This window comes from Peromyscus leucopus, chromosome 5, assembly GCF_004664715.2.
Source record: "Peromyscus leucopus breed LL Stock chromosome 5, UCI_PerLeu_2.1, whole genome shotgun sequence".
Classification (NCBI taxonomy): Eukaryota; Metazoa; Chordata; class Mammalia; order Rodentia; family Cricetidae; genus Peromyscus; species Peromyscus leucopus.
Genome location: NC_051067.1, coordinates 41,268,200 through 41,339,149, shown reverse-complemented (window position 1 = coordinate 41,339,149; position 70,950 = coordinate 41,268,200). Strand labels below are relative to the sequence as shown.

Here is a 70,950-nt window from a genome sequence, read left to right as displayed (position 1 = left end):
ACTCTGGTGCAATCGCATAACTCATAATCGGTGTGAAGGGGGAGTGTGATTTTATAGTCAATCAGAAGTCTTTATTCTAGCTGGCTGGGACGACACCCAGGTATTCAGAGACCTACTGTAGCCTAGAGTGTCCAGAACACGGGAGTTTTTGAAGGCAGACACCACATCCTGGCTTCTCACTTAGCAGGTTAAGGAGACTGGGGTGGCTTTGTGCAAGCAAGCAGCTTGGTAGAAGCTAAGATAGTCGTTAGTTGGAGAGGGAAGTTTGAACAAACAGGAAATTTAACAGAAGCTGTTAGCTAGGTTTTCAGTGAAATTCTCCATGATGGAGTTTAAACTCTAGTTAAACCTGAAATGTCCCCAGCAAGAATACAAGATGGAGGTCTTGCATTTGCACTGTCTTACCCTGTCACAGAAGAGCTGGTAACAGGCATCAAGAGCTGTGCATCCAAGCAGAAAGTCTCAATCAGGCTGGCTGATTGATAGCCATCTCAGATCTGCTTCTGCAAAGTGCCCTGGGAGAGACTTCTCTACTGGTTGGCAACCCACTTCCTATGAAAGGATTGCTCTTCTTGGAGCGGTTCTAGATACAGTGTAGTCTGATCACTTTCTTCCATGTTCTGACTTGTTATTTAGGTAAGGACATTTCAGAATCTTCTCTTATCACCGGAAACTTGCGAGAACCGCAAGATTTTAGGGCCCACCCAGATCAACTGACGCAGAAACTCTGGCCCCAAACCCTTCCTGGTGACCCAGTGTTCTTACACGCCGTAAGAGACAGACTAGAAGGACCGGCTTTCTGAATCCACATTTCACGGAGCGGTCTTCGATGCTTGGAGGAAGAGTGGGACAATGGAGACCCGGGGTGTGATGAGAGCTGTCAATCCTGTTCTGAGCTCTAAGGACCCACTCTCCATACTTCCTTCTACGCTGGGATGGTCGGTCTTAGTGGTCAGCAGGGATGGTTGGCCACATACGAGACACGCCTCTGGATTAATCAAAGGAGGAAGATACACCCTCAAAGTGGATCGCTTCTTCCTAAAGAGCTGCACAAGATATAGAGGTTCAAGGAAAAAGCAGTGTGCACCTGCTACCTGTGATTCCCCTGGAGGGAGTGTAACTATCACTACCGCTGCTGTCTTCTGGTGGCATCAGCCTTCAACTTCCAACATAAAATCAAAACCAGCGACACTTGGGAGCTCCCAGCTTTCAGCACCAACATTGGGAAAGTTGAGGTTTGCAGTTTCATGGACTGAGCAACTACTGGCTTTTTCAGCATGCAGTTAGCTACTGTTGGACTACCCAGTCCGGGTTGTGTAGGACAATCCAATATATTCTCTTTTATAATATATACATCCTATTGTTTCTGTTCTGTCAGAGAACCCTGTCTAACACATACTCTTGTTTTTCCTCCCGCTCCCAGGTCTCCTCTCTTTCTTTGAGGTTTTTCTCCTCTCTTATCTTATGTTTTCCCAGGATCTTAGTTTATTTCCTTTAATTAGACCCCCAATCCAATTTCGACCGTTGTACAAGGCTGAGAGAACGAGAGAGAGAGTGCTTGCGCTCCAAGCAGTGGAGGGTCCCCAGGACCCCGACGCTACTAGGCACTGAGGGTTGTGCAGACTACTACTTTTGCGTCTTTTTCTTGATGGAGCCTTCCGGGGCGGGGCGGGGGAGGTGGGGTGTCGGCGCCGTGAGTAGGGTGAGGTGGTGGGGCTCGGCCGGGTGCACTGGAACCTGCTGCTTCCCAGGGTCTACATCCCGGGGTCAGAACGAGCCTGCACCCGGCTGCCAGCCAGTCCACAGCCGAGTGAGCTTTCCTCCCAGCTAGTTTTGTTCTCTTCACCTTCCGGCATCATACTGCGGTGTCGGCCACCTTTCGCAGCAGAAATCACCCTTCAGACCCCTCTCTGGAGCAGCCTGGCAGAAACACTTGCTATCCGCCCCAGGTGACAGATCATAGACGGTCCCTGGTCGAGATCCAGACATTGCAGACCAGCTTATCTTTTCCTTCTTCTGGTTTGTCTTCCACATAGTATCCGAGACGCGGGACTCAGTATACATCCTAAATTAATTGCGGGACACCTGCCAGCCGGAGTGACAATATCCAGTCATAGGAATATTTTGAGCGGCTTTTGTCCGCGAGGGGGTGTAGCTCAGTGGTAGAGCGCGTGCTTAGCATGCACGAGGCCCCGGGTTCAATCCCCGGCACCTCCATCTACCTTGTAGAAGGTAGCCATCTTTTTGGGTCTGGTGTGGTGTGTCTCCTGCCAATTCCAATCCACACGGACAGAAACCAAGACCAAAGGAGACAAAAAAGTCTGTCTCATTGGTCTTGCGTTTTATATCGAGGCGCTTCATTCCCAAGTACAGCATGGCCGAAGGCCCTGATAGAGAAGAACGAAGAGGCAGTCTGGGGCAGGCAGGGAATAGGAAAGACTGGAGGGAGGGAAGAAAGAGCAGTCCACAGTGGGAAACTGGGAACTGTTTCTCATTTCCCCCACTCCTCCCACGACAACTTCCCTTCCGTTGATCCTCCACTCGGTTCCGGTCATTTTCCATTTTTGTACTTAGTGTGCATTCCAGTAATTTAAAAAGTATAATGCTAGGTTTTGATCCAGATAAAAGTTCTTGTTTTTGCTAAATAAGTTTAATCAAGCCCAAGGTAAAGAAAGGAACCGCACAGCACACTCCTTGACTCGCTCGTTCCCGGCTTTCATCTCCTATTTTGAAGGGCCTCACATATGCACGTGTGAGTACTTCCCAACACACTTGTAAACCTCATGCACAACACTGGGCTACTTCTCCGGATGAGGGACACCAACATTAAAGGTCTGCCCTCAGGACAGAACATCCAAAGTGTGCCCTGCCCTGACCCTGGAAAGGCAGCCCAGGACTGCTTCGGCAGGTAGATGTGCACTCCATGCCCGGGGGTGTGATGTTAATATACACCGCCCTGCTTTTTTTCTCTTAAGACAGGGTTTTGCTGTGTAGTCCCGGCTGTCTGGAATTTGTTAAGTATGCCAGGCTGACTTCAAGACCCAAAGACCCACTGTTGTAGGCATGGTCCTCAGAAATGCAGCATTCCTTCCAAATGGAAACATTTGCTCCAGGCAGAGAGAGAAGAGCCTCAGGGCAAAACTGGAACTGGAAAGATTTTAAAGGGCCCTTACCTAGCAGTTGAGAGAGAGAGAGACAGAGAGAGAGACAAAGACAGAGACACAGAGAGAGACAGAGCAACCACATGGTGCCCTCTTCTGGCCTGCATGCATACATGCAGACAGAACACTGTATACATAATAAATAAATACACCTTTTAAAAAGTTATATATATATATATATATATATATATATATATATATATATATATGTTAGGTACAAAGAATAATCTGGATGTTGCACAAAGGAACACAAGAACCAAGTGCAAATAGCTCAATCAGGCAATTCTTTTCGCAAAGAGGTACACCAAGACCCAAACTGGGCTAACAAACACACTTGAACAAAAGGGCCTCCATCTTTTTCCCACATGTAGGTGGTGACTGAGTCTCATCCCACTGCTGGGGGATCTATTTCACGGTGATGATACTGGCTAATAAAGGGGAAGGGAATTTCAGGAACTGAGTCCTTGCTAGGCTAAATACCTTAGCCAGTGTATGTTGGTCTTGTGAAGTCTCTAGAATGTGTAAAAATTTATGATAAGTGATGGCTTCAGCATGTTTTAATGTGTGTCATCCGTAACCCTAGAATTGTTTAGGAACCAGATCAGAGACCAGGGCTCCCAAAGCACTTTTGGCATATCTGGTCTGGGCAAGGAAGAGGCTGCCAAGAGTGCCAAGCATATTTTTTTTTTTAACTTCCAGCCAAGAAAACAGTTGCTTTTCTTTACAGTCTTTTAATCCTAAACTGCCTAACCATTTTCTATCCCGTTTTTTTTTTTTCTTTCCCATCCCACACCAAAAGAGGTAACCCTAACTACTATTATGACATTGGGCTGATGGCCAATCTGGCTTCTTACAGCTGGATGGGGTCATCTGGGATGGCATTCAGGGTATCCCTCCAATGGGCTTATCTTAAAGACTCCAAAAGTGCATTGATAGTTTGATTTAAGTACCAGCCATGTGTAGGGAGGAAAGGAAGTCCTTGGCTGGAGCCTAGAGGACCAATGGATTTGTTGAGTTTACTTTCAGGGCATGAGTGAGTGGTGAGTGCCCCAAAAGCAAGTTTTCACCCAGTATGGATGAAGATAGTTTCCCTACAGCTGCATAGGTGGATCCCTTTCTCTGCAGTCTTCCCATCCTATGTACCCTGTGTCCACCCCAAGACGCCAAGGCCATATGCAATTAGGGCAGAGTTAAGTAGCATTGATTTGGAGCAGTGGTTGGATACTCAGGCGAAGGTCCAGGGTCACTGCCTGTCCCCTCCTTCTAGAAAGGAACATCAACAATCAGCAAAACCAGCTAGGATGATCCTTTATAAGCTGAGAAAAGTCTTAAATCCCCACTAGAAACTAGTCAATACATGATGTGAAACAGTGTGTCAAAAATAAAAACAAAACAGCTAAAACTAAAAAGGACAACCCACTGTGGAGGTCTGGTATTGTCTCATTCTGCTATAAAAAGGGATGTGGCGATCCTGAGGTTTCAGTGGTACTGGGAAGTGCTGTGCACCATCATCTTGGTTTATGCAGTATGGTTGTACCAAGATGGCAATGAAATCACATGGTTGTGGTTGTCTTGCTGTCACTAGCCCAACTGTTGAGAAGGAAACATGGTTCCTTTTTGCTTATCGTGAACCAAGCTCCATGATAAAATGAACCCATTCGCCATCAGGGCACAAGTCCCCATGGGATCCATTCATCTCACAGATTAAGTGTGGACAGTCTCCCATTTTCCTTTAAAAAGACACTCTGTAGCCCAAGTTGGCCTTGAACTCACAGCAGTCCTCCTGTCTCAGCCTCCCAAGCACTAGGATTGCAGGTGTGGGCCACCACATTTGGCTTTAACTACTAAACTGTAAGGAATTGATACCTTATCCTCGCCACAAGAGAGAACGGTGCTCTCAGACCGCTTCTGCGAATAGCAAATGCAGCAATGTGTGATGAACATCCAGGGACAGGATGCCGCTGCTTTGAGTTCTAGGACACAGAATGAGAATCTTGTATGTTAAAAGCCGTCAAACAAATACTTGAAATCACACCTGAGAGTGAGTGCTGGAAAGGGCCAGGTGGGTTTAAACTCATTTCTTTTTTAGTTATTTAACCAGAAACCCCAGATGACCACAAAATCCATACAGTCTTGTGAATTTCTTTGTGCATGCATGTGTGCATGTGCCTGCGTGCATGTGTGTGTGTGTGTGTGTGTGTAAAACATGGCTGCATAGCACCAGGCACAGGATATGGATAATGCTGTTGTTCTATCTCAAGCAAATCACTCCTCTCTCTATTCTGACCCATCTCCATGTTTCAGTAGAGACCCCCCAGACACATTGGCTCAGATCTGGAAAAACAGCCTCTGAGGACTCTGGTTTCCACATTGTCTTTATCGAAGGCTCTAATCAGCTCTGTGTTGATGTTTCTCCTATCTCCACAGAATTCCAGGCATGTGGTTCCATTGACCTGCAATCCCTGTAGGGGATATTCTCAAGCCAGCACACTAATAAGATGTTGAGGGCTTCGGGTAGAGCTTGATGTAAATCACTGGGCTTAATCCCAATTGAAAATAAAAGCAAATAAAAAAAATGTTGAATGAAAAAAATATTTCTTTGCATCTTTTGAAATGATTGTGTTTTTGACCTTCATTTTGTGAATGTATGTATTGCATTGATCGTTGTTGTTTTTTTAAACTACTCCCACCCCACCCCAGGAAGAAGAGGCCAGTTGGGAATTCCCTCATTCATTCCAAATACCAATGATAGGGCAGGAGCAGGGAGCAGAGGGAGAACTGCTATGATCCCCCCACAATCCCCACACACCTGCTTTTGAGGTGGTTAGCATGGTGCGAGTCTTGGTAGGAAACTGTTAGCTAGTTTCTAGAACTTTCAGGCATATTGTTCTGTTCATTATTGTTAACCTCACACTTCCATGGGAGAAGGGATTTATATTCCACCATCTTGCTGGTGCCACTCACTGGGAGCATGATTGTTAAATCCAGGCCTATGGGCTGCACCTGTTCATAGGATTGTTTAGTTTATTTATATTTAATGTTATTGGAATAGTCGGGATTGTGCCATCGTTTTCCCTTTTGGTTTCCAACACCTCTCACGACTATTTTCCTCTCCACCCTTCTTTTAGAAGTAAGTGAATACTTTCTAGTGAATGTAGTATTTAGATTTCATTAATGATGCATTCACTGCTTTTAGGCTTTCTTCTGGGTGGTTTTTCCATTTACAGTATACAAGTTCACTTATTGGGATCACCTTATTTTATAAAAAATTAACTCCAGTCGTATATCGGAAAGTAACGCCTACAAGCTCTAGTCTTTATGCTTTTGTGGTATTAATGTGGTACACATTACATTTGTCAGTTGTAAATTAAAATTTATATTGGTATAATTAATTGCCTTAGTACCTGTCATTTCCTTAGCCCACTACTGCTTTGCTGTGAAAATATCCATTGTACTGCCACTGGCAAATGTATCACACACATATATCAGTCCTGTGTTAGAGTCTCACCCGTAAAGTTGCATTATAAATCATTTAAGGGGAGAAATGAGAAGAAACATACATTACTATACTTTATTATTACTATTATTAATTTTTATGTTAGCACACAAATTAAAGAGGTTCCTTATGGCATTTTCATATAGTTCACCCCTTCCCCATTGCCCCAGTCCTCTCTGGCTCGTCTCCTCCCATCCCCCAAATAACCCACGTTCCCACTCTTGTGTCACCTGTGATCATTTATAATTGCGTACACCTATGTCTTTGTTCTCACTGATTTATCATCTGGTGTCACAACGGTCGATCTGAAAAACCACCTTTAGTCCTTCTCTTCCCCCATCTCTCTTGCATTTTTCTTTCCGTTTTGGAAACAGTCTCATCGTGTAGTCCTGGCTTGTCTTGCAACTCGAGGCAATGCTCCTGCCTATGCCTTTCAAGCGCTGGAATTACAGAAGAGGTCCATCGTTCCCAGCTCTGCAACCCTCTAAAAGTAAGGCCGAGGGGAAGCAGGGAATAAAGACAAACCGAAAGCATTCATCCAGGCTCTTCCCGGGCTGAAAGAGGTGGCTGCACGCACACGGGACCAAGAGCTGCAAACCGCGTTGGTCCAGACCGGTAAGAGAGCTGCTCTATGATAGCCAGACACCCGACTTCCGCTTGGACTTTAAAAAGATGAAAGTAAGTGTGGCCTTGGGCTTCTGCACCTGATATTTCCAAAACCTAGCAAAAATCAGATTTCTGTCTTGAATGTATTCCCAAGAGCACAACCACATCGGGGGTGTAGCTCAGTGGTAGAGCGCGTGCTTAGCATGCACGAGGCCCCGGGTTCAATCCCCGGCACCTCCAGCGATTTCAAACCCCTGTGGGTTACTGGCTTTCTTTTCTCCCCACGACTTCACTATTTTCCTTGCTCTTGTTGAAACAGAAAGCCAAACGATTTCACGGAATGTTAATGTTGCTAGAGAGCAGCAAACCAACTTTAAGGCCGCCGAGCTGGAGCACCATCCCAAGGCCATACTATCAGAACGAGAAGATGGGAAGTCTCAAGATGCAGCCAAGGAATAGCGGTACTCCCAGTCCGAAACTGCAAGGTTCTGAAGGTGACGTGACCTGCGTTTCTAGGAAAGAAAGGATAAAAGATTTAACTGGAGAACTGAACAGTTTCGCCAAAGTTTCCCTGCCGAGAGAGCTGTTTTCTTCGGTGAACACCAGCGTCGCCCTGTTCGCCAGCGAAGAGCGAAGTTCATTCTGCGGTAGACTGGGGTTCCTGGATTGTTCTAAAATGACCCACGGAATCGATTCACCTGAGACAGTGGCGCCCTCTATGGGAAGGCTGGCGTCCAGACCCGTGGGGACAAATCGCAATCTGGACTCTTCAAAAAATAAAATCGCATTTTAAATTGTAGTCCATGACGATAGCTCACACACTAAAGCTTAAGAGGCATCAGCTTGAATGCTCTCAAAAGATTAAAAGAATAGACAATACGTATTTCTATTCCTGAATAACCTTCCTGCTCCTGTCTTTGACTTTGTTTTACCATTTCGTGGTATTAAGACGCTTATACTTTCTGAATCACTGTACCGTAGTTGAATATGTGAAATTCATTTTCTTTTTAATACAAGAAGTTTTGGAAACGTTGCAGTATAAAGATTGTGCTAACTTGTAATGTGAACTGGAACGTTTGGTATTTTTTTTTTTTTTTTTTTTTGTATTCTCCTTGTAAATAGGATAAAATCTGTGTTTGTTGCTTGCATTCTCTAACTAATATTCAGGAATGTTTGTAACATTGTTTTAAGCTGTGAAAGATTCCGTCTTGATTTAAAATCTTTTGCAGCTGTAATGTGGGCTGAAGGATATATTCAGATTTGGGAAGTCCCTGCTTTTCAACAGGGACGATATCAGACCACTGTTCTGTGACGTCAGCAGGGAATTTTCAAAGCCGAAAAGTTCCAAAAGACATTTATTCTCAGAACGACGTGCCTTACCGTTGGGATTTGTTGTTCTGAAGAGAGGCTCAGCTTCTGTCGAGAAACCAGTAGCTGGTTTTCTGTTCTCAACGTTGCCAGATTTGTATTCCTCTCCCTTCCACGTTCCCAACGTAGAGCTTCACAGTATCACTTGTCATCATTGTGTCCGGAGAAAATTATCCACACGTTCCAGCCAGGGGGATTCATCTATGTTGTGAAAGGAATATGAGCAAAATAGGAAAGAGAACACCGTGGTTATCATTGTTTCTCTGCGGCCTGTTCTGTGAGCATGCAATAGATTTACCTCTGACATTTAAGGAAGAAGAGAGAAGGAGATGGAAGCCCAGAACTGGGCTGGAATATGGCTCATTGTTAGAATTTGCCTAGGGACAGTGATGCTCTGGGTTCCATTTCAGAACTAAGGAGGAGGAGGAGGAGGAGAAGGGAGAAGAAGGAAGGGGAAGAAGGGGGGGAAGGAGAAGGAGAAAAGAAGCCAAATATTGAGCCTGAGAAAGCCATAGGGAATATATGACAGACGTTCCAAACATATGTATTTTTCTTTGTTTTTGAGACAGGGTCTTACTATGTAGCCCTGGCTGTCCTGGAACTCGCTCTGTACACCAAGCTGACCTCAAATTCACAGAGATCCACTTGTCTCTGCCTCCCGAGTACTGGGATTAAAGGCGTGCGCCACCATGCCCTGATAAAACTTTGGTCTTAATGAGACGCACTTACCCCATCCTGCTGCTTTATTTTCAGACTCTCCTTCAACAAGGTCATCTTTTTGTTTCACCTTCTCTGGGAGAAATAAAAGCCTGAGAACCCTTTGTTGTTTTAATTAATTTGTTTTGTGGTATTCTGAACCTCACATAGTCTAGGCAAGTGGCTAAGCTACATTCTAGCTCAAGACATAAGATCTGAACGGAAAGAGGTGATGTGAGACCCATTGCTACCCTGTGAAAGGTGGAAGCTGTGTGGCTATAATTGTCTGTTAGGCCATCGACCTCCGACTCAAAATGCGGTGCTTTATTCTTTTTCAGACATTTGATTTTTAAAGTTATTTATTCCTTTTCTGCCCAAGGCACTGTCTTTCACATTAAGACAAAGTGGAAGATTCTGGGCATCACAACCCAACACCTTGGAAGACAACAAACCAAAATTTCATAAAGACCGAAGAAAACAGCACTTCACATTTTCACGTTGTATCGATGTTTCCTATAGTAGAATATTAAGGAGTGTTACTTTTGTTTATGTTGCATTTGTTTAACTCTGTGAGGCTGTGTTACTTTGCCTGTTTAAAACACCTGATGGTCTAATACAAAACTGAATCGCCAGTAGCAAGGCAGGAGAGAGAGATAGGCGGGGCTGGCAGGCAGAGAGAAGATATAGAAAGAGAAATCTGAAGGAGGAGGAGGAGGTGAAAGGAAATAGTAGCTAGAGAAGGAGGATGACTCCAGGGGCCAGCCAGCCACCCAGCGACACGGCAAGCCACGGAATAAGAGTGAGATTTATAGAAGAGAACGGAAAAAGGTAGATGGGATAATTTAAGATAAGGACAGCTGACAAAAAATAAGCCAAGCTAAGGCCGAGCATTGATAATTAAGAATAAGCCTCCATGTGTGATTTATTTGACAGCTGGGTGGTGCCCCCCCCCCCAAAGAGAAACAACAAACAACAGTGTCCTCTGAATTGAAATACTCCTTCCAAAAGAGTGGGGGTTGGTTCCTAAGACTGCAGAAGTAAACAACTCCCAAAGTCTCAGAAAGCTGAAACTTACAGGACTCTTGGGGTGAAGAGACTGGCCAGGCTGCCTGCAGGTGGTGGTGTGAGTTCCGATTGTGCTGGTGGGGTTTTCAGTGATCCATACTCCTGCTAGTAACTCCTCACCCACAGCCCTAGGAGGAACTTCAACAAACTCATTGACCTCTAAACTAGACTTGGGGGCGGGGGAGCCGTTTCTCTGGTCTCTGGTTAGAGCCCTATCTGGAGTGAACAAATGTTTGTTCTTGTCTCCTCAGGAGACATCACAGAGTTTATCAGAAGAATCAGATATTTGGAGCTTATTTTACCATTTCCCCAGTAGACAAGTATTTCAATAATGCAATGAACAGTCTGAATATTGCCACAGGAAATAATCCTCACAGTGTTGGTGCCCCTTGGAGAAAACAGAAAAACAAATGAAAATGTTATTGTGAGGAATTTCTGGTAACTTAATTGGTATGTGGGCTTTCTTCGCACATAATTTGAAGGTAGTTTTCTTCTTGTCCGCACCTTCCAGCACTTACACACACACACACACACACACACACACACACACACACACACACACACACACACACACACACACTAGCTTGCAGTTTTATGGTGACACTTCTTTAGCCTTCCACTTCAGTGAAACCTGCAATTTCTGTTTCCTCTTATCTGTGGTAGCAGTCCCGTGGGGGTGGCTGAAACTGCTAACCCGACACACTGTTTCCAAGTCCAAAAGATACCCAGGGTAAATTTCAGAAGGTAAACAGCAGCAAAGACCAATGAAGAAGACAAGACATCTGCTAGGGGGCTGGTCCCAGAACATGGACTCTTGCTCTTTATGTTTGAAATTCCAAGGTCATGTAGATAATCACTGTAAATCACAAGGGTTCTAGGAGAAAGTTCACTTATTTTTTAACCTTTTGTAGATAACAGAAAATGAGTGCTTGCTTTTCAAGTGCCAAAGGACAATTCCAGTTTTAATCGCCCTCTTTCTTGCTCCTCTAGATAACTGTCACCCACAAGTATGAATGTATTTATTTAGCTAGTTATTTAGCTTTCTTTTTGAGACAAGGTCTCAAATAGCCAAGCCTATCTTGGGCTATATCCATAAGAAGAAACCCAGAGAACAGTATATTAAGGTCAGCCCATCTCAAATCAAACTCATCTTCCCCAATCGCTTCCCCATTTTAACAACAAGAAGAAAAGGCCTGGGATGCAGCTTAGTGGAAAAGCGCTTGTCTAGTGTGATGGAGTTGGTTTGACCCCAGCACCTCAGAACAAGGGAGAAGAGACAGTTTCTCTTTGAGTCTCTTTCTGACTGCTGAGAAACTTGGCTCTTTCTCGTCTCTGTCACTTTCCAGTCTGTATTGTACGCCTAATAAGATCCTTTAGAACTAGCTACCTATTAAAATGCTTTCAGAGCTCCTCACTTTTATCCACCCCCAGATCTGCTCTTTGGTTTGTCCCTGGAGCACGGGGAAGTCTCCCACAAACCTCTTTAGTTAGTTGCCTTCCTGCTGGAATGAAACAGACTCTTGGGGATGAATAGCAGGATGGTCCTGGTGTTCTGATCTGGGTGAGAGCCTCAGAAACAATGTCCTCAACATTTCCATTGAGCAGAGAAGCAGGAGGAAAATGACTTCTTAGCCCAGGAAGAGGTGGACAGTTTTCTAACAAATTTCCCATGTCACTCATCCCAGTTCAAGTTCTACTGACTAAATCATCAGGGTCTCACATGATATGCCACAAATGCATCTTTACACGCCCTGTCATGAGAAATTAACCCAAGAATGGGGACCCAAAAACTACAAGATGTTTCTGGAAGGACCTTGAATACTGCCCTTGAGATAGGTGTGGGTGGTGCGCAGTGGCTGAGTGCAGGCTCCTGATACCCATGACACCCTCTGAAAGAAAACACTCAGATTTTTTAATGGTTTCCATTACCTGCTCACAAAAGAAGTCAACACATGATACAAAACATTCTTTTTAATGCTACACTATTTAGATCTTGTGCTGTTGGGTTTTGTTTGTTTGTTTGTTTGTTTTTGTTTTTTAAGTTGACAGAAAAGTAACTTGGAAAGGAGAAACCCTCAGTTAGGAAAATGCCTCCCTCAGATTGGCCCATAGGCAAATTGGCGGGGGCATTTTCTTGATTAATGATTGATGTGAGAGGGCCCAGCCCATCGTGGCCAGTGCCACCCCTTGGAAAATGGTCCTGGCTCCTCTAAGAAAGTCCACTGAGCAGGCCATGGGGAGCAAGCCAGTAACTGGTTCCTACTCAGCCTCTGCTTCTTTACTTGCTTGAGTTCCTGTCCTTGCTTCCTGTTACGATGGAGTCTAACTTCTAAGATGTAATAAATCCCTTTTTTTCTAAGTTGCTTTTGGTCATGGCTTTATCACAGCAGCAGAGGGCAGACCACCTGAGCCACAAAACCATTTAGGCAGATGGCAGAATAGAAGTTATATGTACACACACAGTCTCTTAGTTTCCACACAGTCTCTCTTAGTTTCCTACAGTCAGAGGGATGGTTGTCAACTTGACTGTAACTGGAATTAACTAAAACCCAAGCATCTGGCACATCTGTGAGGGATTTCCTGATTGGATCATTTGAGATAGGAAGACACATTCTAACTCTGAGCCACTCTTGGTGACAGCCCTCAGGAAAGGACAGGGAAAAAGGAAGCCTTTGCTTTTTGTCTGCTTGTCTTCATACTTGCTGGCAGACTCGTCTGTTTCATGCCTGAGACATTCCTTTGCTGGTATTAGAACCTACTTCCTGATTGCAATGCAGACCAAGGACCAGCAGAATTCTCTCCAGTCATTCTTGGGCTTTCCATCATGAGACAGTTATCGTTGGACTACCCTGTCCACAGGCTGTAATCCACTCTAATAGACCCCCCTTTAATATGTATACACTCATTCTCTCCATTCAGCGTCTTTAGAGAACCCTGGCTAATACAGTCAGCATAACAAATGGCCAGAAATTTGCTGGTGAGCCTTTCACCAGCTGACCATAGATCAAGAACAATATTCTTTGCTCCTCCTCTTCCTCCTTCACCCTTTCTTCCTCCTCTTCCTTTCCTCCATCTTAAAGCTGGTGTGTCTGTGCTTAAGAAGACATAGTACAGGAAATTTCAAAACACAAAGGGAGTTTATTTTAATCCTAAGACATCACAGAATGCAAAGGCGGTAGCTAATGAAAAAGGTTTCTGAATCATCCCCTGCCAGCGGGTGGTGTAGTTCGGTTGCAGAGTGCATGCTTGGCGTACCCAAGGATCTGGGTGCAAGTATTACCTGTTATTGGTTTTCCCTTCATTTGACCTCCAGCTTCCTGCTTTTGCTGTTCAAAACGCCCTGCCAGGTGATGTTGAGGCATCAATGGGGAAGCAATAAGTGGTTCTTCACGGAAGCCACTGCTATTAACTCTGCTACACATTCGTTCTTTCCAAATGCTCCCAGACACTTTAATGGAGTAGAGAGCAAGTCATTTATTTGCCAAGACTCAGTTTTTGTTAGCTGCAAACTGGAATTAACACAATCACCTCTCAACTACAAACAGGACAAAAGAGGCAAAGGTCACAGCTGTCCAGGAGAGGCACTGCTACCCCGTGTCCCTGCTGAGGAGGAGATCTGCTGTCTGCAGTCGCACACATTCGGAGTTGCAGAGGTAGGCCTTGAAAATCTCCATCTTAAGCCCGGATGTGACACTGCTCACAGAGGCCTGCCTGGACACAGTTCTATCAACTAACAATTAAGAAAATGCCCCACAGGCATGCCCAAAGGCCGATCTGTTGGAAGCAATTACTCAACTGAGAGTCCCTCTTCCCACGTATGTCTGTGTTAAGGACAAAAACTACAACACTGTTTCACTAGAGACTGGTCAACTTCTCTCTAGTACTATTGGCTAGGTGTCCTGTGTTAGGTTAATTAAGCTGGAAGCTTAGATGAGGAAAATACAATGAAGTCTCTTTCAGAGTGTTTGCTGACGGTACTTTTCTTCCAGCAGCCTTGCATTTCCTATTTCCACTGAGCAAACAACAGAAATAAAGTCGCCTGGGTGGGGAAAAAGGGATGTTTCCACCGCTTTGTGTCTTGGGTGAAGGAATTCTAGAAGACATCAAGAGAATCCAGAACTTGATTCCTTGCCAAGCACAGTAGGAGATGCTTACAACTCAAAGTTAGCTCCTTGGGGTTATTTAACACTGGTTGGTAAGCTTTTCCTGTATTTAGGGTGCTGTGCTCCAGCTGTCTATGTTCCATGTGGATACATGGAATAAAGCTGGAAAACAGAATTCCTTTCTAGGGAAGTACCATGGCCCTGGCAGCAAGAGCAGGGGGTGTAGCTCAGTGGTAGAGCGCATGCTTTGCATGTATGAGGCCCCGGGTTCGATCCCCGGCACCTCCACTTTGGTTTTTTTGTTCAGATTCAACCTGAGTCATAACTTTGAAAGAGACACAGAAGCTGGGATCCCTGCTCCTAACAGCCTTCTGTGATCAGAGTGTGGCATTAGACCTCGAATTCAGTTCGTAGTGCCCTTATAGCTGTGACTGTTGAGGACACCTTGCCAGGAAACTGCCCGGGCTGTTCAAAACTTGTGTCAGCCCAAAGCTGTCACAGCCCCCTCTCCCCTTCCTTCCTTCCTCCTCTGCTTCCCCCTTTTCTTCTTCCTTTTCTTCCTACCTGCAGAGAGAATCATTTTTTGATTCTCTTTAGAAAACTATGCTCCATAAACAGCAAGATTTCCTTCCATTTTCCCCAAAAGTTTTAAGTTTATACCCACAATCCATTTAGGTTTAATTCTCATCTAAGATGTTAGAGTTCATCCTTTCATTCATTTCCTCAGATGCCTAAACTTTCCAGCACCATTTCTTAAAAGTCTGTTTCCCTCAACAGAATTACTCCTGCCATTCTGTTTAAAAACAGTTCGGAATATCTGTGTGAGCTGGTTTTTCTGTTCTAGTCTATCCTATGTGTCTATGTCTCTACAATGACCAAACAGTCTTAGTGACTGCAGTTACACAAAAGTAGAAATGGAAACTAGCTAGACTGGTCCTGTGTTATATTGCTTAGGAGAACTTCAGCTATTATAATTCCATACACATTTATTAGAATTATTATGACTTTCTATACACATTTTTAGAATTATCTAGTCTATATCTACAAAATATCTGGCTGGGATTAAAAAAAAAAGTTTGTGGGGCTGGGTAGATGGTTTAGTTAGTGGTTAAAAACAAACAAACAAGCAACAACAAAAAAAAAACCTGGCTGCTCTTTCAGATAACCCAGGTTCAATGCTCAGCACCCACATAGTAGCTTACAGCCTGAATAATTTGAGTTCCAGGAGGTTCAATGCACTCTTCTGGTCTCTGTGGGCACCAGGAACAGACATACATTCAGGCAAAACGCCCATGCGTGTGTGCACACACACAGACACTGTTAGAATAAAATATAGAATTATAGAATCCTGGGCCTTGAGCATTCTCATCAAGCACTTTATTGATACACATACCTGACTCTTGCCGGACTTCGATAAGAGTTTTATTAAGCCTGCTTGTGAAGATTTTTGAGCGCCGAGTCATGCAAACTGTGGACACTGTGCGTCTATTTTCTTAGACGTCTTTCACCAGTGTTGTGTACTTTGTTTACTCTTCAGAGTATGCCCTATATGTTGTCACACTGACACACAAATATTTCTCTTTGTGAGACATTATACCTGTGGCTTCTGCACCTGCCCCCACCCCTGACCCCCATCTGCCTTGTACATCTTAGTCAAGTGCGGGCAGGTGCTGCACCACTGAACCATAGCCCCAGCCCTGTCAAGGGCCTTTGGTTTGTTTTCCTTCCAGGAGCTTTATGGAATTGGGTCTTAAATGTGCTAGACTTAACTCTTATTTTTGGTTGATTTCCTATCTTCCCACCTGTATCTACATTTCTCAGAACGTTCATGAGCTCCTTTGAAAAAATTTCTGGCACTCCCTTTGGAGCCTGTAAACGGGAAGATTCTGAAGACCCATTTAAAGATTCTGTTTTGGGATTTTCCCTGGATGGACACTGGGATCTGCTGCCTTGCGGGAGATAAGGACAACTGTGGGAAGAGTGTCTGAGGTCTTCGTTCAGAAGCCGACAATTCAAGAGTTCAGAAACAAAATTTCATGATGCCAAATTAGGGCACCAAAGTAAAAGCAAAGGTATAAACCATAATACGGAATAGTCTAAAAGAGTACATAGTGGCGGGGGTGTAGCTCAGTGGTAGAGCGCGTGCTTAGCATGCACGAGGCCCTGGGTTCGATCCCCAGCACCTCCACCCTTGTTCCTCACTGAGTGTGTCTCTCGGTGACCTCCACCGATAAGATGAGGCTTGTTTCATGTAACCTTTTGTGCATGCTTCTCCCACTCTCAGCGATGTAAACTGTTCATTGTTTATTCATCTTTTCAACGGCTCCTCTCTGCCCATATCATGACTGCCTCTGTGCGCAAGGGAAGGGCTGTTAGACGATGTACGGAAATACAACTGCCATCTCAAGATCTCTTGAAAGCAAGCCTAAAGTCACATTTCCCGGTGCGCTCCTTTCTCATTATTATTAAGATACTAGTAAGAAAAAGACCGGAAGAAGAGAGAAAGGCTTTCGAAAAAACTTTACACACACACCACACGTCCCCAACCCTGCGCCCCGCGCTCTCTCTCCTGCCTTGCTACAAAGGACAGATCCGAATGCAGAAGAAAATCTCCCCTGAGCTTTGCTTTCTCCACCTACACCACACAGAATCTTGATGGACGTAAAAAGTCAACCTAATCACCTGTCCTGGCGCCCTCAGGCCGGCTTTTCTTTCATCTGTCCTCGGGGACCCGCTTCTCCATCACCTCCCCCACATCGCGAACGAAGAGGACTTTCCCAACACACATCCAAGTCTCGGTGAACCAGTCTTTTCCCTGGGGTACCAGTTTTTAGGATGCTGACCCAAACAAAGATGCTTCCCACATCTTCAGTTGAGAAAATTGTTTTCCGCGATAGGAAGAGAGACTAGTCTTCCCAACGCTATGGCAGTAGCTTGAAATGAAAGGAAACAAAGACTCACCTGGCCATGTGAAGAAACCCGAAGTTTTGGAAACAGTAGGAAACATCTATTCTTTGTACCTCTGTGCCAGCTGCGACTGGAGAATCTGTTCAGGAGCTTGGAGATTAGGACTGAGAAGGTTATTGCAAAAGTTTAATTCTCTTTGTGCAGTACTTGCTGGGGATCTGAAATGTCTCCCTTCTATTTCTGTGTGGGTCTTAGAAGCAACTACAACCACCCCTGTGAAAGCTTCTCCACCACGATCCCTTTGGGCATGTTTGAGTGCAGAGACTGTCGCAGCATCACGTAAAATTTTCACTTGGGGTTTGTTTTTTCTCAATTTGGGGAGTGTGTAAGGAGCTGATGTGTATTATTTGACAGCGGGAGGGCATGTCAAGGACCAATGCTTCAGACTGACCGGTGTGGTAAAGCCTCCCCCCCCCATGGGTAAGGCTTAAGGGGATGGCAAAGGCTTCTTTTGTCCTAGTGCAAATATTGACAGTGTGTGCAAATACAGGTGCTACTAACGATTGATCAGTGTGTGCAAAAACTAGCAGCTGTGGGTTCCTCCTCCAGAATGTTTACAGCCCGAGGCCGCTTGCCTGCAGATGTTCTACCAAGACCAGCTACCTCTTCCCCTGTGCTGTGCGTAATTAACTCTTGAGGTTCCCGGTTGTTGAGAAGTAGATATGTTCTATCAAGGAAAGCACAGCCCAGGGGATCCCAACTTTTCTGCATGTGTGTCTGTGTGTCTTTCCCTTGCTGCCCGTGGTCAGCCACTCAGGAGTCAGCATCTCAAGCCATCTGTGTCTAAGCTCCCCGAGACATCTGTCCTGGTTCTGTTCTTTTGCGCTGGTGTCTTAGCAGTTCTGCTGTGTTGACAGTCTGAAAGCTGTGGTGTGGGACACTGGTGTCATGGTGTGGGAATTCTGCAGTTTAACAATACTGGGGATTACCAGGAGGTCCAGTCTGTGGCCACCGGATTTGGTATTATTCATGCTGAGGCCCAAGACCCCTAGATTCAGTTATTTCCTTTTCTTGGAAAGAGTGCCCACGGTGTTGGTTCTCTGGAGACTTACAATAGTCCAAGTTGTGTTACTCATGGAAACTTGACTCTCATAGATTTTAATAGCTTGGAAGATTCTCCAAAGTTTGCTCCACACCAAAATGGAGAAATTGCCCAGCACATTGGCCTCTCCCTGAGACAGGCGGCTCTCTGTGAGTTCAAGGCCATCCTGGCCTACATAGTGAATATATAGCCAAATTACATAGAGAGAGCCTTCCTTAAAAAGAAAAGTAAGTCTACAGAGCAAGATCCAGGAAAGGCACAAAGCTACACAGAGAAACCCTGTCTCTGGAGGAGAAAAAAAAAAGAATGAAAGAAAAGAAAAGTAAGATGAGAAAGAGCAAGATAGGAAGGATGCCCTCATAACTTGGCAGAATGCAAGACAGGTCACGGTAATAGTGTCTGCTTTAAATGCTCTATGTCCCTTTCAGGAAATGAGACTTAAGGAAAATGAAAGCACATTCTTCTAGTCTTTGCCCCCAAATAGTTTAATCAGCAAAATGACCCCAGGCAGACTGACCCTGACAGGGGCAGACAGAGGTGGCCAGGTAGAGAGCTCTATGATTTCATTGGTTAAAACTCTGTCCAGAGATTGAGTCATGGAGGAAACTCACAATTGATTTCTACTCTGCTCTGACTCTTTAGGGATTATAGCACACTGCTGGTTTCTCCAAACTCAACAAATTTGATGGCATTTTAGAAGCTTAACTTCTCCGACAGTGTACTAGACAAGACTGGGTCTTAGTTTGGATTAGTATTGGTATGATGAAATATGACTAAAGCAAATTTTGGGGAAACGTGTGGCCCTCCCTTGAAGGTTTCTTCACAAGAGGATTTCAGGGGGAGAATTATAAATTAAATTTAAATTTTGTAATTAAACGATTTTCTCCTTCTGGTGCTGGTCTCACATAGGCTAGGCAAGTGTCCTGTCATAATCTCCCCCCTCTCTCTCTCTCTCTCTCTCTCTCTCTCTCTCTCTCTCTCTCTCTCATATAATGCCCAGCTTTCCTTTGTCTACAAATCATATTCTTTCTTATTGGGGAAATGAACCCATACCTATCAATGTGTATCTCCAAAGCCCAGTGGATGACTTTGGCAAAAGCATGGCAATGGGAAAACCTGTGAGAAACATACAGCAGGTATTTATAGGAATAAAACCATATAATCGTGAATTCTTCAAAAAGTGCTTTCAGAGAAAGGTGGATCGTGTTAAAAAAGTCATAGAAAACACAAAGCAGATAGGGCTGGACTATCTGAGGCCAGCCAACACTAAGCAAGTGACTGTTCTGTCATGGAATGGATTTTAGAGTCCTGTACAGGAATGTCAACCTCCACAGAGTTCTAAGTCTCTTTCCTAAGATGTTAATGGAAATGATTTTAATTTAAGTAGATTTTAAAAAACTAATGAAAAGTGGTTTTGATGCTGGGGGTTGAACATAGGACTTTGCACTCACCAATGAACTATACCTCCAGGCCTCTGTTTACTTTTTATTTTGAGACAAGATCTCACTAAATTCCCCAGACTGGCCTCAAACTCAGTCAGTAGCCCAGGCAGTTCTTGAATTGCCATCTTGTCTCAGCCTCCAGAGTGGCTGGGATTATAGCCCTGCACCAACAAACCTAGCTAGTTAATGGCTTAGTATGTTGAACCTAAGGTTACCCTGGGAAAGGTAGGAAAAATTAAAGACATTCAATTCTGATCCTTCTTACTCAGCTCTTGGGAAGATTTACTTGAAATGAATTCAGAAGAATAGTGTGGAGGGGCAGATTTTGAGAAATTATTTTGGACATAAATTTGGACCTTTCAGATTATGGAGCCAGATCACCAATTGCAGCCCAGAGCTGAAATCACCTGGAGTTCCTGTACCTGAGCAATTTTGGCCACACGTCTACTCTCACAGACATCTTTCCGCCCCCCCCCCTTTGGAATTTGGAAATCACAACCTTCCTTCAGAGAGGTCATTCTCTCATTGTCTCATCTTGAATACGCTGGGGTGTTACAGGCTGTGTATTCTACCACCTTGTTTGTTTGAGACAGTTATGTGTAGCTCAGGTTTGCCTCCAACTCACTCTGTAGCAGAGGATAACCTTGAACTCCCTGATCTTTCTGCCTCCACCTCTCAAGTGTTAGGTTTACAGGTATGTGCACCGTCATCCCTTCCAATTTTCTTTCCCAATTGTTTCCAACTACTGTCATCAACAAGCAAGGGACTGAAGCGGGAGGGGAAAGCAGGTGTTTTACTCCTCGTTCTGTAGTCACAGTTTTCAGAGGCACAGCCAAGTGTTACCAGAGATGGACAGTGCAGCACCCCCTTATTGTGCTGGGAATCGAACCCGGGACCTCTCATACTGACCGCTGCACTACACCACTGAACTGTACTTTCGGTACTTCAGCATTTTTCCTCTTCTATACTCCAGGAGACTGTGAAGTGGGCTGGAGGACGTCCCCATACACGTGCTGATGCAGCAAGGCTTGCAGGTGCCGGGAAGCAGCGCTGAAACGGGTACGTTCAAAAACAGTCTGTTCAGAGGTGGATTTATTTTAGATATGAGCAAGGAAACGTGATTAAAAACAATTTAAAGATGGGAAACTTGGATGTTTTCCTGCTGTATACACAGTGTTGATGGAGAGAAGGAAAAGCAACATGGAAACCAAGATCACCTGACTCCTGCATGCTTAGCCTGCGGTCTACCTCTGAGCCACACAACCAGCTTGATTGATTTAGCAATGAATATGACTGGTCTCGATTTTGGTTGTTCTCAGGCTTGATAGGAAGGATTTGGGTTCCTGATTTCCAAAATAAAACCCAGACTCAATCACTTTTTCACCTGCGAGTATGCCATTAGTTGTGAGTGCTACTTTAGAAGACATCATTCTTTCTCTCACTTCGTCAGTTTCTGGGATTCCCCGAGATTCCTCCCTCCCTCAGGGAGGGTACCAGAATGTGCTCTGTTTCAATTAATTTTCTTTTGGTTGCATTTAATTCCACATACAAAATGGTTAGCAAGACAAAAGATACTGGAGAAACAACACAGAGTTTATCTACTGCTATGTATCAAACTACTGAAAATCGGGCCGTTGAAAACAAGACACACTTGTTTCCATAGGCTCTCTACAGTCTGAGTTGAAATTTGGGGCATGGCCACTGAGCATTTTCTTTTCTTTTCTCTTCTCTTCTTTCTTTCTTTCTTTCTTTCTTTCTTTCTTTCTTTCTTTCTTTCTTTCTTTCTTTCTTTCTTTCTTTCTTTCTTTCTTTCTTTCTTTCTTTCTTTGTTTTTGTTTTTCTCAAAGAAAAAAATTTTTTGAGAGAATAAGAACTGGTATTTTCATATTGCTCTGGGCATACTGAGCCGGTACACAGGCTGCTGGCCTCCGTCATATTAAATCAATATTTATAATATTCCACTACAACAAGTTTTGGGCATTTCACTAAAATGCACGTGCAAGGGCTATGGACTTTCTCTGAATTTCAGTTTCTCATTCTTAGTTCTTTATATGAAATTATAACTAGAATAATTAAGATAATTAATTATCTGAGTGGGAAAATCCCGGTGGAAGATCTAATTTGGAAAACTTTTAACAAATCAAAACCAAACAAACACAAAAACCAATGCCCAAACCCAAAACACCACCACCAAAACCCCACAAAATCTGGATAGCACTGATCCACCGGTTTTTGTTTTTTTTGGTTTTTCCGAGACAGAGTTTTCGTAGGTAGTTTTGGTGCCTTTCCTGGAGTTCGCGCTGTAGACCAGGTTGGCCTTGAACTCACAGAGATCGACTTGGCTCTGCCTCCCGGGTGCTGGGATTAAAGGTTTGCGCCACCACTGCACAGCTGATCCACGCTTTGCTTTTTCCTTGTAGAGTTGTGTTGAGCCTGATGCTTCAAAACTGGCTTGTTTTTTTTTTTGTTTGCAAAGTCTTTGGTTGATAACAGCTATGGACATAGTAGGGTGTGTAGAGGGGCTGGTGGTAAAAGAGCGCTTCAAAGCCCCAACTTTTTTTTTTTTTTTTTTTTTTTTTTTTTTTTTTTTTTTTTTTGGTTTTTTTTTTTTTGGTTTTTTTTTTTTTTTTGGTTTTTCGAGACAGGGTTTCTCTGTGTAGCTTTGCGCCTTTTCTGGAACTCACTTGGTAGTCCAGGCTGGCCTCGAACTCACAGAGATCCGCCTGGCTCTGCCTCCCGAGTGCTGGGATTAAAGGCGTGCGCCACCACCGCCCAGCAAAGCCCCAACTTTTAAAAGTGAACTGTCAGCAGCTCACTGTAAGGCTCTGCTGGGATTTGAACCCAGGATCTCCTGTTTACTAGACAGGCGCTTTAACCAGCTAAGCCACAGAGCCCTTATGAGGAAAGGTGGTTTCCAGTTAGGAAAGAGCACAGGTAGGCAGTGCTGCAGAAACTGTAAGTACCTGAAAATCAAAAGGGTACCGTTCCTCATGTACAGATGACTGGGCAACCGGGACAGCTTGGGTTCCCTGGAGTTGCTGTGGACCCTTTGAACCGTAGTGACTGAACACTCACAAGACAGTGAGTCACATCTCTTGTGTACCACATTCTGCTACTTTTCCTTAGCAATACACATACAATTAAAACAATAAAATTGGGCTTTGATAGTCCAGCTCATTACTGAATTATAAAAGTCTTAATCACTTAATCACTGAGCCCTGAGCTGAGCCATCAGTATTTCAAAAACAAAAAAAAGCAAAGGAAGGAAGGAAGGAAGGAAGGGGAGAGGGTGGAAAGGAGAGGAAAATAAAGAATTAAAGAGTTAGAAAATCATTTCAAAGTCAAACTATAGTTTTCCTGGGTGAAGACTTGAGCATCAACATACTACGTGATACCAGTAGTATAGGGGATTGTTTCACTAAACATTCACAATTCCCATCTCACAGAGGAGTAATCTCATCATTTGATTTGTAAAGTTGGCTTTAGATGCCGGCTTTGCCAAGATTCAGGGATGAACCAAGAGCCTTCAGGTCTTCACCACAATGCTCTCCCGGGTGAGCCGTCTCCGCCTCGCAGGAAAGGGCTTTTCTTTCATCTCTTCTTGTCAGTTTTCCCTTCCCTTCTCTCTTCCTTTTCAAAGTGTCCGTAACTGTTTGACGCACCCACCTTCCCCATTCAGAAGGACCTGGAGTCTATTCTGGCCCACAGTGCTGATTAGAGCCCCATCTGTCGGGGTGGCGAGGACGTCTGGATGATGGAATCAATGGGAATCCCACATGCCTTTCTGAGCCTCCACATCCTAAAGGCACAGCTCAGAAAATTAAGGAAACTGAAGAAAAAATTCTTGAGGCTCATTTTTCTATGAATCTAGCTCTTTAGTCATTCATAACCGTGAAAGATACAAAGACATTGGCAGCACAACTGTGCTGCAAGAAGACGATGTACATAAACATCACCAGCCTGCGCATCCATCACCAAATCTCAAACTTACACAAAAATATGAAAAATGTCGATTTTTTTTTCATCACAACCAGATCTCTTCACAAGATTTTTGTCCTGGAACTCACTCTGTAGATCAGGCCGGCCTGGAACTCAGAGATCCACCCATTGGGATTAAAGGCCTGCACCACCACCACCCAGCTCAAGATTTTTTTTTTAAGATTTATTTATTTTATTTTATGTATTTAGGTGCTCTATATGCATGTACAACTTTATATCAGAAGAGAGCATCAGATCCCACCATAGACAGTTGTGAGCCATCATATGGTTGCTGGGAAGAGAACTCAGGACCTCTGGAAGAACAGCCAGTGCTCTTGACCACTGAGCATCTCCATCTCTCCATCTCTTCTCCTCCTCCTTTTTCTTTCTTTCTTTCCTTCTTTCTTTCTTTCTTTCTTTCTTTCTTTCTTTCTTTCTTTCTTTCTTTCTTTCTTCCTTCCTTCCTTCCTTCCTTCCTTTCTTTCTTTCTTTTTTTTTTTTTTTTAAAGAAAATAAGATTGCCAGTTTTTGGTTGGTTCATTTGTTAGTCAGTCAAGGGAACTGTTTTCCATAATATAGTAATTAAATTTTAATTGCAGCAGTCAAAGAAATGTATTCATTAAAACTATTAGTCTTTTGATAAGACTATTCACCTATCAAAGAATTGAGGGTAGTGGGTAAGACAGCAGTAAGTAACTTCAGACATAAGCAAATGATTTGGGGTGACTTCCCCTGATGTTTAATTACTACAGGAAGTTACCAATATCACTCCAGAGTTCATTCAGAATCAAAGACAATTCAAAACAATTGAAGAGCAAACTGCGAGAGTCATCTATATGACACAACTATAGATGAGGTTTTTTAAGAAGTTAAGAAACAGTAATTCATGAAAGCATGGGGTAAAATCTACTAACACTTTCTACTAGTGAGGGGAAAATTAGAAGAATGACAAAAAAAGGCTTCACTGAATGAGGAGAATAAATGATGAAACCATAAGCAGAAGGTAATTTGTGGAGAGCTTTGAAAGTACCGTGTTATTGAATAATAACATGGTAAGTGTCATCGGTAGTGAATTCATCCTGCTGTAGCAGACCAAGCCACTGCCGTTTTCACATGGTGTCAGATGCTAGAAACTGAAGGTGCTTTATCTTTTCCTCAAAGCTCGCTTTACTCTCAGTTTTTCTAAAACACTTTCTCCTCACTTAGTTGATACACAGAAACAATTTTACTTCATAAACTGAGTTGTATGATCAAAATTACATTGGCCCATCAAAGTTATTGTTAGGGCCGCAAGTTTAGACCGCTAGTAGGGAATGGTAGAATCATCCAGAAGTACAAAGTGCGTGTCCCAACTAAGTGTGGCTGTGTGGCCATACCCCCTCTGAACTTCCACAAAGGCTCCTGGCAGACTGTCCTTCTCTCCCTCCCCCTCCTTCCTCCTCTGCCTGCTCCTTCTCTTCCCTCTTTTTTCTTCCCCCTCTCTTTTCCTTCCCGAACACCCCCCTCCCTTCCTGACCACCCCCCTCCCTTCTTTCAACTACTTACAGGAAGGACACATGGAAGGAGGGAGGTCATTACAAGGGCAAAGACACATATATTTATAATTCTCTTAAGTCATTTTGAAATTCATGTGTGTACATATATGTATAAAATGTATGTTTTTCAAACTATCATATTGTGCATGGTAAGTATGCATAATTTGCCAAGTTAAATAAAATGTCTAAAAAAATAAAATGTTTATACCCTATGAGAAAAGTCCAAGTTTATATAAATAAGCAAAAATAACTTTTTAAATCTCAAAAGGGTTAAGAAAGATGCTGAGAAAGATGGCCAATATGTAAGTAAACTAAGAATTGCACGTGGGAAATCTGGGTGCAAGGTCTGCAGCCTAAAAGACAGATTTGCAGATGGAGGAGCTCAGGACTGAACCCAGTGTCTCAGCATGTCCAAGCATGCCTCTGCTGAGCTACACTAGCAACATCAAAACTTGCTTCATCAATACCCCAGTGAGGTCTTCCTATCTGTGACTTTCAGACCCTAGAAAATATTGGCTACATAGATCCCTTTTACACAACTCTGTTCCTTCTGAACCTGCTAGACTGCGTTCTGTCTCGAAGTCACACCAAGGAACGGTTAACAATGCCAAGGCTCACTAGTCTAGGTGCTGTACTCTTGGTCCCAAAGTCAACTCCCAAGATGATGCCCAGAGGGCACTCCCATTAGCCCACCTGAAGGCATCCCTAGATACAGCAATCACCTACAACTTGATATTTCTCTATAGATTTGCTTCTTGGAACCATGTTTATGTCTTACACATTAAAATTTAAAAATCAGTTCAACACACACAGAGAGAAACCATTTTAAACTCGAATACCAACAGGAAAAAAACCTTAAGAAATATAACACTTATCAAAATACATTGTATACATGTATGAAGTTGTCAAAGAATTAACTAAACATATTTTAAAAATATGACACCATAGAAAAAGAGGATGAACCTGAGTGTGAATGTTTTGTGCAGAGCTTTGACGCAATTGCTTGTTAGATACACTAGAACTACACTTGAATTCTGAGTTCTATTTAGTATGTAATTTTACGTGTGTGTGTGTGTGTGTGTGTGTGTGTGTGTGTGTGTGTGTAGAAATAAAGCCAATGTTGGAAGAAAGTATTCTCACTGTGAAAGAGGGTGTACTGACTGGTTTTGTTTGTCAACTTGACACAAGCTAGAGTCATCAGAGGAAGGAGCCTCAGTTGAGAAAACACTACAATGAGATCCAGCTGTAAGGCATTTTCTCACTCAGTGATCAATAGGGGAGAGCCCTGCCCATGGTGGGTGGAGCCATTCCTGGGCTAGTGGTCCTGGGTTCTGTAAAAAGGTAGACTCAGCAAGACATGGGAAATAAACCAGTAAGCAGCTCCCCTCCATGGCCTCTTCATCAGCTCCTGCCTCCAGGATCCTGCCCTGTTTGAGTTTCTTCAGGGATGAACAGCAATGCTGAAGTGTAAGCCAAATAAACCCTTTCCTCCTGACCTTGGCTTTTGGTCATGGTATTTCATCACAGCAGGAGAAACTCTAACTAAGACAGAGAGGCTACACAAATTTCAACAAAGGCAACGAATAGCTCTGGCCTAGCTTTGTCTACTAAAACAGTGCATGAACAGTTGTACGCAGACGATGAGCAGAACTAGCCTTAGGTAATGATTGCTCTGTATGGATACTACCAACAGGAAACCAGTGCTGGGGAGAATTTTGTTGAAAGTGGTGCTAGGACAGGGAAAGTACAATATGAGCCTAGAATATCGTTCCATGCCAGAATGTAAGGAGGTGCTCAGAAAATAATGGGATGCTCAAAGGGTCACAGGATCTACTGTAGATTTTACAAACACCAAGAATGAAACCAGTTAGTGAACAATAAAAGTCAATGATCTATAGAACACATAAGAATATCAGAGTCTACACTGATGTAAAAGAGAAAGCGAAGGAAGGAAGGCGGGAAAGGCAAGTTTTTCTTGTGATATCATGCCAATACACAAATGCAGAAAGAATTCTGACCATCATGCAACAATGGATTCAGACAAAGTTAATTTTTGCAGTAAGGGACATTGGGCCAAGAGAGGGCCTCATAAATGCTAGGCAAGCACTCTACCACGGAGGTATATCCTCGGCTTCAGGCAAAATTTATCAGTCAATTGTAAAACTATAGATAAAAGTCTGATTTTAAAAAGCCATGTATGTGGTTTCAGAGAATTTGCCCATAGAGTTCTGGTGAAATTTGGCTCTGAGGGAAGGGAGGAGACTCCACCGCTCAGAAGTGGTGCTGTTCGGACTTACAGACCAGTACACCGCACACACAGCCTTAACTTCAGAGACGGCGGACGTTAACCCAATGGGCTAACTCATGACAACTCTTAGTTTGTTTATTTTGTGTCAGGGACAAGATTCTGTGGCCCAGATTGGCCTGGAACTCAGTATGTGGTCCAGTCTTCTTCAAACTCAGCAATCCTGATGCTCCAGCCTCCGGAGGTACCTTCGCCACCATGCTTCAGATATTTGGGATATCAGATTTATTTATTGTGAGTGAAGAGTATTTTTTTCTCAGCCTGGTGCATGTCCTAGTGTTCTGAGTTTTTCACAGGCTACTTTTTAATTTTAATGAAGTCCAATATATTAACTAATGAGCGTGTTCCTGGATGGTGTCTTTGGTGCTCATTTCTGCTTTTGAAGAGCCACTGTTCTCTGCTGAACCCAGAAACCGAACCTTTGTGTCTGCTACTGCGGCAGCAGAGCCTTGGGCAGAGGTGGCGCTTAGTGACTGTCAGTGGCGGCTGCACCTGTATGGATCCTGGGTGAGGTTGCTGCAGCCAGATCCCTTCGACAGACTGCAGAATCTTCTAGGACCCCTGGTGACGCTGAAGTCCACAGGTCTGTGCTTTGCGGTCAAGTGGGCTCAGCCCTTGCCGGTGTGGACAAAGACCAAGGCAGATGTTCACGTTTTCCTCTTATAATATTTTCACAGTTCCTTTTCCGGGCGAGGCCAATCTACATGTGTAAATTTGGGCCTTTGAGTTGCAGAAAACGTTCCAGAATAGGGGTGAGGAATCTCTCTTCCCTCAATCCTTCCTGCCTGTGCCTGGGATGAGACTTGGTCACCAAAAGAATCGGCAGTGCGGCAGGTTTTGAAACTTGTTTTTCTCTTGGCGATTCTGAGACTGAGGTTTGTTGAGGTCTCAGAAGGAGCTGCTATTGGTGCAGCTGGACTTTATCCTTAGTAGTCCAATAGTGACTCCCCAAAGACAGAACAGCTATGCGTAACACGCTGGGAATTTTAAAAGATAGGAATTGTGTACGACCACCTTCACCACCGGGGGATGTAGCTCAGTGGTAGAGCGCATGCTTCGCATGTATGAGGCCCCGGGTTCGATCCCCGGCATCTCCACAAGCTTTTACCTTTTTCTCATAATTCTTCCCCACGATAATATCTGTAAGCTTTTTGTGTCCTTATGTTTATTTCGTTTTTATATGACTATCTAAACACCACGACCTTCTTAGAGAAAACTCTGAGGTGGTTGTTGGAAAAGTCAGGTGGAAAGTCATCTGGTGAGAGCATCCCGAAGGAAGATACAGTCAGTAAAAATAAAATGACTCCAGCTTATTTTTTGGGGAAATAGTGGGAACCGGAGAGGTACTAATATCATCCATTGCTAATATTCGTTGAGAATTCTATATAGGAATTTAGGGGTCCCCTGAATAGAGAATCTCTCACACATTGCTCCAATTGCCATTTTATTTCTTACAGTGACCTTTGGCCTTATTAACAGCTTCTGCACAGGACAGCTAATCATGTTCAGTGTGAGAGGTCTAGGGAAATGGTGGAGTTGAGCCTGGAACCCGGGCTTCCCAGGCTGAGGCAAAAGCACCAAAAGCTATTGAACTGTGCCTGCCTCAGCAACCTAAAATAAAACTTTAAAAAGCCAGGTGAATGGTCCACAGGTGCTGAGCTTGCCTATCTGGCAGCAGGCTCTGGGTCCAGGCCCCAGCAACACCATCGTAACAACAAAAGAGGGCTGTAGAGCAAGTTGACCGAAACCCATAAAAGCCTGACGTCCTGAGAGCCAGATTGGGTTTGGATTCTGGACACCGAGTCACTCATTTTCAGGCTCCTGGGTTCTGTGTTGTAACTGTTACAGAATAAAGCTGAAACCTGAGCAGAGAGCTCTAGTTCTGAAGCCTAAGTGGATAGAACCTCAATGTTCCTTTCCTACTGAACACTTTTCACATCAGGAAATCATCCAGGAGTATTACATCTGCTCTAATTTGTTTTTAAGTTTGTTTTTCCTTGTGGAAATTGGCTTTGAAACTTGACTAAGAATCACTGATTACACTGGAAATCAGCCTGGGCAAGGTGAGTATGACCTTGGCTTCAATTAGCACCAAGTATCTGCATCTCTTTGTATTTGCTTCACATGTAAGAATACAACTGCAGAATGCTGTTTTCTAAATAGTCATTCTAAGCATTCATGTAATTATTTATTAGCGGCATGTCAAACTAATTTGCTTTTATTTCTCATTCTAGCTAGGGGTTTGTTGATTTGGAAGAAAAATTATGTATCTAGTTTAAATGAACTCTGTATTTTATTCCAGGATAATAAAGAACAAGTTAGAAAGTGTTTGTTGAAAAGGAAGGGTATTGGTTTTGCTGGGTTTAGAAGTATGGCTTATCTGCATGGCCGACCATTCACCATCTGTGATGGAGATGTGGCTGCCTAAGCAAAACTAAGTTTATAAGACTAATAATGAAAACCAAGGAAAGACAGTTGGAAAACAATCAAGGGCCACTGCCCTGCCCATCACACGTACTTACATGAAACCTAAGCTCTTATTCACCTTTCCCAAAGTACTAAAATACTGATCTCTAGACTGTGTTTTTAAGTTTAAAGCATCCTGACCTTTTCAAATGGTTCTCTTGCAATATAGCTTCTTGTTTTGTCTGTTCCTCATCCACAGGATGCACCATTTCTGTATTTTGATGTGATTAGTTCCTTATCACTCAAATTTTACTTCAGCAGGGAATAGAATAGGAAGCACACACCTACAACCTCAGCATCTAGGATGCTGAGACAGGAGGATCACTGTGAGTTTAAGGCCAGCATGGGCTACAGAGTGAGACCCTGTCTCAAACGAACAGCCAAACTAGCTACATCAAAAGCAATCAACTGACAAAGAGATGAACATGTTGGAGCTGGGGGATGGCTCAGTGGGCAAAGTGCTGAAGAACCTGGGGACCTGAGTTTGGATTCCCCCGTATGCACGTCAAAGCCAGACATGGCAGCACGTGTCTGTAACTGGCTAGTTTAGTCTAAATAACAAGCTCCAGGTTCAGCGAGAGACCCTGTCTTGAAAACTAAGGTGAATGGATTGGGACTTGCACTAAGTAACTACCAGGTTCTTAGCCTCTCTTGGGTTCAGATAGCTATGTAAGCCAGTCCAATAAATCCTCCTTGTCATATGTAAAATAATTAAAATAAAATAATAAGGGCTCAGCTGGTAAAGGTGCCTGTTGCCAAGCCTAATGACCTGAGTTCAATCTCCAGGACCCACATGGCGGAAGGAGAGAACCAACTGCTGCAAAGTGTCCCCTGACATAGACAAAAGCAAAATAAATAAAATATTAAAAAAACAAAATAAGGCAGAGAGTTATAGAGAATGATCTCTAACCTCCATGTGCTTATGCTTGGGTAGGTGCATCTGTGTGCAACTATGCACATATTTGTACACACCATACACACACACACACACACACACACACACACACACACACACACACACACAAACCCACCTCGGTCTGCTTCACCTAAACAGCCTCTCTCTCTCTCCTTTGCCCTTTCAGTTCCGTGGAGACTTTCAAGTAACCAAAACTATCTTCAAAACACAATGAGACAAACTTGCTGATCTGGCCCCATCCGTGGTCACAGCTGAGAGCAGAAATCAAGTTAAACGATCTTTACACAAGTGCACACGTGGGTGAAAACAAGGAAACTGTATGAGTGTGTTGACTTCCGTGACCGTGATGATGGCTCCGTTGTACACACATTTGTGTAAACCCATCAAATGGTGTACATTGCACAATTTCAGATAAGAGAATGGTTTGTTTTGCTTTGTTTTTGGAACTACTGAGCCTGGACAGATGGCTCTGTGGCTGGGAGTGTGGCTGTTTTTCCAGAGGAGCGAGGGTTTCACAATCATCTGAAACTCCAGTTCCAGGGAGTCAGATACCCATCCTCCGCTGGACCCATGTGTCATGAACTCCTCTCCCCTCCCCTCCCCTTCCTGTCCCCTCACCTCCCTCCCCTTCCCCCCCCCCCCCCCCAACAGTTTTCTAGCCTTGGCCTTGGCTTACTGTTCTTTCCTGGTATTACTCTCTCTGCCTTCTGAATCCTTAGTTTTGCCTCAGTTTCCCTGGTGTTCCCATCCTCCTGGTTTGCTCACAGGTGTATATGAGGATTTCCCTGAACTCTCCAGGGAGGAAAAAGATCCGACTTCCTGAGAGGGAACGTTCCAAAGGTAGCAGAGACACTCCGTGCACTGTAAGCAAAGCCCCAGAGGAGAGAAGCTGAGTCGGCGAGGAAGTGCGCTCCTGACATCATCCCTGCCGGTCTGAAGACTCACTGAGGAGTCTGAGATTCCGCGTGCTACGGGTTCATTGGCATCCTTTGGAGAAAGCCTGGGACAGTGGGGGTGACAGCCTAACATCTTGATCCTTTGTTCTCTCAGTGCCTGAGACAGGGAAGCTGGTTTTTATTGGAGAACCCTGTCCTCCAAGGCTCCTAATTTTGATTGGGTTTTGAAGTCCGGGAACAGAATGCGGAGACGGGAAAGCACCGGCAAGTGCGTGCTTTCTTTCTCTCCTTAATTGTAGATAAGACTTAGCAAAGCATTTCCGGTGTTTTCTGGAAGGATCTCTCCTTAGTCCTGAAGGAGAGGAAGGCGCAAGAAGGGAGGATCTCCGACCCCAGATTGTTCATACCCGTTATTGAGACTCTGTGAAATTGCCGGTTGATTAGAATAACCTGGAAACAGGTTTTTTTTTTTTTTTTTTTTTTTTTTCCCCTTAAAGGAAAAAGATGACAAAAAAGAAAAAAGAAAAAAAGAAAAGAAAAAAAAGAAAAAAGACCTTGAATTTTATAAAGATGAGTTGGAATTTATTGCCCTTCGGTGGTGGGGATGTAGCTCAGTGGTAGAGCGCATGCTTAGCATGCATGAGGTCCTGGGTTCGATCCCCAGCATCTCCAGGTCTTTTCAGAAGAAAGGTGCGCCTTTATTTTTAGAATTCTAATTTTCTCCTTAGTCTACTTAGGGCTATACACAAAGCGACATCATGATAGCTGTGATAAAGTCTTCATTTGCCATCTCTGTGATCGTCTCAAACAGATTCACAGCTCTGAACATGGACGGATGGTTTTCTCTTTCCCCCTCTCCCTCCTCTCACACTGGAAAACCCACCACTTTATGACAGTTAGCGATTTGTGGCACTTTTGGAAAGGGCTTTGTCTGGTGGGCCCTTTGTCTAAGAGTTATATCTCCTTTGAACTTTTGCCTCAACTTTCAACTTGCGACATTCTGTGACATTAACAAGTAAAGGGAGTTTAGAAAAGTTTTCCAATGGCTCCCTCCCCCCCCCTCGCCCACAAGCCAGCAGCAACCATCACTGGCAGTCTGCCTGGTTGGAGTTAAATCAAGAGCTTGCTTTTAAACCTGGAGTTGTAAGGGTAGAGAGAGGCAGAGGTTAGGTAAGTTCTTAAAGAGAACAGTGGGTACCGGTTCTTCCTTGCATCTGACTACAGCATTTTGGACATTCAGGTATAGTAGGGTCTCACGTTCCAGCAACTTGACCCTAAGGAGAGAGGACACTAAGGTGTGAATCTTAATCACAGTGCTGCCCACTACTGACCAGTATTAGAGGCCTGAGAAATGCAACCCCGAAGTATTAGAGATACAAGGACATTTTAAATAGTTAATTCAACAATAGCCATAGCATTTATCAGCTTTCCACATCACAGGTTAGGAGTCCACAGACCTTTTCCTGGTTAGTGCATTTTTGTTGTGCTCCGTCATTCTCTTACAGTCTAACCGGCATTTGCCAAAGACCAAGGTGTCTACTCAACAGTTTTAATGGCATTTTGTTCTATTGATGCTGTTTATTTTATTTGGGGCAGGGGCAGGAGATCAAAGCTTGTGCATGTAGGCAATCACTCCATCTCTGACCTCAGCTATATTCCCAGTCCTCTTTTTGCTTTTTATTTTGAGACAAGGTCTCGCTAAATTGCCCAGGCTAGTCTCCAACTTCTGGTCCTTCTACCTCAGCCTCCCAAGCATTTGGGATTTCAGACCTGGCCACCATTCCTGACTTGGTGACTAGCTTCAGGCTGTAGTTGCTCCTCCCCCACCCCTCTCCATTCCATTCCACTCCCCACCCTGCCTTCCTTCGTTATCATTTCTCGGTCATCAGCAGAATCCGATTGTGATGGTTAACCTTGGCTGTCAACTTGACTGCATATGGACTCAACTAAAACACAAGCTGTTGGGCACTGCGGTGAGGGATTTTCTTAATCAGATTATTTGACTCAGAAAGACCCATGCCAAATCTGGGTGGCACCAATATTTGAAAACACATGAGAAAGACCCTTTGAAATTTAGCTACAGATCCTCTGTGCCCACCCTGGGATGCTTGGTGTTTGAGCCCAGAGTTCCAACCAGAGTGCCAGGCAGAGAATCCCAGAGCGGTTTTTCCAGCCTTCCTCTCCCCATTTTCATCTACCTCATGATGATCCTGGGCTCCAGGACCAAATAGAGCTGGACCTTGCATTCTACTTAAGAGACTCCCAGAGTCGGTGTCCCCACTCCCCCGCTTGCTCACCAACCACCCCTACCCACTGTGCAGGCCTGGGAATTCTAGTTCCAATCAGAACTCCAGGAGGGAATCCTAGAGGTGGTTCAGTCTCCTCCCCCTACTGCTAGGCCTGGACCTCTTGGAGCCAGAACCCAAAACTTTTTCTCTTTTTTTGTCTTTTCCTCCCTCCACCCCCCCCCCCCCCTTTTTTTTCTCTGTGTAGCCCTGGCTGTCCTGGAACTCTTTCTCTGTAGACCAGGCTGGCTTCGAACTCACAGAGATCCGCCTGCCTCTCCCTCCCAAGTGCTGGGATTAAAAGCATGTGGCGGCACCACTACCTGGCTCGGTCACATTTCTTAATAAATCCTCCTGCTTCATAATGATGTCTTTCCTGTGGCATAAGTCAAGAGCCCAGTTTCCCCTTAGTGGCTGTATAAAAACGTGGGCAGCAGCTCCGACCTGCAGACAGGAAGTGAGTCGCGAGTTTCTTCTTTCTACTGCCCTGGGACACCCTGAGTTCTTTCAGAAACCTTCACTCAGAGGAAGCCTGGATGGTCATAGGCTCTAATCATTTTGAGACCCTAAGTTCCAAATCAACTCTTTCTTTTATAAATTGCCTTGGTCATGGGTGTCTTATCACAGCAGTAGAAAAGTAACTAAGAGATGCTCCCAGTAAGTCTGCATTATAAACGTGTGATGCTATTTTGCTCCTCAGCTGCTTTAGATTTCATGAACCCCTGCACACTTCTTCTGAAGTAGAATTAGGAAAAAATGTCCAATTATTAGATATGGATTCACTGTTTGTTTATTTAGTGATTTGTTTAAAGCACTCCTTGTCCTGCCTATTTGTCAAGCATGACCTCGCTTGCTACCTGGAACAGAGTGACCTGGAGAAGTAGCCGAAACAATGGGCTGTTGCCCTTAACAACCTGCTGACTGCCTCCAACGCCTCTGTAAAATCTTGCTTGCCCACCCCACCTTGTGGCTTTAGAGTATGAAATGAGAACACAAACTGTACCTGGCATTGGAGCCTTTCAGGAGTTATCCTGGCTTTGGTTCACCAGTGAGGTCTCCTCTCGTCCACTCTCATTGATGCCAGAGTGCTGGCTGATTCCAGATGATTCCCACAACATTTTCTCACCCAGAAACCAAGCGTCTAGTGTCTGTCCAGCTCTTACTTGCCCAGTGTCGTCTCCAAGGAGGTACCACCATCGTCCCTTGATTTCTATTGTTCTATTCTGTCAAGTAGTATGGTAGTTCGAATGAGATGTTCCCCATACCCTCACATTTGAATTCTTACTTGGTCCTCAGTTGGTGGTGCTGTTTGGGAGCTTTAAGAGGTCTGGTCATGCTGAAGGAAGGATATCACTGGGAGGAGGCTCTGAGGTTCAAGATGTAAGCCTGCTCCTGCCTGCGGCCAGCTTCCCCACTGCTTTGTATGGACTCTTAGCCTTCTGGACTTAGCTAAGAAGCAAGCTAGCCGGGGCATCTATTTCCCTCTGCATTCTTGACCACAGATATGGTGTGGCCTCAGCTTCTGCCCTCAGGATTGCCCATGGACGGTACTCTCAGACTGTGAGCCACAATAAACCCTCCTTCCTTAGACTGCTTTTGTCGGGTGTTTTGAGAAAAATGCTTTCCTTATCACTGCGGCTCATGGTTCAGTCCACCCTGGCATAGTGGCTGGAGCGGCTGGGTCGGTGGTGAAGGGAATGTGGAAACGCTTCCTCCCATTCCAGCAGAGGAGGACGCTCCTGTCTCCTTTCCCCTTTCCATGTAGTCTGAAACCTCAGTCTACGGACGGTGCTATCCATGTTTGAGGTGGTAGGGCTTTCCTTAGTTAACTCTCTCTGAAAATGCCCTCTCTAAAGCACAGGGGCCCTTAATCCAGTCAAGTTGACAACGAAAATGAGTTATCTCAGATGGTGGAGCAGCTAAAGTATTCACATGCAAAAGAATGAAATTGAATCTCACACCATCCGTAAAAACGAACTAAAAGTAAGTCATAGACCTACATGCAAGAATTAGAGATACCGATAATCTAGAGGTGATCTGAAGTACGCGTAAAGTTGTACATTAGTATATTAACAATACACAATTTGTTCGAAGACTTGAGCGTCCTCAGATTTTGGCACTCGCAGGGTCTTGGAGTCAACTCCCCTGTAAAATACCCAGCATTGCGTTTAGCTTCTCCACAAGAGGGTCCGTGGGGAGCATCCCAGAACCACCACCCAAATGAAGAAGGCAGAGCTGAGAAGGAGCAGTTCCAGGACTCCTGACCAAGGCTGTTTGTAGGTCTTGCCATCCATCTCTGCTCCTTCCTAGGAGCTGCAGGAGAGCACTGGGCTCTGGTGTTTGAATCTTAAAGCGTAGGGCCAGCGCCCAGGCGTTCTGCATTTGAGTCGAGCCTGTTTGGAGAGAAAGCGTTGGGTTTTGTTTTATCAACACTCAAGTGTGCTTTTTTCTAACCCGCCAGGCATGCCGATTGATTTTGCTAAAACTTTAGACTAATGTGGTTTGAGACTAGCGCTTGCTGAACATCCAGGCGCATGGTGATTCTGAATTGTCAAACTGGAAACCGGTTCCACCTCACTCGGAGCAGTAATCTCTCAGACTCTCTTCGGGTCCCTGGCTTGCACGCTTTCAGGGACTCGCTCTGTGCGTTTTCCAAATAATCGAGTGTGTCCAAGTGTTTTGTTGGCCTGAAGGAAGCGCTTTTGTTTTGGTAGCAGTGTCGATCTATCCGAACAGGACATACACAATACCAATTAATATAAATGGTCACCTAATCTACTGCGATTTGATCAAAAACTATAGTGGGTCGTCCAGGTGGCTCCGTGGCTTAGTTGGCTAAAGCGCCTGTCTCGTAAACAGGAGATCCTGGGTTCGAATCCCAGTGGGGCCTTCCTTATTATGATTTTGAAACCCAGCCGTTTGTCCTGACAAATTCTTAGCCTGAAATCATGTATAGTTATACAACCAAATCTATTATTTGGAAGTTCAGTCTCTCCAACCACTTCTAATGATCTAGAACCTGGCTAAGAGAATTTCTAACAGAAAATTGGAAGGATTTCAATTTAATCTTTACAAAATATTCTAATGGAGGTCCCAAACTCTAAGCATGTTACTTAAACAGATGAAACATAGACGAAGCTCATAGGACACTTTCCGAGTTGCATTTTGTGTCTTTTCGAATGCACATTTAATCTACAGGAATACTCACTAAAGTGAGCATTACTGTACACACTTTCAGGTAAAGCAAATGAAAATAGAAAAGAGACAATCTGCCCAAATCTCACAACTAGTGAAATAATGAGGCTAGACTTTAAAGTCAGTATTTTTCCTGATCCTAAATACCACATCATCTTATTTATAAAAGTAACATCCAATATAGCTTGGAAGAAGAATGTTTAGCATTGTTTGGCACATAGACTGACTAGGCAGCCTTTTCTTTTCTGTAAGTATGCTCACATACTCAAAAAACATGGCAACAATTTTTGCAGGTCTTTTGAAGTGTTCACTGATTTCTTTAAACTCTCATGTATTTATCATGGACCAAAGAAAAAAATATCCTTAACAATCACAAATCAAGACCCAGTCACTAGGGCTGGGGAGACAGCTTGATGACAGGGTCTGGGCTCTGTGTGAGGGGGGTCCTTGGTGACCACTGTACTGGTAAGCAATGTCAGGAACATTTTTCAGAACCACAAATGAATATTACAAAGCTCTTGAGTTGATCTAGGAAAATATATCACTTTGTTTTTGGTTGGCAGTGTTGAGCACAGAACGGGAAGTCCCACATGCGTGTGGTAAGCGCTGGACACTGAACCACATCGTTCATTTTCAACCGATATAAACTGGGTAATTCGAGGCACATGCCTAGTCAAGGACACCAAGGTTCCAGACCAGCAGGTCAAATCCACAAAGTTCTATTTCTGAATGAGAGGTGATTGCAATGAATTCTGGAAGGAAGTCTTTGCAGTATACAACCTCTCTTATACCTCATCTTATTGGAAAATACAGTTATCTATTTCAGTTGGTAATTATGGAGATCAGTTCAGTCCCTCTTTTATTCAAAAAATTAATTGAATGCCTGCCCATATTAAGTGTGGAAAAGTAAGTGACTTCTGTACCCAAAGGAGATAAAAGCTCATTTGGGAGGAAATGAGTGGAAGTTAATTACATAATAACAAACATAAACACAACGTTGGAGGGGGGGTGATGAAGGGCCTTTGGTGTTTAGGAGGACATAGAAATGGGATTTAACCAGATGTTATGGTTTGAATGTGAAGTTTCCCCCCCATGTTCTACATGATCTCCAACTGGTGACACTTTTTAAGGAAAGATCTTGATGGAGGAGGCAGGTCCCAGTGGTTGGATGGTAAATGTCACCGTCCAGCCATGCTTCCTGTGCCGTCCTGCTCAATTGTGAGCGAACTGCTGTCATATACTCCCACTGTCCTCTGTCCTGTTACAGCGAGCCAAAAGGAATCTCTCCTCTGTTTAGTTCTTTCTTCTCAGGAGTTTGGTCACAGCCATATGAAAAGAGAATAGTTTCTGGTCCAGTCCATTCAGGTCAGTCAGTCAGTCAGTCAGTCAGTCAAAGGACCAACCCTAGGAAGGCAGGCACACCTTATCATGCTTAAGCCACCAGGTATCATGATGATTTACTCTTATTAGAGACCTCAAATGGTCAGCATATGCTGGCTAAATTTTTAAAAACATTGTAAGAAATCTGTGGTTTTGTATATTTGTTTTCTGTCAAAGGTAGTTAGCCAGGCAGGAACTCCTATGCAAGGGTTCTACACTAGGGGAGAAGGACTTAAATCCAGATACACCAGTGACAGCTGGGGAGTCACAGCCAATGGAAGGGCAAGCAAGTGTTAATGAACAGGAAGTTCCTAAAATAGTTTTGACTAGATACCAAGGTTGCAGAGAGACCTGATTAGATATCAACGGTAGGTAATTGAGCCTGAACTGGACCTAGTTGAGAAGAGGGCTCAAAGAAGCCTGATTAAAGTTTGGCCAAAGATGGCATCCTTGTAACCATGCCATCTCATCCCATTGCCAAGGAATTCTCTCAGCTTCCCGAAGGAATAGGAAACTCTAGGGCATGTGAGGGAGCCAGAGAAGCATTCCCATGTGTTCCCAGGCTTGCTGGGACTGTTCTACCCCCCAGGGTCAGGCACCACAAACAGTCAGGGCTTTTCTAACAGAGTGATTTGAAGGCTTTTTGATAAAATCTGAGTTATTAGATTTGAACCAGGACAGTAGATGCTTAATAGATAAGAATGTAATGGTCACATCTTTTAATTTTTGAAAATGAATCCTTCTGTTTCTATCATTTCAAAACATTCCAGGAAGGTCCTTGGGACACTGGGGTCTGTTTGAAGAGTCATTTTGTTTGCAGTAGGAACCAGTGCTGCGGGTCCCTCAGAGAACCACAGACTGGATGTGTTGGTTGCAAGAATGCCTGGGGTTATGAGCATCATGCATGGCAAAGGATGGAGGGATGCTGTTAGGCCATTCAGAAAAGAGAGTTCTTTGTGTGAGAGCTCATCCACATAGCACCAATGAAATAGAAGACAGGACCACTTCAGCACTTCTGCTAAGGCAATACCACCAGAAAAAAAAGTCATTTCCTCCGGCAGTTAAGGTAACACCATCACAGTCCACACAAAGGACATACAAACACCACAGGAATCCAAATGATTTGTTTTCACAGCTAGCAAACAATGTTGTAGTTTCTCTGTATAACCAGTGGTAACTCATAATACTAGTTAATAGGCAATTGGACTCTGAAACAGGACTCAACTTACTTTCCCATTATGTATGAGAAAAATAAAGGCATAAAGGTAAGAAGAACAACAGAAAACAGATCACCAGATTTAAAGCTCGCCTTTTAGGCAAGTGTGGTGGCCCATTGCCTGTAACCCTCACACTTGGGAGATGGAGGCCAGAGTAGCCTACATAAAGCTCTGTCAAAATAAAATAAAATAAAATAAAATAAAATAAAATAAAATAAAATAAAATAAAATAAAATAAAATAAAATAAAATCCAAACAATGAAACAAACAAAAACATAAGCTATATATATAAAATTTAGTTCCTCACCCGCCCCAGGATCGTCTATCAGCTCATTCCTAGTCTACATTGCAGGTTCAGGTTGTTGTTTCTCCAGGAGACTGTTTGCCAAGGGACACCAAGCAGTGTTTGTTCACCTGTCCTTTTGGAAGGGGTGCTCTTGCGGCAGCATCTTGTGCTGGGGAACCCAGGAGAGACTCAGTTTCAGGGCCCTGCCTGCGGTCCTGGCACAGACATCCCAGCTACGGTCGCGGCTCCAGCCCTCGGGAGATGAGTTTTTTCTCTTGCGATGCCGGGTCACGAATCAGGAAAAAGACAAAAAGAAATATGAGACTCAAACAGGCGGAGTTGAGGAGGTTGCAGGCAGTCACAGGAAGGGGCTTTTCTCACAGCTGTTGGGGCCTCTCCGCCTGGAAAGGAAATTTTCTCCAGGGCTTATTGCCTCTGTGTCTGTGCTTTGATTGTCCAATGTCACATAGAGTAGAGGAACAAGTTTTTCCACGTTTAGCCGCCAGGTGAGAAATTACAAAAGGCCTTTTAGAAAAGAGCTTTCACAGGTCCCACCGAGATTTGAACTCAGATTGCTGGATTCAAAGTCCAGAGTGCTAACCATTACACCATGGGACCGATAAAAAGTAATGAATATGTAACCACAGTTATGGAACTTTGTATGAATTACATGTTGGAAGAAACAAGATTAAGCTTCAGTTTTAATAAAGCCGTTTATTGGGAGAGACACGGCAACACATTAATTATAATAGAAATTGCAGTTCGCCGGCCCTCCCTCCCTCCCTCCCTCCCTCCCTCCCTCCCTTTTCTCTCGTTGCGGGCATAAATTAGCCTGGAGAAGACAGCAGGGGTAGACTTAGATTTAAGAGGCCCACATCTTACACAACTTCGGACGTCTGTAAGAGAAAGCATAGACACCAAGCAAAATTAGACACGGCCATTCCAAAGCTTGTGTGATGTATGGGGGTAAAACTGGAGCAAAGATTTCCTGCCGAGTCTCAGGTAATTTCCATTATAATACATACTTTTGCAAATTTTACAAAAAATGCACTTTGCATAGAGTAACCTCTACTAAGGCCACAGAAAGTGTCCCTCAGAAGAGAAATTTTTACATTTAACACTCATGAGAGATAACAGTCTAATGTGTGATTTGACAATATATTCTGTGCTGGAGGGATGGTTCAATAGTTAAGAGCACTGGCTGCCCTTGTGGAGGCCCGGGGTTCAGTTCTCAGGCACCACAACAGTCAGCTCCCTACCACCTGCAGAAGCCGGAGATCTGACTCCCTCTTCTGGTCTCCAGGGCTTCTGGACTCCAGGGCTACTGCACACATGCAATACACATTCAGACAAGTAGGCAGGAACACACACACACACACACACACACAAATCAAAATTTGAATTTAATAATCTATGTTTGCAGTTTTTCCCCCTAGAATTTGTCCAGGAATTGTTTTAAGCATGTCTAAAGAATAGGAATTTGTAGTCCTACAAACTTGAAATAATTCAGGTCTATTATTTAATTATTCTTAAAAAGAAGGGGACAGTTGTATGTGCTACTTGATGGCTTGGAAGTTGGGAAACAGGTATTTAAGTTTAAACAAACAAGACTCTGTTATTGATGAAGTGTAGTGTACAGTGTGAAGGGAAATTCCTGGAAAGAGGCTGTGTCTGCCAAGGTGGATGGACTGATAGAACTTCAGTGATGGGGGGAGTCTGGAATGCTGCAGGTCCAGAGCCTAATTACAGTCTATCCTGGGCTACCTACAGCTCTCTAACTAGCCATTGCCTGCCCACCTATGTTTTGGGCTAGCAGATAAAAACCAATTGGAATTTATTAACTTAACAAACCCTATTTCAACAAAGACCGCTATCAGACAGCATCCGGGGCCCAGAGCTGACATTTCTGCACTTGGCTGTAACCCACCTTTCCGATGTTTCCACATCTGTATTTGAAAAGTGCCTTGATCTACAAATTTCCTCTGTTGCTATGAAACTTCATGAAACTACATTGTTCCTCTTTGGAACATGGAGTTTGGGGTAGCCTAAACCTGTGTCCCAGGGCCATGATCACTCATATTTGGCTTCAGAATAAACTATTTCATCTCTTTTGATGTGAGAGCTGTGGGGTTTTTTGTTTGTTTGTTTGTGTTTTTGGTTTTTGTCAATAGGGTTACATTTTGTAAGTCATAATAAATGAGATATACATTCACTTCAAAGTAAATTGAAAAGACATACATCAAATTTTTGGCTTCACCCTGGAGATGAAGTAATTTTCACCTTTTGCTGTGTTTGTCATGTTTCACTCTAGTGGGTTTTTTGCAACTATATATCAATTTAGTAATTGCAATAAAAATGTACAAAAAATGTCCCTCAGTATGAGACTTTCTTATTAGTCACATTTCCTACATGTTGACGGCTGCTGTGCAAATCATGGCTGTGATTATACCATGCAGAATGTGAAAGAGCTAGAAGAACACAGTGGAGGAGTACAGCCATTAACCGTGGTCAGGAAAATGAATGGGAGGCTCTGTCTCATTCTTGACTATCAGAGGACTTGAGCAAAATGCTTATCTATGATTGAACTGGGTTTAGTGACCATTCAGTTCCAGACCTCATAAGAATCTATTTAGAGGGAAATGTTCTGATCATTAAAAACTGCTCAAATTAGAAATGTCAAAATATGAGCAATCAACATAGAGACTGAAGAAGAAAGAAAAAGGGTGAGAAAGATCCATTCAGCAACATCTCAAGCATCTCTTGTCTACTGAGTACTCGTAAGACTGTGGGACATGCTGGGTGAGGAGGGCAAAGTGTAATCCAAGGCTAGAATGTGGGACAATTCCTGTGCCCTGAGTCTTCTGGCTGACACTGGTGGCCTACAGCCCTCTCTACTTGCAGGATAGAGGCATCCAGCCTCACACTGCCAGACCCGAACACCATCAAATGCTTTCCCAGAAGGGAACCACCAGAGGATTTTCTGGTAACCACAATAGAGATTCACCAAGTTCTAAAAGTGTACCTGTGAGTATCAGCAAAGACGGGAGAGGCACAGCTCTGAACTGTTTCCTATAGCAGTGAGGAATCCTGTTAATATTTTAGTGACCTGACTCAGGCAAAACAGGATCCTTGGGCTTACTACAGAAAAGAGTGTCCTGATGAGACAGTATAAAGCCCCTCTCATTAGCAGACATTTCAAACCTAGATTTTAAGCATGAGGTTAAGAGAAAGAAATTCTCAGAAAGAAAGTATCACATTTACTGGTATATTTGCCTTCTATAACAATAATTTAAGAACATTATGTATATTTCCAGGTACCCTTACATTTCTGTAATGATAGTGTTCAGGCATTTATTTGAGACATTTTTGAAAGAATTTTTAATGTGTATAGTCTGCTATGTTAAGATGTATTTCTGGAATGCAAAATCTTTAATATGAGACCTGTGTAATTCTAAAACTGAATCAATATACTGCTAAAATTGTGCTGGCTCATGCATTCGTTTTCACTGGAACTTGAAGTAAAAGAGACTAAACTCAAAGTATCTGTAGCCCAAAACAACCAGCCACAAAAAAACGTATCGTGCCACACACAGCGGCAATTTCTCCTTTCACCATTCTTCCAACTTGGAAACAGTCTCTGTTCTAGGAGTTATTGTTTGTGTGAATACCTTCCATCTTTGTGCATTTTTTTGCCAAATTGTTTTATATTCTAGAAAATGGGAAAGTAGAAGGATTTGGAAGTGCCACAGAAGCATGCTAGTGGAAAATTTTTGGTGGTGACTGTAAAAGAAGAAAAGCCTTGCAATTGCAAACTGTTTTGAAATAAATGAAAGAACTGTAAACTGGGTGTGATGGTTTAATCCAGCACTCTTCCAGTAATTCTAGCACTCTGGAGGCAGGGGAATCACCACATGTTCAAGGCCAGTCTTGTGTACATACTGAGTTCCAGGCCAGCCAGAGCTACAATGTTAGAGACTGGAGGGCCAGCTGTGACAGTGTTTGCAATCAGTACAGTCAAAAAGTATATGGAGAAATGACAGCTGAGAGTGTTGGTGCATCTGGATGCTGAGGCGGGAAGATCTCAAGTGTGAAGCTAGACTGAGCTGTTCCATGCTTCAAAGGAGAGATGGGGAGTGGGGAGAAGAGAGTGTACTATGATGTCTTCTGTGTGATAGAGCACATAAGCATTCTCATGATCTTATGTCATGTGGATGAGGGCGTAATTCAGAATTACCCAAACCTACAAATGCCAGGAGGGCGTGAGTTGTGTTCCTTGGATATTTTGAGTTAGTTGTAGAGAATGAGTTGAGTTTCTTACATTAGATGTTATGTTTGTAAACCACATTGTTTTCTTTTGCCTTACTTAAGAAAATTTGACAAGGTAAACTAGTTGAGTAGTTAGTTTGAATGCAATATGTTTCTACAAGACTTTTTGCAGGAGATCAAATTTTGCAGGAATGCATGGTAGCCACTTTATGTGGCACACAGTACTAGGGAAACCATACTTGAAGACTTCAATTGGAGAGTACAGGCCTGTTTCTTTGAACTGTTGAGTATATTGAATATAGATATAAATCAGAATTTCAATTGCCAGGAAAATAAAACCTTTAAAGAAACTTTTACTTTTGCTCACAATATCAGAATTATTTGTGAAGATGAGATTAATCCCAGAGGTTGAAATTCTTTTAAGAACAGTCTAAGAGTTTGCTATCTTTTTGACACTTATTTCTATTCAGTGCATACATACTAGACTTCCTTGTTTGGAGACAGGGTTTCTCTATATAGCCCTGGTTGTCCTGGAAGTCACTGTGTACACCAGGTTAGCCTTGATCTCACAGAGATCTATCTACCTCTGCCTCCCAAATGTTGGGATTAAAGTGGTGGGCCACTACGTCTGGCTCATTTTATCATAGCAGTAGAAACTCTAACTAAGAAAGAAGTTGGTACTAGGCCATGAGGTCTTATGTGACAGACCTAACCACGTACTTTTGGGAGGGTTGTGGTGGCATTTGAACTTTGGGCTGGAACTTAGTGGGCTGCTCTTTTGGAGCTTGGAAGACAAAAACACTGAGAATGATGCATACAATAGAGGCTTGTGAAGTTCCAGAGGGAATTTTGAGAGGCCCTTAAAGACTTTATTGATCCTTTGAATTAAGAATCTGTAGTTCTGGTCAGCTGGGACTACAAAATCGACTGTGATTAATAAAAGACTGGAATCACTAACGTGACACTCTTGTTTTATTGGGATAATTGATGCTGGTTAGTTAGAGCTGAGAAATTAGTGATGATTAAGAAAAGACCAGCAGCATCTAGGATCGTATTTCTAGGAGTATATCCTTTAGTGAAGGTCATCATCACACAGAAGCTGTGGTCTAGAGGGGACCAAGGCTGTACCTTGCTTGTGATGGTAGCTAAACTTGGGAATGTATGAGTTTCCCAGGTGGTACTGGTTTTGAAGGAATGCAGGGATCATGGAGAGCAGCTGAAGCTCCGCACCATGCGAGAGACCAGGAGAGGACATTGATGAATGTGCAGCCTCAGTTGCAGCAGAAGGACCGGGATTGAGGGGCCGTGGGCAGAAGTTGAGGCTTGGCACCGTATGGCAGCGTTAGAATCCCCAGAGTCCAGGAGAGGCTATTGGAGAAGAAGCAGCCCAGTTGCGGTGCAGATCCCAGCCTTTGGGAGATGTCAGTGCCGTGGGATGACCCCTAAGAACAGCAGCAGCCACGAAGGGGACCTGAGCCTGGGAGAAAAGCCGTGTATGCTTTGGATGACAGAGCCAAAGACACGCCACTGCCAAGACCGTTGGATCCTGGAAGTCTGACACGGATTTTTATACTGCTGGACTTGGTTTTGCTTTGATTTGATTGTCACTATGCTCTGGTTTTCCTCTCTGGAATAACTAAATTCTTAACTTATTTTGATTTTACAGGAGCCAATAGTTAAGACACTCGGCTATTTAGAAAGACTTTTATTGCTGTCTGGAGGTCTACCCTCCAAGCCCAAGCACTCGGGGCTCAAAGGGAAATCCACAGTGTGGTGAAGTTACGACTTTTCTATCTGAGGGGTTAGGGGAAATGAAAAAACTCACACTCTCTCTCATGGTTTCTTTTCTTTATTCTCATCATGCCGTTCTCTCTCAGGTTGGACTACTACATTGTCTTACTCCTCTCGTGCCTTTTTGTAGCTTATATATCCCAACAAACTCTTCCAGGCAATCCAGGGGTCACAAAAGGCTTCATTTCATTATTAAGTTAATGATTATAGAACTCACGACTATGTGAACATTTTAAACCAGCATTTTGTAATCAGAAGTCATAAATTTGGATTTATTTTGGATCTCAGAGGTGTTCTGGAGACTGCCTGTCTCAGGGTGTAGAGACACAGAGGAGTCGCAGGGGTGGGGAGATGGGGGATGGGGGGGATAGGGGGATGTCAGAGGTTCTCTAGTACAGGCCCAGGTTACTGTATATTTTTAGTATCAGCTCAGCTGGGCACTTTCCACGAAACTAATAACCAAAAATGCCTTAAACTTAAAGTGTATTTTCTGCCCTATATATAACTTCTAATTATCTAAGAACACCTGTAGCCCTTATTTGGGGCTACAGAGTCAAGTTATTTTCTGTAGCCTTGACTAGGCAGAATATATTTTCACAAATTGAGGTCAGGAATGGGTACAAGGATTTAATCATTTTCCAGCTAGCAGTAATTGGGCTGTTTTTATATTTATGTTGAGGTTTATATATGTATTATGCCTAGCCAGACAGCTCAGTTATGCGTTCTTGCTTATCTGAGGTAGTTTATCTTAAAAACCATTAGCAAGAAATCTGGTCTAGTTAAAGGAATTTTAGCCAGCCTGGCTCCTAAATCATAAATCTGAGCTGTGATCTAAAGCAGCTCCTAAATGTGACTCACAGACCTCATGGAACAGTAGGCCTTAGGTTATAAAACATATCCTAGTATTTATTTTTATTCATCAAAACTTTGTGTCAATAAACAATGCAACTTAAGAAGAAATCATCTTTCTGACAATCCACAGAATTAGATGCCCAGTAGACTGGATTGTATTCATGAGAAAAACACACTACAATATAAGCAGTGGGGGATGCCCCACAATCATATACATCATATCAAATACCAGAGGAAAGATTGTAACAGTAGCATGTGAAGGCATAATAGAATAAGAAGGCATTCTGGAGTCTGTGTTCTCATAAGCCTTGCTTGAACGAGATATACCCATCAGAGAATTTTTCTTCTGGTGGCTGACACCTGGACTTCAATTGCCACCTGTTAAATTTTTGACATGGCTACTGTCAGACTTTGAAGTTTTAAAGAGACTGAATTTTTTTTTTTTGAGACAGAATTTCTCTGGGTAGCCCTGGCTGTCCTGGAACTCACTCTATAGACCAGGCTGGCCTCAAACTCACAGAGATCTGCCTGCCTCTATCTCCCTAGTGTTGGGATTAAAGCTGTGTGCCATCACTCGGCTGAGACTGAACTTTTAAAGTGTTTTAATTTTTAAAGACTATGTAACTTTTCAAATTTAGAATATGTTTTATTTTGTGATATTGGTATTAATGGCATCTTGGGGACAATGAGAAAAGAAAGGTGATGTGTTTGCCTGTCAAGTTGACAAAGGGTCAATCATGCCAGTTAGTTTTATGTCAACCTGATGCAAGCTACAGATGTATCTGGAAAGAAGGACCCTAACTTGAGAAAATACTTCCAAAGATTAGCCTGTAAGTAGTGCATTTTCCTCTTCTTCTCCTTCTTCTTCTTCTTCTTCTTCTTCTTCTTCTTCTTCTTCTTCTTCTTCTTCTTCTTCTTCTTCTTCTTCTTCTTCTTCTTCTTCTTCAATCTCCTGGAACCGGAGTTACAGATGTTGTGAGGTAACATGTAGGTGCTAGGAACTGAACCTGGGCTATGTGGAAGGTCAGGGATCTTAACCACTTAGCCACCTCTCCAACCCTGGTGGTGCATTTTCTTGATGGGTGATTGATGTGGGTGGGCCAAGCACATTGTGGGTACAGGCATCTCCTCTGGGCAGGTGGAACTGCGTGCTATAAAAAACAAGCTGACTGGGTGGTGGTGGTGCCTTTAATCCCAGCACTCATGAGGCAGAGGCAGGTAGATATTTGTGAGTTTGAGGTCAGCCTGGTCTACAGAATGAGTTCTCAGACAGTGAGTTCCTGGACAACAGAAAAGAAAACAGGCTGAGCAAGCCACGAGGAACAAGCCAGCAAGCAGCATTTCTCAATGGCTTTTAAGTTCCTGCCTCCAGGTTCCTGCCTTATTTGAATTCCAGTCCTGATTTCCCTCAGTAATGGACTGTTACCTGGAAGTGTAAGATGAAATGAACCATTCTCTTCTCAAGTTGCTTTTGTTTATGGTGTTTTATCACAGCAGTAGGAAACCTAAGCGAGACAACAGCTCAGGCCAGCACCTCCAGAGCTGAGGAGACAGTCTTAAAGATTGCAGGGGATCTGAGGCAACCCAGGGTTACACAGCAAGACCTGTCTTGAAGTAGAAAACAAATAAAAATGAAAAATAAGTAAGTACAAATGGCCTACAGTATGGGTTACATTTAAGGTATATTACTTTTTAAAGTCAGGTTGTAGAAGAATACACAAGTATTGTTCCTTTCATATAAAAACCATACATGGCGAGAAAAGCAGCATAAGTTGAGATAGTATAGAATAGAAACATAAAGAGAAAGTGCTCACCATGTGATTGCAGACTTTTGAGGAGGACTTGGCTCTGCTGAGTAGAAGAGGAAGAGGGATGGCCACTTGGCAGGGTCACCACGTTCATGTTCTGCTCCCAATTTGGGTGCTGCCTGCAGGGGTATTCCATGCACTGCGTTTTAAGGGACCTGCACATACATTCTGTTATGTAATTACAGTGTGTAGAAGGTAAACGAATCAGTTAATCTTTTGTTCAAATCTGGCAGGAATTATCCCCAAAGCCAAATAGGTAAGGAAGAAGAATATCATGGAAGAATTGAAGATATGGAGGAAACTGAAGAGGTCTGTTACCTGCTCAGAGAGTGGAGAGAACAGGTGAGAAACAAGATCAATGGTCAGAATATTCTGGAATTGATAACAAGTCCAAACTCTACAAGTTGCAAAACAATTTCAAAGCAAAAGAGATAAAAGTAAACTTATACACCAGCTATGGCAGTGGCAAAGATGTTCAAGTGGGGATGGAGGAAAGAGCCGACAGTAGGTGATTTGTGGCAGAATAAAATATATTCAAAAACTTCACGCGAGATTTGACAACTGTAAGCTTTTACTGAACTAGTAGCTCTGAACGGCTTTTATTTATGCTGCTGGGACTCCTCCGCACCACGGAGACCGGTGCTTGCTCTGTTTTAGGTTGCTTGTTTTTTAGTTTTGGGAAAGTATTTTTCCACTTGTTTTTCTGCTGCATTTGTTGGAAAAAAAAAAAAAAAAACTGCCAGAGAGCTACAGAGTGAGATCCCATCTACCCAAAAAGACTCTGGAAGAGTAAGAGGGGAAAGCTGAGCTCGAGAAAAGAATCACAGGTAAAGCAACAAGTGTGGGCCATCTCAACCCAGGCTTGCCTTAAAAGTATGTTGGTGACAGCGGAGAGAGTTATTTTATGCCCGCACCGCTGGAGTGTGTTGGTTGTTTATATGCTACCCAGTCTATTGTTTTGGCTATAAACCAACCAAGGCAGCCAGCCTCCTTCAATCTGTTCTCCGCAGCACAATTGATAAGAGGTTAACTTTTGATTCCTCTACGCAAAAACCCTCCCGTGGCTTCCTGCCTCAGAGCTCTTGCAGTAACTCAGGGTGTGTTGTGTTATCCATCCCCCTTTCCGTTTTTCTTTTTTTCCTCCAAAAGTGACACCATTTCTCCCTAATTATCTTCTACTTTCTCCACCGGGTCCTTTTTAGCCAGACTCTCAAGAACCCCGTTCGTTCGTCCCCCTTCATTGGCTTCAACTTGATGTTTTTTCTTCTCCACTCTTCCTCTTGCCACATGCAGGCATCAACTGTAGATTGTATTGATTGAATTCCCCACGGTGCTCCCAAGAATCTAGCTTCTCTCTCCATCCCTCTCCCCCGTCCCCCCCCCCTTTCTTCTGTCCTCTTTTTGACAGAGTATTTGTAACCCACGTTGGAGCTCCCTAAGTACCCAGGCTGGACTGGTGCCATATTCCTTCCTCGGCTCCATGATTGCTGCGATTATAGATACACAACACAGTCGGTCCTTTATAAAATTCAATTTTCATTTACAGAATTGATGCTCATGTGTTCAAAACTACAAGTTTAAAGCCAAAAAACACCCAACATTTTCAACATAGTGGGAGAGGAAGACATAAAAGATAAGTGAACACAATATCTCTGAGTATTGCCAACTGAATCACTGGCTGCTCGTTGGAGTAGACCCTTACCGCTGCCTCTTCCTGGGGGAGATTCCTCTACCCACTGCACCGCCATCTGTTGAGCCAGCTAGACTCACGCTGGGATAATGAAATGTAAACAGAATTGATGCAGTAGTGTTGAATGGAAACCGTAGACTATCCTCATTCTGCCTGCTGAAAGCAACCTTTGGATCCCCAGAAACCACTTGAAAGTTTGTGTGTGTGTGTGTGTGTGTGTGTGTGTGTGTGTGTGTGTGTGTGTGTGTGTAAACTTAATTGTCTGCTCCTAATTCTAAAATGTGCCCTTCCTATATGTTGACTGACTTGATAAACTTCGGCATAATAAGAGTAAATGGGTTTTTAAAATAAAAAGGTACGTCAGGATTTAAATAAATAATCAACAGATTTTCCCCAACGTTTAAAGAAGATAGACAAAGTGTGATGGCTCACACCTGTAACCCCAGCACTCACAATGCTGAGGCAGGAGAATTGCCCTGAGTTGGAGGCGAGTCTGAGCTACAAAGTGAGACCTTACTTCACACAAAACAAAACAGAAATGAGTTCACTAAGTGCAAACAGCCTCCCTGGATCAAAGAGGAAAGCTGGAGAAAGAGAGCGAGCAGGGTAAATGTACCCCCCGCCCCCCCCCCCATAGGGATTCATACATTTCTGGTCCCAAAGTCTTCTGGTGCGAGGATTCAGAAGTCAGAAAGTGGCTTCTGCAGGCTTGGGAGCTGTCCTGCGCGTGTCTCCCTCCTTTCCCGCCCGGACTCGCTCTGTGGGAGGAGGCGCCCTGTGGGACAGGAACTGAGTGAAGGCTGAGCGTTTTCATAGGCAATTGTTATTCTTGGTCTTTTCAAGAACATTCCACGTAATACACAATAAATTGAAATTAAATCTATAGTTTAAAAAAATCCTAAGAATACATTCGAATTATTTAAAAAAAATTAAATGAACAAAGTGACCCTTCGAAATTAAATAGAGGTTTATTTTGAGAGCTTGCGCAGCAGTTGGCTCCATGGCTTAGTTGGTTAAAGCGCCTGTCTTGTAAACAGGAGATCCTGGGTTCGAATCCCAGTGGGGCCTGCTGAGCTCTCTTTTCTTCCCGAATACTCGGAAGTGGATGCGTAAAGAGAATACTCGGAAGGAACAGCTCGCCCTCTTGAAAACGGCCGGATAGCAGAGCAAGCTCTCTTCTCATCCACAAACAAATGACCGGAACTTACAAGAAAAGAAGGAGACCGAGCGAGGCTGCCCCCCAAAACTTACAAGAATGGAAACCGAGCGAGCTTGCTCAAATCGCTTTTAGGAGCGTTGGCTTGCACGCGCCCTCCGGGCGCACCGTGGCCCGGCAGTGGGAGCGAGGGGGCTCGGGACACTGCATCCGATGTTCCAGGACACGAAAGGGTTATTGCAAACCTGGAAGTCCTGTGGGACTTGGTGACTGGAGCAGACTTGAGGGAACTCCTGACCAATGGCCAATTATAACAATTCGGAAAGAGCACCTTCTGCTACCCAGTTCGGAGGCTGAGGCTGCGTAACGTTTGTTGAGTGAGCGAGAGAGCGAATTGATGTCTCCTGTCTCTGTGTTTTCTACCGTCAGGGTGAAAGGCAGGCCTCTCTCTCATCCACCTCCTTCCAGCTTCCTTTAATTTTCTTCTAATTTACTTTGCGATGCAGTAGTGGGGTTGGGTCTAAGTCACCTGAGGTCTTGATGACGCTTGGGGCATTTAGGAAGCGTTAGTTTAAACTAGTCGTTCAGCGCCGGTGCAGAAGGGTTCGCAAGGACAGAAGGGTCCCTCGGCTTCCCGCCCACTCGGCTTCCCTCTCCTGCTCAGGTTTCTGTGCTGAAAAGACTGTCCTTAGCAAGGATGCTTTTTTAAAAATGAGTGTTCTTTGTTTGTTTGTTTGCTTTTGAGACAGGGTCTCTCTGTGTAGCCTTGGCTGGTCTTGAATTTATAGAGATCCTCCTGTCCTGCCTCCCGAGTAATGGGATTAAAGTCGTGGCCCACCACATCTAGCCAGGGAGTTTGTTTTTCATAATAATTGTCTTACAAGAACGGAACAATCTTATAGTAACAGCATTTCTACTTTCTCATAAAACTGAGGGGAAAAACAAAAACTCAGAATAATCATGTATTCTGGCATGACTTCCCTTCTGTACATTTAAAGACAACACTTGCTATTGTTTGTGGATACATATATGCTTAGTAGAGCAGAAAATATGAACATGGCGGAGAACAACGACCGAGTTGGAGACTGCTTCTGTGGAGTTTGGAGGGAGCATCAATGTCCTGGGGTGAGCTCACATCATGGTGAGTACAAAGTCGAGAAAACAGCCAAGGGACACGGAAGAAGAAACTGCCTTACTACAGCACGAAAAGAAACACAGGGTCCTTTGCAAAGCCAAGCCCTGCCCAGCCAAGAAGGAATGGAATTTCACTGTGGAGTCCATATATACCCATACATGGGTACACGCGGAGGACAATGCTCATGCTACGTTTAATTTATTCCAGGTGCACAAAAAAATCAGTCCGTGTGATCCAGTGACCAGGTCGTTTCCTCCTAAGAGTTCCAGCTGAAACAAATAAGAAATGTGCAAGTATGTCTGCAGTCCCCCAAAGGTGACAGCTATCTCGCCAACGCAAGTGTAGAAGTCTTGCTTAGTAAGAATGCCACACTGGACCAATCTGACCACATGTGGACCTTTGGGGGACACGCAAACGCTAGTTAAAGCACCATGAATAAGGCACAGTGTGACTGGCACACACTGTCTCTGTCCGGTTTTAGAGTTAGGATGGGGAGGGGGCTGTTCGTAAACCAGAAAAGTCTTCTCTCGGATGCTGTGTTTGGAAGCGGTTGAGTCTAGTGAAATAATTATTCTGCTATTATTTTGAAGAACATCCCACTAAACATATCTGGGTTTAACATTTTCTTTGAGAAATTCTGACTATTCAATTTGTGTAGCAGCTTTAGAGATGTTTTCCATTTCTTCGAACTTACATTTCTTACATAATTGATTTCATTTGAATTTTCAAATTATTTGGGCAAAATTCTCTCCCAACAGTGTTCACGTTGATCGATACACTCCAATCTCCTCCTTAAAAAAAACAAACAAATAAACAAAAAACTCTCATGTTTTTAGGTCTCAGAGTAAGTTTGGAACCTGGCTGTATACTGGCCCTTGTCAGGCTGGGTGACAGACACTAAGGTGGCCGGTGTTCACAGAGTATTAGACCCTGCTTTCCTACAGCTCAAGAGAAAGAAACCTCAGAGCCAGGGGAGGCAGTCTCTGATTGGCCGAGCTTTTCAGAAAATCAAGTTTCTTCCACATTTCCAAAGCCTTGAAATGAGTCCCAGATGACTGGGACCCCAGTCTGGCTGGGGAAAGAAATCACATGGTGTTTCCTGGTGCAGTATGGCAGCTGTAACCGTCGGAAACACAAGGGGCGGGCAGTACAAGACGAGGGTTTGTATTAGATTTCTCTAAGCATCAGAACGGATAGGATGATATCTATCTATCTATCTATCTATCTATCTATCTATCTATCTATCATCTATCTATCTATCATCTATCTATCTATCTATCTATCATCTATCTGTCTGTCTATCTATCTATCATCTATCTATCTATCTATCTATCTATCTATCTATCTATCTATCTATCTATCTATCTACCTATCTATCAGTTTGGAAGCTGGGTGCTTCCGCGGTGGTGCATCCTACAGTGGCAGTCTCCCGTCGGAGAGCCCACAGGGCTGGGAACCTCAGCAGTCACAATCTGGCACGGAAAACCTAGAGGATTCTTGGTCCTTAGTCAACGATGGAAGCCTGGAAACACTGGTCCAAACCAGCCAAGGGGAATAATCTTCCTACCAGAAGGTAAGGTCCACAATCAGGATAATTCCTCAGGTGAGGCTGCCCACCCACGTGATTCTGAGTGGCAAGTTGACAAGGAACCAACCACTTCACTGCACTAACTCTCCAAGGGTCACACTGGAGAACACAAAGCAACGTTTGCTGACCGCCTGGTGGGCTGGGGACAGGCGCGCAGGGCAGGGACACAGGGAGGGTCTTTCTTCTCCCTTTACAGGATTGCCGTTTATTCCCAGAGGGTCTCAGACTTGACTAAACTGGCCAACCCCGTGTAGCAAGGATTACAGAGGGATGGCAAATACTTTGCCTTTTCTGTTTCTTTACTAAAATCCTTATCAGTTGAGAGGCACGTGGAGCACTACGCACTTTTGGGCGTTTGGAGAACATTGGGACCTACCCCCTCTTTTTTTATGGTTGTTGCTCTTTTTTGTTTGTTTTGAGACAGGGTCTCTCTTTGTAGTCCGGGCTGTCCTGAAATTCACTATATTGACAAGATGGTCCTTACTCCCAGAAATCCGCCCGCCTCTGCCTCCATGGTGCTGGGATTAAAGGTGGGAGATCTGCATTTTGCTTGTTACTGTGCTATATCCAAGAAGTGACTCAGATTTTTAGAATGTTAGTTACGTCTTTGGAGTAATGTTCACAGCAAAGAACGCGTTATTCGGCTAAAACTAAAGAAATGTAGACAGCTAGGGGCTCAAGTTCTAGCCATTTGTGATACTTTTTCATCCTTATGTTGCCGTAGGACCACGTGGCCTAATGGATAAGGCGTCTGACTTCGGATCAGAAGATTGAGGGTTCGAATCCCTTCGTGGTTGGCTTTTTTTCTTCCACCTCCAGCTCTACCCTTTACAACTATCCTTATAACTTTTATCTTTCCAGCGGCAGCCACGCTTCCCTAAGAAGTCTCGAGTGCGGCGGGTCCGCGAGTTTGGAAATAAACCGTAGGTAGTCCAGACAATCTGTGTGGCGGCCGCCGAGCTGGCGCGCACTGTGGGGTGTGATGGTCTTAACGGGCGGGATGGGAGGTTACAAGCCTGCATCATGTGGTCCCTGAAGTGTGTATTGGGGTTGCAGTGGGCACACAGTTGTCAGTTGTCGATACTGTGCACGTGTGTGCAGCTCTATGAGCCTTGAGAATTTTATTTTTCAAGTCCATTTAAAGGTCGCCCCATTGGAAAGGAAGATTTCTCGCACTTCAAAGGAGCTGCATCACCTAATTAATCAGGTGGATGTGCGGAGCCTGAGAACGCAAAACATCTGAGAAGTCAGAGACCTTCTGAAAAGGACATCGATCTGAACAGATGAGTTCGAATAAAGGAAACGGACACATTATTAGAACAATATGGTGAGTCAAATTACATTCAAGTTCATTATGAATAGTCGTAGGTGATTAAATAAATTGGATTATTTGTCACACACACCCCACCCCACACCACACCCACACCCCCCCAAGCCGCCGCCCTGAGATAGGGACCTTGTAGGCATACTGCTCTCCACACTCCTTATAGAGCCAAGGATGACCCTGAATTCTTGATTTTTCTCCCTCCACCTCTTGTTTACAGGAGCATACATCAATCATCTAGAATCCCTTCCCCCAAACCTAAACAAACAAACAAAAAAAAAAAAAAAAAAAAAAAAAAAAAGAAAAGAAAGAAAGAAAGAAAAGAAAATGTTCCGAACACATAGGGCAATGTGATGGAGGGATTTTCTTATTTTTTCTTTAATATGTTTTTAATTAAAATAGAATTATATTGTTTTCCCCATTTTTCTCCCTCCAGTTCCCCTCAGCTACCCTCTTTTGAATCTCTCCCATGTTCCCACCTCCACACTCAAGTTGATATCATCTTTTTCTTATTATTGTTACATATATATTCTTTGACCATTATTGTTACCTATGTGGGTACGTATATGTGTATGTAACCTGCTGAGTCCATTTTTGTTGGTGTGTATAGAGTTTCAAGACTGACCACTCTGTGAATAATTAATGAGGGCTTATCCCTGGGAGAGGCTAATTCTCCTCCCAGCAGTCATTAGTTAGTTGCCCATAGTTCTTTGTCTACGGGTGAGACCCTCAAACTTTCCTTTCTTTCCATGTTCATGTCCATTGATATTGCCAATTGTTCTAGTCTGGTCTTTGCAGCCATTTCTAGGAGAGACTGTTTCATAGCAGACTTCCTGGGATTCTGGCTCTCACTATCATTCCAACCTCTCTTCAGTGACATTTCCTGAGCCATAGAAACAGGAGCTGTAGTAGATATAGGTGTATCAGTTAGGGCTGGGCTCCCCATGATCTGTTGCTATCAAATTTGTCATCTTAAGCCTTTCCTACCAACACTGGGGCCCCCAGAGTTCGTACCACTGACACCAGAACCTTGGCTTTTATTATGGCTTCTTTAAAAACAACATTTAAATTCTCTAAATGCTACCAGAAATCACCTTGGCTGAACAAAAGATGGAGTCAGTTAGGTGCATGCAAATCAGTCCTGTCTATCACTGTGAGGTTTGTTCCACTCCTGGGAAATGGATGCTTGTCCACTGTGGCCTGTCCTCATGGTCCTCACTCTGCAGCCCCTCAGCATATGCCTCAGCTGCTCAGCTGTTTCTGCAGTATGGGTGGCAGCTCCAGCTCCTCCAGACACTCTCCTTAAGGTTTGACCTAAGAGTGTTGAAGATACTCTGCTACCATGAAACATTAAACACTTGTAGACTCTCAGCATCCAATACTACCACTACTTAGTATCACTATCATTAGTAAGAGAAAAACACTTAATACATGCAATGTGGCTAAACAAATGCAGAAAACAATAAAACCATGATTTTTAAAGTCTCTAAAATTTCAGTTTTCTTTCTTAGGCAGCCTCACAGTAGCCCAGGTTATCCTTGAACTTATTATGTAGCACAGACCGGTCTCAGCAATACTCCCTTTTTAGCTTCCCAATTTTTGGGATTACAGACACGCACCACAAAAGCAACATTTGTTATTTTCATTTCTGAGTTTGCGTCCCTCCTTTTTTTTCTATGAAGATTTTTCAGATTAAGATGAACCTTTTTAAAATACTTTTTTGTTAGGGCTGGAGAGATGCCCGAACAAAAGAGCACTGATAGCTTTTCTAGAGGTCCTGGGTTCAATTACCAAGCCCCATATGCAATCCCAACCTCCGCATGGTGCTCACAGCCTTCCATAACTATGGTTCCATGGGATCCCATGCCCTCTTCTCAGTGTGCAAATGTACATGCACACAAAACACCCATGTATGCAACGTAAAGAAATACATTTTTCAAAAACAAGTTTGTTAAAAGTATTCAACAATGTTGGTTACCAGGGAGATGGCTCAGCCACTTTAAAGGTGCTTGTCAAGGTGGAAGGAGAGAGCTGGTCCCAGAATTATCCTCTGATAGCCACATGGGTTCTATAGCATGTGCTTGCCCCCTACCCCCAATGATACACACACACACACACACACACACACACACACACACACACACTGATTTAAAAAATGGAAACATAAGAATTATTCAACAACATGACTAAAGTGACCTATTTCACAGCACATTTATTTTTCAAACTGAGGATTCATCAGCGTTGTTGTGAACCGTATTCACAATGGGTCCCCAGCATTGCTTGGCTAGTGCGCTCTAATGTGCCCCACTTTCTCACCTCCTGATTTCCTATTTCTGCTTTCTCACATCAGCCCTGACCATTTTTACTACAGTTATGGAGGATCTTCCCCTGTTCCTGCAAGAGGCTCTCTAACAATGCTCTGGGATCTTAATCAGTGAGTAAGCCTGCATCCAGGGACTTCAGTTTTATGGAAGTTGGATATGTCGATGCATCGAAGCATCTGGTGTCTAGATGATCTATCCTTTCCCAGTCAGCAACTCAACTGACACATAAGCAGCACAGTCTAAGTTGAGATTTTAACTTAGTTCTCTTGTGCCGTTGAGAAGCAGAACATGAGAGATGTTGTTGTTATTGTTTCTCTCTCTCTCTCTCTCTCTCACACACACACACACACACACACACACACACACACACACACTTTTGTTTTGAGCCGGGTTCTCACTGTGTGGCTCAGGCTGACCTTGACTGGTTGGCTCTTCTATCTCAACCTTCTCCATACTGGGATTATAAATGTCGTCAGCATATCGGGCCTGAGATTTTCTTTAAAGGATTCAGGAGGCATGGTTTCACATTAGCTTTTATTTCATGATGTGCCACCACAACTGTTCCCATCGTGTCTCTCCAAACTGTTGATTTCCTTCATCAATGGCCATTCTATTATCACACATAGCTTTCATACCAGCATATTTCTAGTGTGTATCCCTCCATGGTCAGCTCTACCACTCGGCTTGGAGGGAAGTCTCAATAATCACATAGTTATGCCACATTCATTTTCTAATTACTAACCAGGTGGTAGATAATTTAACCTAAAGAAAAAAATCACATTATCATCTCTTCCTCAGATATGCATTGTTTTCTTGTGTTGACAATTGCACATTGGAGTTCCTAGAAAGATGACTGTGAGAATTAAAATAGAGATATTAATTCACATTGATTATTGGATTACTGGGGGTGTGACTCAGTCCCCACAGCATCTGCCTATCATGACACCCAACATTTCAAAAAAAAATTTACTAGGACATTAGTGAATTGTCAACACCTAGGCTTGGGATTCCCATTGAGATGAATATTCTGAATTTGATGCTCATTCTGAATGAAGATTAGAACATATAGCAAGTTAGAGAGTTGGCTTTACTAGTGAGAAAGACTGGGCTGCAGGACAAGGCCAAAGGAATACCAGCCAACTCCCCAGACATCCCTGGAACTGATGGGGTCTCAGTTAAAACCTTGTGGCCAAGTCTTCTTGGGACAAATTTGGCCTGAGGCAGTTCCTAAAGATAACTTCCAACCACACGCCATCGGGTGACAACTTTCCAAACATCTTCGAGGATAAATACTGTCTCCGAGGAGGTTCATAATCTGGGTGTCACTTGTACTGGGAGCAGTAAGAGGGAGATTTAAATATAAGCATTGATTAGGAATGAACTAGAGATCTTGAATGCTTCAGAAAACATTTTATTGGAAATAATATGTCTAGTTCTGAAGTTGAGGAGTCCCAGTTTGGGGTGGGAGAATCCTATCCTTCAGATGATGAAAGGCACCACCACTCAGAAGCACTAGCTGAACCACAAAGATAAGATAGGAAGGAACACTTGTAGAATCAGAGATAAATTCAGGGTCCTGGCAGGAGAGAGATGACTTCTCCTGTGTGAATCAGTCTGCTCCCATTCTCCCTCAGATCAGCCACAGAAGGGCCCATGGGATGGTGTGAGAGGTAAAGACAGAATCAGGAAGACACGGGAACATACAACACATTTGTATCAGGAGACAACAGTTTTAGGAGGAGGAACCTAGATTGTCACACCATCCTCCATTACTATTTCTGCACCTTCAGGCTGGAAAGAAAAGGAGTCAGAATGGCCAAGGAGATTCTTCCTTTAAATACACTGTCCAACCAAGCCATTCTCATATCCTTTGATGAATTTGAGTGGTTCAAAATAGTTATGTTGTTGTTGATGGATTTTGGGGAGTTCTTTGAGACAAGGTCTCTTGTAGGTCAGGCTGGCCTGGAATTCATGTTCATACCTGCTGAGTGCTGACATTCAGGTGAGAGCTGATGCACCCAGCTTAAAAAAAAAAATCTGTAACTGGGGTCTCTGGATTTAGCTTTCTCCTTTTCTTTTGTTCTTTGACTCATATATCTTACAAGGAAAAATGTCTGCCGCTTCCAAACATAAACCCAATTTGTGTAGGGAGGGGTTTAGTCAATTCAGGGGTGAGTGACTTGGGCAGGCAGCGTCCATTTAAGCAAAGAGTGTGGTGAGAAGATGGATGTTTTTCAGAACAGGTCTTGCAGGGAGAAGCAGGATGGGCTGTGAAGACCGGCCTTCCTACTTGGTTCTGAATTGCTTCAGGTACGCCAGGATGTCAGCCTTGATAGTGCTGACCGGAGCTTGGTGGAACCAGCGCATGACAGGGACCCCATCGGGTCCCACCAGGAACTTTTCAAAGTTCCAGCGGATGTCATGGACCTTCACCGGCTCCCAGGAGATATGTTTGTGTGTGATGACAATCTCGGAGGGGTGAGGACAGGAGCGCTACAGCAGAGAAAAGAAAACACAGTATTTCTGTCCCCGGATGATCCTGGGCATCGTCACTCACCGGTGATCCCCTCCCTGTGAGACCCAGACATCTTAGCCTCCTGTGGTTCCTGCAAAACCCACATATTCTCCTAATCACCATCCTGCCAATCACCAAGAATGTTGCTGATACCATAGTCCAAGTGTACTCCCTCAGTCTACCTCCCGATCACAATTACATGGGTTAAGATGTATTGCCTTTCAAACTTTAGTTTCTTCTAGTTGTTTGTTTGTTTTATGGGACGAGTCTTGTGGAGCCCATGCTGGCCTCAAACTTAACATGTATCTGAATATGACCTTGAATTCCTGATCCTCATGACTCTACCTCCCAAGTGCTGGGATGACAGATAGATACCACCGTGCAGGCTCATTTTCCTTTTCTGCAAAGTGAACGATTTGGACTATGATATTCTCTCTAAGGTCTAGGGTTCTACAGACCAGTGGAATTTCAAAAAAATACCTCTGGGGGATAACTTTGAGCTACTAACACTTTATCAACGAAGAAAAAAAGATAAAACCATATTTTGTCTCTTAATTTTAAAAAGACCACCATTAGAATAACTTGCATGTGGGCCATGACCTTCAAATAAAGGACAATTTTAAAAATTAGATGGATGGAATTTATGAAGCCCCCCTCACACTGTTCTGTTTCATCAGTACAGGGAGAGCCCCAGTTGTCCAGCTCTGAGTTCTGTATGTTGTTACTAAGTAGCCTACCCTACAGGTGGCAGACATTCATCAAAAAACACCTTGGGTGGATGAGAGAATGAATGTCAATGAGCACTGGGCTGAGTACAAAGCTGCCATTGCACACAGCTGTCGATTCCTCCCCAAACCAGAGTCCTGCAGATGCTAAAGACTAGCTCATGTCTCCAAGCTATGCAGGAGATTTCATCCAGAAAGATCAACCCCTTTGCAGGAGTGATCCCTTGGATCTGTTTCTCCCATAACCAACCAATGGAAATTTTAAGCCCCAAGTGATGCTAGGAAGATTGGGGGAAAGGAGTGATACATACTCAAGCAGTTTACTCACCTTCAAGAAGGTGAAGATTTTCTGTTCCTTTTCACCATTTACGTCCCCCTTTGCAAAAAGCTGGAAATTAGGTACGTATCCTTTTCCTGGACGAACGTACCTGCAACAAGTCAAAGGTTGGGACATGAAGGTAAACGTTACGGCAGGACAGTAGAGATGCAGACAGAGGAAGGGCAGGAAGAGGCATGGATTTGGTAGGGTGGTGGTGGTGGCATGCAGAAATCAAAGGCCTGTTTTGTATGTTGGTCTCTGATTGCCTTTATACTTCTAGATTCCTGTCTGTCTCTGCTCACTTCACTGCTTCTGTCTTAGGAGGTCTCTGGTTTCTCCACTATCCATCTGGGTCTCAGTCAGGAGTGAAGAGAAGCCCTATGGACCTCGTCAGATTCTCATCAATTAAAATCTGCTTGTAGGTGCCCCTCAGCCTATGAATCACCACCCTCCCAGGTGGTTCAGAGGGCCTGAAGGGCCTCTGAGGCAGGAAAGGTGACAAGGCCTCTAAGGGGCTTCAGGCAGGGACTTACTTGAGGCCAGGAAGAATCTCTATATTTTCTCCTGGTTCTTGCTTTCCAAACTGGTTGCAGGGAAAGCCCAACACAACCAAGCCGGCTGGCTTCAACTCCTCCTGGAGTGCATTCAGTTCTGTGGTTAGAAAAAGGACAACACGGTGACCCGACCCAGAGACCCCACATCCAGGAAGGATCCCCTATGTTTCCACTATAACCAACATATGGACATTTATAGACCCCAGGCTGATTGGAGGAATACCCCATGGGCTGGTCATTTTACAGACAAGGAAACAGAAGGAGAAAAACCATCTGTAGATCAGGAAGGCTGAATGTCATGACTTAAGTTAGATGTGCATTCGGAGCCTCCTTTTTATGGTACAACATTTCTCATACTCACAGTCACACGCAGTCCTTTTACAAATAGGGATTCCTAGGTTCCATTTCCAATTCCATTCCTCTGAGATGGAGCCCACCCATGTTCGTTACTTAAAACCCTGACACTATTTAAACAAAGCCAGCTAGGAATAGCACAGCTCATCATCTAGCCCTCCTTGTTGGCTGACTGATAGAATGGACCATTCTTTTCCTAAAGGAACAGGCATAGATGAGAATCGAGACTCTCTCCTGGCTACAGGCTAATAGGAGCTGAGAGCTTCAAGCTGAACTTCCTGATACCTAGCGACCGTCCTGGGGAAGTCAAAGATGAATTCTACCTTTAAAAACAGTCCTCAGAGTTGAACCACGGCACAAACTTCAATGCTCCCGCCATGGAGTGTTCCAATTGCCTTGCTCTTTGTCAACCCTTTCTGGGCTCTATGCCTTCAGTCCCGAGACAAATACATGTCTGTCACACTAGGTTCAGCTTGGCCAATTAGCATCTCTCAGAGCCCCTTTCTAAAGCTGGACATTGCCTCCCCATTTCCACTCACTTTCCTTTCTCTCGTGCCGCCCCCCCCCCCCCCCCCCCCGTCTTATCTTTACCAGGCAATCCCTATCTCCAGGAAAGAGACACGGAATTAGGAAGCCTGCCTTCCGTCCGTTAGCAGCTCTTCCCAGGATTACTTATCTGTTACATGACAAGTGGAAATTAAATAAGCAGATTTCTTTTTTTTCTTTGAGATTCGGTCACCCTATTAGCCTAGGCTGGCCTCAGACTCATGGCTTTCCTTCCTCAGCCTTTGGAGTATAGGAGTCATAGCTATGCATCACCATGCCAGGATATAATTCATTCATAAGGTCTCTATAAATGGATAAGATGAATTTTTGTTCAATTAAAAAAGCACGAGGGGCTGGACTGACTTCAAATGTACTGTATTGAGGTAGAAGTCATCAAATAGTGTTGACGCTATTGATGATGGGGGCTTCAGAAGAAAGAACGTCTTTCACAGACACCATAGTATTCTCAGAGGGGCAAAGGGAAAGAGCCTTTCACTCTAAGACTTTCCGTTCCTTTGACTTTTGATCCTTATGAATACACTACTTCTGCAAAGCACACTGCATGCACACCATAATAATTCACAAGAGGCCTTATTAGTTCAAGTAGCCAGCAGCCTCTTCCACCAGGCTCTGCTCTGCTCATATGCTACACCAGGTGTAAAGCCCCCGAGTGCCTCTCATGGGCATTGTAGATTTCCCTAGAAAAGTCTGAAAAATATGGATCTTCTCTCCTGTATTTGCCAAGGACACTTCTGGAATTTTCTGAGAAGTACCAAATTCATTTATACATATTGATTCGGCAATCTCAAAGCAGATACCAGGCCTACCCAAGGAAAGGGCTAGCAGTTTTGTTTTCTTCTGTAAAGAGCCAAATGGTGTTTCAGGCTTTGCAGATCCTATGCTGTCCATCCCTTGTATCCACATAACTACTGACCTCTGCCTTAGGAGCCATAGGTAAGGATATGCTGTGCTCCAATAAAGCTTTAAAAAGTAAACTGGCTAGGTTTGACCTGTGGGCCATTGTTTGCCGATTTAAGACATCAGAGAATGAAGTAAATTACTATGACACATAGACGTGGAATAGAATTCCCAATGTAATTTAGAGTATAGTCAGCTGAAAAAATTTCATCATGAAGTCATATAGCTCTGAGTTCTTACCAGGGTACTGAATTGTCAGACCACAATAGGTAGCCACGTTGACAAAGAGGACGTGCTTGCCTGCATACTGCTTGAACTGAATGTGTTCCTTCCCATTAAGAGCAAGAGCCTCGTAGTCATAGATGGTGCCTTTCACATCTTTGTAGCAATTCATCTGGAAGAATTTTTGAGGGCTTGTTATGAGTGACAATACCCCATGTCTGTTTGATCATTCAAAGCACACGCGAACAATGAAGGTGTTAACCAGGATTCCGAAAACAAGCAGGAACCGTGTAAGAGGTGAGAAAACTGACGAGTGGGGCTTGATGTGAAATCTACTGCTTTTGTGGAGAAAGGAGTGGCAGGCAGCTTGCCTGTCACTCTTCTCTTGTCCTGACATGGCAGGAGACCAGGCTATGTGTGGATGAATCCGACTGAAGGGAACCGAGAGCAAATGGCATCAAAGAGAAAAGGACCCTGACTTTTGTGAAAATGAGGCTGAGAACAGCTGTGGATTAAATGCACACTGCCTGGTTGCTCTCCAAGTAGGCCAGATTTCATTGTTTGAATGTTTCAAGATAGTCTAGTTACTTCTCTTTTTCTAGGTCTTCTGGCTTCTCACTCTACTCATGAACATGGTAGAATGGAAAGATCTCTAGTCTGGAATAAGATCTACCATTCAGAGTGTCTGTGAATCTGGGCAGCTCTCGTCCCTGGGCCTCCTAAAGTAAGCTCCTCTCCCCTAAAGTAAAACAGAACACAGAGTTTCCCAGGTAAGGGATTTCTCTTTCTATCACTCTCTCACTCATATGGCTGTCTTATATGCCAACACCGTGAAAACAAACAAACCAAGAAATGCTATGGAGAGCCCTAAAGCCTATCTCAGATTGAGAAAAACAGCCTGTCACATCTGAAGATGTTGGAGCAGATTTCCAGACATCAGAAATAAGTTCTACATGAAATTCTCATTGCACAGCTTCACTTTAAATATTTCTATGAGGCAAATCTTAGGTTCTCTTTCTGTCTCTGCCTTGGCTTAGTCCCTGCAATGAGGAGGTGGATGAATAGATGCTCACCAGTACAACCAGATCCACTCACTGTGCTGGGGAGGCAGCTATAAATTGCTCATGGAATACAAGGAGTAGAAAAAGAAAGCTACATGCCACCATCGACGGAGAAAGCCCTGCTGACTGGCTAGGAAAAAAAAAATTCAAATGGGCTTTCCTTATCAGACAATGAAGACCAGCTTAGACAAGGATCAACCAGACTTCCTGGAAATGCAGTGCTGGGAAGGATGTGGTCAGCACCATCCGCTCCCAGCCAGAGAAGGAATACTGCAAAACAAACCCCAACATTTCCAGTCCTATACCATGGATGATCCCATCACTAGCACCTGAGGTTGTAGGTCCTACTCTGAGGGGCAAGGCACTTTCTCTGTGTAAGCTTTTGAGCCTTTCTTTAAACACACACGCACACGCACACACACTCATGTACCAGCAATACTCAGGTATATATACAGAACATATAAAAAGCATTCATTCCCACCTTCCTGATGCCTACTTCCAAGCCATACTATTTTGGGGAGGCAAGCAGGGAGCTACAGCCATGAAAATCACATTGAGTACTACAGTGCAATATCTTAGACTCTGTACTTGAAGACTCATTTTAGTCCATCTTATCTATCTGGGTGAGAGAGAGTTTGAGGCAGGGTCTGATTTTATCTAGACCAGGTTGGCCTTCAAACCCATGGCAATTCTCTAGCTTCACCTCCTTGAGTGCTAAGTTCAGGCATGAGCCACTATGCCTAGCTATTTCAGTTTATTTTTTCTTCCAAAAATTGTATTTATTTATTTAATGCGTGTGTGTGTGTGTGTGTGTGTGTGTGTGTGTGTGTGTGTGTGTGCCTGAGTGTGTATATATGTACATTGTGGTTACGTAGGAACCTGCAGAGGTGAGAAGAAGTAGTTAAAGGTAGTTGCACGCTACCATGGAAGTGCTGGGAGCTGAACCCTGGTCCTCTCTAAGAGCAGTAAGCACTCTTAACTGCTGAGCCATCTCACCAGCCCCTCCACTTTAGTCTTGATGTTGATTGTTCTGCTCTTCCAAATGTTTTTGAGTCTGAATGTTAGATCTCCATGCCTCCAGACCAGCTTTTATTAAACTCCGAGTCTCCACATATAATAAGGCAGCTCTGGGTGCACAAAAACCACATCTACCCAGCAACTTTTTCTTGTCAGATTCAAAGAGAGATAAAAAATCTTCCCAGAGCTGCCTTTTATAGAACAAATTATGTGCATCCCTGTAATTTTTTATCTCTCACCCAAGCTGCGACCATGTTCAGTCCTGTTGCGCTTTCTCTATGGATCTTACTCACCTTCATCTTCTCCGGCCTGGGGGTTGTCTGCACATAGCTGGCCAGAAGAAGTGGGACAAGATAGAAGACTCTTAACTGTATAGTCATGACTAGTATTGTAGATCGCTGGTCTGAGAACCTGAGGGCTTTGTATCTCCCCAGTTTTTTGACACCTTGACAAAGACCAGCCCACACCTGTTGAGACCAATCAAAGGGCAGTAAGTATTGCTGTCCAGCAAACCTAGAGCTTTTAAGTCATATCCTTGCCTACACATGCCCCCATGAGCATTAGAATTCACTAGTGTGGTGAGGAGCTGGAACACATATAAATCCTGGCAGAAATATCAAAATGTTGTGGCAACCCCATATAGATCCTGGAAGCCTTAGCTGCTTTTCCTGAGTGGATGTGAATGTTGAGATAAAGACAGACTTCTTGACAAACAGTTGGCGTGGATGTTCTAAATACCATTTCTAGGGCTTGAGATCTATGGCTCAGTGGTATGCTGTATACTTAGTATGCTTAAAGCTCTGAGTTCAATGCATAAAAATGCAACAACAAATACAACCAATCAAGTACTTTACCTAACATTGTTATTTTAGCTTTTTTTTTTTAAAAAGAAACATTTATTTATTGCACTGCTATAGTACAAAGAGTTGGGCAGTAACAGAAACACTGGCTATTGTTTTAGCTTTAAAAAAACTAAAGAATAGAAGTTAGAGAAATGGCTCAGTGTTAACAGTATTTGCTGGTCTTGCAAGGGACTTGAGTTTGGTTCCCATCACTCATATCTAGTGGCTCAAAACTACCAGTAACTCCAGCTTTAGGGTATATCAAGCCTTCTTTTAGCCTCTGAGGGTACCCACATACACATTCTCAGATGTACAGACACATACATAAGTAAAATACAATCTTAAAAAATAAACTTAAAAAAACCCTAAAAGATAGCCCCACCTTTGATCTGCTCAACGGAATTTGGTGGCGGGAAGTGGGGCAGGAATTGAAAATAAACCACAGCACATTGATATGCTCATTCTAGAAATGCTCTCAAGGACTTATAAATCAGTAATTTTTAGATGATCTGATCAAGAGAGAAATGGGCAGAACCCAGGAAACCCAGTGGTATCTGTGGTAGGATGCAATGTTCTCTCTCAACAATAATTAAAGAGTTATGAATAAGAAGAGATACATCCATGTTTATCAGATTGGCACAAGTTAAAAGTGTTGGTGGGACCCAGCCTGGGCACAGCCTGGCATTTGGTGCTCCTGCACACCGGATGGGTGAGGGGGAAACAAGACAACTCTCAACGTTTTAGGTGGCTCCACTGAATGCAGTGCTTTTGATTTTTGAACTTACTCATTTGGGGGTTTGTTTTTTAACTTATCATATAAAGTAATGGGTTTCCGGATCATACTTTCAGGCATACATTGTTTTTCTTGATGCTCCTCCCCACTCCCTGTCCCCTGCCTCTGTCAGCCACTTCCTGCTCTCAATAGTCCCCATTCCACTTTCATGATGGATGTGCTCTATTACCCACCTTTAATCTCTCCCCATTTCCTAAGGCCCCTATTTCCCCTTTCATGACCTATATTAACCCTCTACACACACACACACACACACACACACACACACACACACACACACACGCATATTTAGAAGAGAAAACCTAGGATCCATTGGAGAGAAAGAATCTGGTATTGTCTTTCTGAATCTGAGTTACTTTGCTTAACATAGTAATTTCTAGTTCCCTTCATTTTCCTGTCACAATTTTATTTTTCTTTATGGTTGAATAAAATTCCATTATGTGTATGTACCACATTTTATTTACCTATGTGTCTGTTATTGGACATCTAGAGGCTGGACCTATTTCTTAGCAAAAAACATGGATGAGTGAGTAGCTCTGTAGTAGGGGTTAGTTCTTTAGGGATATTTCCAGGGACAGATGGGGGGTCACATTGTGGGTCTGGTTTTGGATTTCAAGAAACCTCCATAATGAGGGTTTTTGTTTGTTTGTTTGTTTTTGTTTTTTGAGACAGGGTTTTTCGGTGTAGCTTTGGAGCCTGTCCTGGAACTCGCTCTGTAGCCCAGGCTGGCCTTGAACTCACAGAGATCCACTTGCCTCTGCCTCCTGAGTGCTGGGATTAAAGGCATGTGCCACCACCGCCCGGCCATACTGAGTTTCATAGTGACCGCACTGGTTTACAGTCTTTACGATGGGCAAATAAAAGGTGTCCTCTCTGTCCATGTCCTTACTAGCATTTGCTGATTTTAGCCCTTTTGATTGAGATCAGATGGAATCTCACAGTAGTTTCCATTTTGTATTTCTCTAATGCCTAAGTATATTGAACATTTTCACTTATTATTTTAGTTTTGAGAGAGGATCTTGTGTAGTTCAGGATGAATTAAATGCCTATGTAGCCAAGGATGACTTTGAACTCTTCCTGTTCCCAATTCCAAAATTCTGGGATTATAGGAGTGTGCCACCACACTTAGCAATGAATACTCTTTAAAAAAATACCTTTGCCAGGCAGTGGTGGCACACGCCTTTAATCCCAGCACTCGGGAGGCAGAGGCAGGCGGATCTCTGCGAGTTTGAGGCCAGCCTGGGCTAGAGAGTGAGTTCCAGGAAAGGCACAAAGCTACACAAAGAAAAAAAAAAAAACTTTAAAAATTACATTTCATGTAGTGTGTGTGTGTGTGTGTGTGTGTGTGTGTGTGTGTGTGTGTGTAAATTAGGGGATTATCTGAAAGAAGTTTGAGATGATGAGTCATTGAATATATTGGCCCACTTATAAAAAAAAATGTTTTAAAAAAATTGCCAGAGGGGCTGGAGAGATGGCTCAGAGGTTAAGAGCATCGGCTGATCTTCCAGAGGTCCTGAGTTCAATTCCCAGCACCCACATGGTGGCTCACAACCATCTGTAATTTGATCTGGTGCCCTCTGCATATATGATAAATAAATCTTTAAAAAAAAATTGCCAGAATCTTTATAATGGAAAAAAATGCAAGGGTTTATAAAGCCACCCGCTTTTCTTCTGTTTGAAACTGTACCAAATCATACTATTATGCTGTTATTAATTTGTGAACTACATTGCTACACAAAAAATATGGTTTTAATTTTGTTAAAAAAAAAAAAAAAGACTTGTAACCTAGGATGTGATCCCTTTTGGAGGGGGTTTCATGAGCTTCTGTTTTTGGTGATACTATTCCCACTATTACTGCGTCAAGATCTGTCAGGTACTTTATTTCCCTTAGTATTCACTTTATGAAATTTGAGAGCCTCTATGTTTAATCCATATATACTCAACATTGTTGTGGCTTCTTGATGAATCCTTCACTTTATTAACATTAACATGTAATATTACTATCTTCATCTCTTTTTACTAACAGCAGTTTGAAGGTTACCTGATCCCAGAACACCTTGCTTTCAGCTTCCATTCCTTCAGTAGATTGTACAGCATCCTTCGAGTCCGCCTGTGAGTGTCTTTATCAGCAAGACTTGCTTCTTAGAAACAGGAATTAGATTTAGGTTTGTTGTTGTTTTGAGACAAAGTTTCACCATGTAGCTTTGAATGTCCTGGAACTCACTGTGTGGACCTGGCTGGCCTCGAACTCACAGAAGTCAGCTTGCTTCTGCCTCCCAAGAGCAGGGATCAAAGGCATGGGCCACCACACCCAGCCTGCATTTCATTTTTGCTGTAGAGTCAGCCTGTCTGCTTCTTCTTGCTCCTAGATTGAGATCATTTACATTTAAAATTATCAGCCAGAGACATTTACTAATTCCTACTATTTTACTGGTAGTTTTCTGGCCTTCTGGGTAATTGTTCTTAGCTTCACTCTGCATTAACATGAAAGATTGCTGGCTTACCATGTGGGACATGGTAGATTCCAGCTTAGCTCTCCTTTGTTCAGATTCCTCCCATTAAATGTGTTGTTTTCTGTGCTTTCATAACTGAAGCTCCCCTTTAAGTGTCTTCTGTAGTTAACTGGCATGGTTGTCACGACAGACACTCTTGATTGGAAGTTAGTGGCTTTCAGGGCTTGAGATTCCATGCTTTCCTGGTTTTCACAGACATTGGTGAGAGATCTGATGTTATTGACGTGTTTGC

General features: G+C 43.6%; 1 protein-coding gene and 11 non-coding genes across 12 annotated transcripts; 9 read left to right on the top strand and 3 right to left on the bottom strand.

Moving 5' to 3' along the window:
- The first annotated feature begins 2,145 nt into the window (after window positions 1-2,145).
- On the top strand, window positions 2,146-2,217 carry Trnaa-agc. Its single transcript has one exon. It is a non-coding gene; the product is annotated as a tRNA-Ala (tRNA).
- A 5,214-nt stretch (window positions 2,218-7,431) lies between these two features.
- Trnaa-agc lies at window positions 7,432-7,503 on the top strand. Its single transcript has one exon. It is a non-coding gene; the product is annotated as a tRNA-Ala (tRNA).
- Window positions 7,504-14,711: 7,208 nt separating this feature from the next.
- Trnaa-ugc lies at window positions 14,712-14,783 on the top strand. The gene has a single exon. It is a non-coding gene; the product is annotated as a tRNA-Ala (tRNA).
- Window positions 14,784-16,611: 1,828 nt separating this feature from the next.
- Trnaa-agc lies at window positions 16,612-16,683 on the top strand. The gene has a single exon. It is a non-coding gene; the product is annotated as a tRNA-Ala (tRNA).
- Window positions 16,684-22,766: 6,083 nt separating this feature from the next.
- On the bottom strand, window positions 22,767-22,840 carry Trnat-agu. Its single transcript has one exon. It is a non-coding gene; the product is annotated as a tRNA-Thr (tRNA).
- Window positions 22,841-28,789: 5,949 nt separating this feature from the next.
- Window positions 28,790-28,861, top strand: Trnaa-cgc. The gene has a single exon. It is a non-coding gene; the product is annotated as a tRNA-Ala (tRNA).
- Window positions 28,862-32,642: 3,781 nt separating this feature from the next.
- Trnaa-agc lies at window positions 32,643-32,714 on the top strand. Its single transcript has one exon. It is a non-coding gene; the product is annotated as a tRNA-Ala (tRNA).
- A 4,429-nt stretch (window positions 32,715-37,143) lies between these two features.
- On the top strand, window positions 37,144-37,217 carry Trnat-cgu. Its single transcript has one exon. It is a non-coding gene; the product is annotated as a tRNA-Thr (tRNA).
- A 3,734-nt stretch (window positions 37,218-40,951) lies between these two features.
- Trnaq-uug lies at window positions 40,952-41,023 on the bottom strand. The gene has a single exon. It is a non-coding gene; the product is annotated as a tRNA-Gln (tRNA).
- Window positions 41,024-51,806: 10,783 nt separating this feature from the next.
- On the top strand, window positions 51,807-51,880 carry Trnat-ugu. Its single transcript has one exon. It is a non-coding gene; the product is annotated as a tRNA-Thr (tRNA).
- Window positions 51,881-55,415: 3,535 nt separating this feature from the next.
- Window positions 55,416-55,488, top strand: Trnar-ucg. The gene has a single exon. It is a non-coding gene; the product is annotated as a tRNA-Arg (tRNA).
- A 4,241-nt stretch (window positions 55,489-59,729) lies between these two features.
- Gpx5 (glutathione peroxidase 5) lies at window positions 59,730-67,090 on the bottom strand. Its single transcript, XM_028881708.2, has 5 exons — window positions 66,864-67,090; window positions 64,511-64,664; window positions 62,432-62,549; window positions 61,908-62,007; window positions 59,730-60,832 (listed from the first exon to the last, which is right to left on the bottom strand). The coding sequence occupies exons 1-5, from the start codon at window positions 66,948-66,950 to the stop codon at window positions 60,626-60,628; spliced, it is 666 nt and encodes a 221-aa protein (XP_028737541.1). The 5' UTR covers window positions 66,951-67,090; the 3' UTR covers window positions 59,730-60,625.
- Window positions 67,091-70,950: the final 3,860 nt, after the last annotated feature.

Excerpts from the sequence above, each read along its gene's own strand:
- Gpx5 (XM_028881708.2), bottom strand. The coding sequence starts at position 66,950 with ATGACTATACAGTTAAGAGTCTTCTATCTTGTCCCACTTCTTCTGGCC. Across the intron at positions 62,008-62,431 it reads GAGATTCTTCCTGGCCTCAA|GTACGTTCGTCCAGGAAAAG; the intron begins GTAAGTCCCTGC and ends GACTTGTTGCAG. Across the intron at positions 60,833-61,907 it reads AAATCTTCACCTTCTTGAAG|CGCTCCTGTCCTCACCCCTC; the intron begins GTGAGTAAACTG and ends TCTCTGCTGTAG.